We start from the raw sequence: 72,089 nt of genomic DNA, 5'->3' as shown, positions 1-72,089 counted from the left end.
GCGTGGCGTTAAGCAGGAGCTGTTTGCAGGACTCGTCCGCAACCCACCACACAGTGTTGCCGAGTTTCGCACCGAAGCGACGACCATAGAGAAGGCGCTTCAGCAGCGTGCCCATCACTACAATCGTGATGTCACCAGCGCACCGGCCGATATCCTGTCAGCAGGCCCAGGCAGTAACACCGAAGCACTAAGAGAACTGGTGAGATCAATCGTAAAGGAGGAGCTTCGAAAGCTGCAGCTACCGGAAGCCACGCCGACAGTCTCAACTCTCGCCGCCGTCATTCGAGATGAAGTTCGCCACGCCATTCTGCAGCCAGGCCGTGAGGAACCACCTGTTCATCATGACCAACCACCTCCCGTACGTCGCGTGCCAACGTACGCTGATGTGTTATGTCAACCGACCGGGCATTGTCCTCCATTCGCGACTCCCAGCAGCCACCAGCCGACTCTGCGCAGTGGACCGCTTCTAGCAGAGCTGAGGCCACGAAAAAGCGACGTGTGGCGTGCACCCGACCGGACACGACTCTGTTTCCACTGCGGGGAAGCCGGACACCTATACAGAATGTGCCCATATCGCAGAGCAGGTCTTCGCGGCTTTACGATAAATGCGCCTTGCCCCCGTAATGGCGAAAGACCCACCGAAATTCAGGACTACTTGACCCGACAACAAGATCCGGCTGCTAGATACCAACACCAGCCCCGAACATCAACGTCTGCACGCTACCGATCACCAAGTCCACGGCCATCCTCGATTTCACCAAGGCGTCGTTCACTGAGCCCACGTCCGGAAAACTGAAGCGAGCGACCTGTGGAGGCGAGGCCGCTGACGTTGGAAAAAGCCAAGATCCTCCGTCAAGTTTACCGAGCAGCCGCGACAAACAGAAGCGGATGAATAAGATAAGTGAACAGAGAATTTCTTCGGACTTGCGCATTACAATAGACGGTCATGAATTGAGTGCATTAGTTGACACAGGTGCCGATTATTCCGTCGTAAGATATGCACTCACCAAGGAATTGAAAAAAGTTTTGATGCCATGGAGTGGGCCCCAGATACGTACGGCTGGTGGGCACCTCATTACGCCCCTGGGTAGATGTACAGCGAGAATCGGAATTCGGGGTTTTTCTTACGTCGCTGATTTTGTCGTGCTGCCAGAATGTTCGAAGGAGGTAATACTCGGAATGGACTTTCTCCTAACAAATGGTGCCATAATCAACCTGCAGAACTCTAGCGTGTCATTTTCTACGAAGCAGGCTATAGACATGCGAGAGTCGGAGGAGCTAGAACACGTTGCCTTGCGGATTACTGACGATGACATAACCGTGCCACCACGATGCAGCATGCTGGTTCGCGTAAGAAACGAAGCATTCGACGACTCGGAAGGTATAGCGGAGGCCAACGTCGAGCTACTGTTGAAAAAAGGCATTTGCGTAGCACGAGGAATTGTTCAACTACGCGATGGGTGTGCTGATGTATTGTTGACGAACTTCGGAAGTGAATTTCAGCACGTCGCAAAGAACACAACCATCGCCTTCCTGCACAGCGCTACTGCGGTCACAGATGTATGTAGCTTAGCGTCAAGGCCACCTGCTGTCCAAACTATGCATGACGCCATAGCATCAGTTGCGATCAACCAAAGTCTGACGCCAGCCCAGAAAGAAATGATGGAGGACCTTATAAATGAATTCGCAGATTGTTTCTCCACCTCGTCAAAGGTACGGCGCACACCAATTGTTAAACACCGTATAATAACAGACGAAGCGACCAGGCCAGTATACCAACATCCATACCGAGTGTCACCGGTTGAACGAGAGATCATAAAGAGTCAGGTGCAAGAGATGCTTGAGGACGATGTCATTCAGCCATCAAACAGCCCGTGGGCGTCGCCGGTAGTCCTTGTGAGAAAGAAGGACAATACATTGAGATTCTGTGTTGATTACCGGAAATTGAACAGTGTGACCAGGCGGGATGTATACCCCCTTCCCCGCATTGATGACACGTTGGATCGCCTACGACATGCAAAATTTTTCTCTTCATTAGATCTCAAGAGCGGATATTGGCAAATTGAAGTAGACGAAAGAGACCGTGAAAAAACTGCTTTCGTAACCCCAGATGGCCTGTATGAGTTCAAAGCGCTTCCATTCGGCCTCTGCTGTGCGCCGGCGACATTCCAGCGCATGATGGACAGTGTCCTCTCGGGTCTTAAATGGCAGTCATGCTTAGTTTACCTAGACGACGTAGTGGTATTTTCTGCAACATTCGACCAGCATGTCCAGAGGCTGCGTTTAGTGCTTCAAGCCATCCACTCGGCAGGCTTAACCATTAAACCGGAAAAATGCCAGTTTGGATTTCAAGAACTTCGTTTCCTGGGTCACGTAATTAGCGCGCAAGGTACTGCTCCGGATCCCGACAAGACTGCTGCCGTTGCACGATTCCCAAAGCCTACAAACAAGAAGACGGTACGGCAATTTTTGGGACTATGCGCTTATTACAGGCGATTTGTAGAAAACTTCTCGAAAATTGCCGAACCTCTGACGAAACTAACTAAAGAAGACGTACCCTTCATGTGGCATGCTGAACAAGAGGTTGCTTTCAATGAACTAAAGGAACGATTGCAAGCCCCACCGATCCTCGCCCACTTCGACGAGACAGCGGACACAGAAGTCCACACAGATGCAAGCAATCTCGGTCTCGGCGCGGTTTTAGTTCAGTGGCAAAATGGGGAAGAGAAAGTCATAGCGTATGCTAGCCGCACTCTCTCGAAAGCTGAAACAAATTACTCTGCGACGGAAAAGGAGTGTTTGGCTGTCATATGGGCCATCAGCAAGTTCCGACCATACCTGTACGGCAGGCCGTTCCGTGCAGTCAGCGATCACCATTCTCTTTGCTGGCTGGCAAACCTAAAAGACCCATCTGGACGACTTGCGAGGTGGAGCCTCAGGCTCCAAGAATACGACATTACTGTCGTGTACAGGTCTGGAAGAAAACATAACAATGCTGACTGCTTGTCCCGCTCACCAGTGGAGTCGACTCCTTCAGTAGAAGAGGATTTCCCGTTTCTTACAGCGATGACAGCTTCGGAAATCGCCGAGCGTCAACGGGCCGACACAGAATTGCTGCCACTCATCAAACACCTCGAAGGATACGACGTCCAAGTCCCTCGCATGTTTATGAGAGGTTTATCGTCATTTTGTCTCCGAGATAATGCGCTCTACAAGAGAAACTTTGAACGCAACCAGGAAAAATTCTTACTCGTCGTACCGTCAGCCATGCGACCAGAAATTTTGGAAGCTTGCCATGATGAACCATCCTCGGGTCACTTAGGTGTCAGCCGGACGTTCGCCAGAATTCGTCTCAGATACTTCTGGCCTAAATTGTTAGCGTCGGTGCAGCATTACGTGAAGACATGTCGCGAATGTCAAAGGCGCAAAACACCACCCGTGAAACCGGCCGGACTTCTTAAGCCCATAGACCCACCAAAGACTCCATTTCAACAAGTTGGGATGGATCTTCTTGGCCCGTTCCCAACATCATCGTCAGGGAAGAGATGGATCGTAGTAGCGACGGACTATTTAACACGATATGCTGAAACTGGCTGCCTTGAGCGAGGAACGGCAGTTGAAGTTGCAAATTTCTTCGTTTGTAACATAGTACTGCGACATGGTGCACCAATGGTCGTGATTACCGATCGAGGAGCGGCCTTCACTGCTGATTTGATGCAATGTTTGATGAAGATGACTCACACCAGTCACAGAAAAAGCACTGCATACCATCCCCAAACAAACGGCCTGACGGAACGTCTAAACCGAAGCCTGGCCGATATGTTGTCCATGTATGTCGACCTCGAACATAAGACATGGGACGCAATCTTGCCTTACGCCACTTTCGCCTATAATACGGCAGTACAGGAGACAACCCAGGTCACTCCATTTCAACTGGTCTATGGCCGCACAGTAACAACCACACTGGATGCTATGTTGCCGGTAGATGATGAAAACAACAGCCCGTACGACGTCGACGACTTCCTACAACGAGCTGAAGAAGCCCGGCAGTTGGCACGGTTCCGTATCCGCCAGCAACAACGTAGGGACGCAAGCTATTACAACCTGCGCCGCAGAGAAGTTGAGTACCACCCGGGCGACAAAGTGTGGGTATGGACACCAGTGCGTCGTCGCGGACTAAGTGAAAAACTCCTTCGCCGATACTTTGGACCTTACGAAGTTATTCGCCGAGTAGGTGACCTGAATTACGAAGTCATCCCTCATGAGCAAGAGCGATCAAAGCGGCACATCCATGCGGAGGTCGTACACGTAGTCCGCATGAAGCCTTACTACGACAGGCAATGAAAACACTTCTATAGATAAATTTGTTTCATACGCATCGGGACGATGCGATTTCGGAGGGGGACTAATGCCGCAGAGAGCTCTCCACATGCCAGGTACGAGCACTCTCGTGAGGCACCTTCGCAAGCGTCTCATCGCTAAAGCCCATTACTCGTCGCATCGCCATTAGAAGAGCGCCAGCAACGCCTCGCGCGTGGCGATACAGCGCGTGTCTCCCGTGCACGCGCTCACGGCAGCGCCCGAGTCTGCCGTCCAATGAGAAGCCACGGCGTGGCTCTTGGCCTTCGGGGCGCGTGAGAAGTGCGTTCGGCGGAGAGACGCGGTTGACTGTGGAACAGGCTGCTGTTAACGATCCTCTTTTAAAAAGTGTGTGAATGCTTAATATTGAGTTTCCGGGCACAAGTTCGCCCACAATAAACCAGTGTGTTTAGTGTGCTTCATTGAAGAGTGCTACAATATGTGTACCGTGGTCAATCTGTTGCCTTGGGAGAAGCTTTCATTAGTGGGGAGGACTTCTTGAGCGGTGCGCGCTCAGAGCATTAGGGACGATGTGATGCACAGCGACTCGCGCTCGTTGTTGTATTTGTTTTGTCATTGTTTTTGCCCTCATGTATGTGTCATTGTTTTCTCCGACGAAGCCAAGTGGCGTTGAACTAAAGAAGGCTGTGTTGGTCTGGGGGGAAATTGTTCAAAGATGGCAACAGCGTGTTCAGTGAAAAATTCAATTGAGAGATCATTTACAAGCATCAGACATTGGTGTTCTGTACGCCTACGTTCGGTGGCTAACCGGCTATCTAAGCCAATTAACGGTCCTTTTATATGCGGTCAATTTGCTACCTTAATAAAAAAAAAAATAAGGGACCCTACGTACTAATCTAGACGCTGGTTTCAAGCGTTCTTAATGTACGACTTCGAAGAGGTCTTCCGCTTGATAAACGGAAACAGTTATAAGCGGTGTAGTTACACCCAGAGTTTACATTATTAGGAGATAAATGACATGAAGGCTTGAAACCACATGAAGGCTTGACATGAAACCTCCATAGTAGCGTTGGGAATACGGCTGCTACTTTTACCCAGTCCATAGGCAGTATGCAGTCGACGCTTGGTGTGACGGAGGATCGATGCAGAGACACTGTCTCGATCGGCCGCACACTGCAGTTCCTCGCGTACCAGGGTAATCACGAGAGAAAAAAAGAAGTACAGAGACAGAAGGAACGCCGAACCTTAGCACAAACTTTGGTAGACAATAACCTAAGAGGGCAAATCTATATATAAAAAAATTCTCTTCTCCGCCTGGTGACACAGGCACACTGCAGGGCACAGTCCGCTTTATTGACAAGTAGTACCCAGAACAAGCCTGCTATATCACGGTATATGGAGGCTAGTATGAGGGGGACAGGGCGGTTGGGGAAGTGGGAGCTTGCAGTGTCAATCTACTCCTCGACCTCTTTTTTTCACGCTAGATGATCGTGCTGTTGGTAACCCGTATTCTTTTATGACACCCGCTAAACAACACCTACGCCGGCACACCCCGCACCTCCTGCCCCCCCCCCCCCCCCCGCTCAACTTCTCGCTCCTTCTGTACACAGAAAGTGTTTCGTGGACGTTGCTCCGTTTGCATGGCGCTCCGTGAACGTCATCTTCGCTGAAGACAAACTGTCCCCATTGGGCAACGTCTCCCCTGTGTTCTTGCGTCTCTGCATTGCTTTTTCTCTGCTTTTTCCGTGCACGTCCTTGTTTATTTTCTGCTCTTGCGCAACTGCGCTGCACGCTGCAGGCCCCCATGCTAGGACAGCCCTATAGCATAAATAAAGGGACGTACGCACATCTACTTCTATCAGATCAAAGGCAACGCCGGACCGTCGTTGTACGAGCAACTGCGCCACTAGCTCGGTTGGGTGTAGGGTTTGTGCCCGCCCGACTCGGGTCGTCTCGGCCGTAATATACGGTACGGGGTTTAAGTCAGTCTTAGGTCGGAGACGGCATGCGTTTTTGCGCGGAACCTTTGATTCTTTGCGCATATTTCGCCTTTTTTTTTTTAGCGGTGTCCCTGGACTGGTGATTTGGCGGCGCTTGGCCCTAAGTCTGGGGGACAGCGCCCGATGCCTGTCTGTCTGCGGTGCAGCCATCGACCCACGGTGCTTGTAGCTGTCGGAACCGCGATTCCCTTGAACCTTGAGATGAAGAGCCGGTCGCCGAGAAGGCAGGCGTCCGTGCGCAAACAAAGGCATGGCTAGAAGTTGATCGAGCTCCTGTACTGTGTCCATATTGTGCGCATTACTTTGAGCATTGTTTTCGGTCACTTATATATATTATTTTTCATTACGGTGCCAGTACGCGCTGCAGTTACGAATATTGTTTTTGTTCCGTAACAAATCGTTTGTGGACTGAGAATTTACACTGCAGGGGAATGGCGCGCAGTGATCAATACAGAGGGCAGGTTGATTTTAGCCTTTGTTTTATTTATTTCAGGGGCAAAAACGCGATAAAGCGAGTGTGCTAACTTCAGGTTAGCATTGAAAAACTACAGATGGTCATAATTAATCCAGGTTCCTCCGCTAGGGAGTCTAATCATGGCCCCCGTGTTATAATTATATGTTAAACTGAGTCAGTAAATGTGTCGGCAGTTAGAAACCGCATATTCCCGTGCGTACTTTCTGTCGAGCCTGCGTAAGAGCCTCATAAAAGATCACGATGACTGCTCATAAATTTGCTTCGCAGAAACCACGTTGGCATTTCGCGAAGTGCGGAACTCTCACGTCGCAATTTAATTGAGCGAACCTTCTCTTTTGGAGGCTCTACACTACGGACATTGTGCCACAAATTTTGATTTGATGGCTTCAATACGTCCCCAAATACAGCGTGTGCGCTTGCTGCAGTTTCTACACGAAGAAATATCTGAATAACTTCCTTCACAGTAGTCTGCCTAATACTGCGACCTTATTGGACACTGAAAATAAAAATGGTCACCCATGGATGCGATGGAAGCAGTTAATAATATTGATAAGTCGAAAACAATATATTTTGTCTCGCCATAAAGCAATATATTTTGATATATTTTGTCTCACGATAGAGTTTACCCGTAGTGTCCCACCGAACACTAGGGCACCTTCATATCTTAGTTTGTTTTTGAGAAGCTTGTAGTGCCCTTTCTCAGGTGGTAGCTGAAGTGTGCAGATCCGACGGCGATGTTCCTCGTTGACGTCTTAGGTAACCGGGGGTAAATTCTAGCGAGCGAGCGAGCGAGTGAGTGAGTGAGTGAGTGAGTGAGTGAGTGAGTGAGTGAGTGAGTGAGTGAGTGAGTGAGTGAGTGAGTGAGTGAGTGAGTGAGTGAGTGAGTGAGTGAGTGAGTGAGTGAGTGAGTGAGTGAGTGAGTGAGTGAGTGAGTGAGTGAGTGAGTGAGTGAGTGAGTGAGTGAGTGATCGTCGAGAAAAATAAGGAATCGCGTTTCACCGTCGGTATATGGTCACAGCATGAGCTATGCAATGACTTGAGAACCCATGAAGGCAGGGCTACGGCCAGTAGAGCCAGATGCTTGTCGGACGTAAACGGGCTCCAACTGCTGCGCCTCGAGCCTCCTCCTCTTCGTGCGTGCCACCACCTTACCGCCCTCTTTTAGTTTTCTCCGTTTTCCTTGCCCTAGGCTTGCGGGACTCTTCCTATTAAAGACCAGCCACAACAACCGCTGGGAATGTTTTGACAAGTCAGGCTATTCCCACGTCATTTAACGCGAACTACCCCGACAGCCTGAAACCGAATAAAGACATCCCAGAAGGCAACGCTTAAGTGTTGCGTTTATGCTCTGAACGTTTTAATGAAGGAAACAATGTGAAAAAAGCAACAACTTCCTAACGAATCAATCTTGTCCCATGGACTCCGCTCACGCGTGAGGCTTTCCGTGAGATAAGCTCCGAATGCGGGCTCCTCCTCGACCACTTCAATTTTTTTTTACATTTTCTAGCGCTGGACAGCTCAAGCGGGTGAGCTGTTTCTACCAGGATGCGAAGAGCTTTCGAAGCTTCCTTCCTCTACGATGCCAAGGCCTACGGAGTAAGCAAGCTAAATCAAGTGCCATGAACGTGCCAAAAGTGCGCTGTTCCTTAAATCAAAAAGACGAGTCATGCGCAAAAAGAAAGAAAGAAAGAAAGAAAGAAAGAAAAGAAGGAAGGAAGGAAGGAAGGAAAGAAAGAAAGAAAGGAAAAGAAAGAAGGAAAGAAAGAAAGAAAGAGAGAAAGAAAGAAAGAAAGAGAATAATAATATTTACATTAAAGCATGACTAGCTCTTGAAGAAGAAAGGAAAAAAGTGGTCAACATTTTTCTTTGTCAGGTCGCGTGCCTTCGAAGGACTGCTTCGGAAGATTTCGGAACAAGTCGGAACAAAAAAAAAGAGAACAGCCTCGGCAGCCACTGGCCAGGTTGTTATTGTCAGCTACCGGAGGTAATGAGGATAGGTTTCTCAGAAGTAGGTTCTTCGCAAAGCTCACCACTGCTTCACGCAGTGACCGGGCTTAACGTAGGATGCGTCAGGTATAGTACTTCACTTCTTCCTGGTGGCAAGTCGTGTAGAATCCTTAAGTGGACATTGAAAAAAAAAACATAAATCGATGTACACTCACATGTAGGTTATGAAGGCTGATACTTGAGCTTGTTCCTATGAAAAATGTACTCTACAGCGCAAAAAAAAAAAAAAAAAACACACACAAAAAAGTACACAGGTGTAGCAGACAGAGGGTGTAGACCATGTATTTACTATATTTGCATCGATTTTTGCTACATTAGTGGCTTTGTAAAGGCCATGATTCCGTTGATATGTTCTCCCGTGTTCCTCGTAAGTTTTCATATTGTGGTGCACGGTGTATTGTGGTGCTGTCTGTTTTCCCTGCCAAACTTTTTAGCCTTCTGTTCTCTTTGTTCACAGAGTCTGCATTGGGCGTATGTTCTCTTTCGCGTGTTTGGATTGTGAACTTGTGGCTTGTGTGTCACGGTTTACGAGCTCTTCGTGCGAACTCGTTATTCAGGAATTCTTGCATCGCTGTGACGTCGTTGTGCATTTCAGAGTGTTTTTCTTTTTATTCGTGGTCGAGAACGGGGCAAGGGCCAAAGACGAAGGAAGCAAAACGACACTTACAGCGATTGCAAGTCGGTGTGAAGGTGTAACTAGAGTCTCCAGGATGCGCCATCTTGTTACGTACGTTAAAAAAAAAAGGCGAGGCGATATGGAAGCCTTGCTGTTTTCTTCGATAGAAATATAGCAACACTTTTGAAACAGGTAAATTTTTTATAGACTTCATTTTTCAAATAAAAGACAAAGGAAAATTAGATAAACTAAACGATACCTTGCCCATAGATAGATGACTTTGTCATTACGCACGCACCACCACATTTAACCGTGCTTTTCTACATACCTTCATTGGTTTAGCAGCTTGTTAGTATTAATAGTAACCACACTAACCAACTCGAGAACAGTTGTAGCATCCGAACAACTGGGGCATGCATTTGTGAATGCAAAGATGCGGCTCTTACAAGCACAGAAAATCCCGCAGCTTTATTTCAACGACATACGTTTTTCCAGATTCATCACGTCAAGTATCTTTGCTTCAGTCATGTAACAAACGCAATATGTGTTTTGTAAGTTTCGTGCCACACTTTTTCAACAAAAAAACATTTATTTACATTATAAGAAAGAACACCTCTGAGAGCAACCCACCACAAAAGACGAGTGAATGTGAAATAATATAAGGGACGCATGTTAACGTAGTAAAAATGGAGTCTTCGCGAAAGTACAGGGTGCTTCAAAAATTACACATACGTCGTCGTCGTCGTCACTAATACATAAAATCAAAATGACGACTTTCGTCTGCGCACATATCAAAGTCCGCCCATAGGCTGATGCATCCAGTTTTTTTTTTTCACATGTATCCACAGTGCGCCCGATTTCATATAAGATTTATGATCACAAAATGCAGCACGTGGTCCACGCCCAGCATTCGAATCCGTTTATCGATGACGTCAGTTTACACGGTGCCAGGGGTTGTCCTCACCAAAGACGCACAAACCAATGTCATTAGAACGCTTTAGCTGGTCGGTACACTGCTTAAGTATACATAAAACGGGAACACCGGATAGAGGCAGTGCGGGTACCGACATCTTGTGGGCGTTAGCTTAACCACAACTTGCTAGAAGCGTTCTTCAATGCCATGGGTGTACTGGCTGAAAGCAAGGAATTGTTCATTATGTGCTAGCAACTGTCGTTGTCGACGCTTTTATACCATCGGTAGACTGGAAATATGTCCTTGCTCTCGTCTGTTTCATAATTGCTGTAGTTGAACTGAGCGTCACAAGGTGGCTTTACCAGCGCTTGGCGTAACCGGGATTCCGCAAAGTGCAGCAGCTCGCCGGACGAAGTTAATGTCAGCCGCACCAACTGTCCACGTACGTGTTTCTCCGCTACAGTCGGTTTCACCGTGAAGCACCACGATCACAATCACTGCACGCGGGTTCACATAGACACCTCCGTTGACCACTTGGCGCGTCATTCTCATTACGTCGGCTGTCGTCACATTGTCTGAAGCTAGGCAGCTCGGTCGTTTCAGAGGGTGAACAACGTCTGGTAATTGATGTCGCTTGCAGTGGTACCTCCTCTTCTACAATGGGCCCGGCTGACGCAACCAATTGGCCCTTCTAACCTTTTCCTCTACCGCCGAATGAATGTGACCACACTGAGAATGCATGTAGCGCTCTCCTCAGCAGGAGATTCTACATCCTCTGTTTTTAGCTGCCACTGGACCAGAAGGGCAACTTGGGAGAGTTGGTAGGTTAGCGTCGTCGAAATCACACAGCGTGGAAGGAACAAAGGACAATAGACTCAGGCAACTTGGGCGCTGTTCACGAAATATGTGCACATACGGAAAGGCACGCGGTGCATGCAACATGTGCGTAGGGCGCATCAGAAACTCGTGACCGTTACGTCTCAACATGGCCAAGGGCATTAATTAAACGTTTGCCACCAGGAAACCCTACCCATCAATCAGTGCATACCCAGAAGTCAACGCGCGTTGACATCGACTGTTTACGGGCTCACAGAAGGCCGCTATACCAGTCAGTAGCTATATCAGTAGCTGACAGCCTGAACGGTGAAAAGGGCCAACGTCGAATGCTACCGAAGAACGTCGCCAACCTCAGATTCTCAAATTGTGGCGTGCTTCTTAACTTTCTAAATTTGCTAAATATGCCGGGCATATTTAGCACCGTCGGAGGTGGAGTGAGGCGGAACGATGCGATTGTGATTGGCTGGGACGCATTCGTCAGATTCCCTAGTCTAGGCGCTTAAAGAGACGATGATATTAAAAGCACAGACCTTTCATGCAGAGAAAGTGGCTGACGTGTACTGATATGAACTCTGACGTTTAATATGCTCCTGCATAAAGTGGGCCTCCGCATCTGGAGCGAGTGTGACTAATGTCAAATAAGCTATGTTTCCTTCATTCCTACTACCGGATGTACTCGTCGATGGGCTTAGCGGGTTCTTGGCCCAAACGCCACCTCGAGCCGCAACATGACACTCATGAATTGCACTTCTTTGATATGCAAGATGAAAGACGTTCAGCTAACACGCGGAGGAGAATCCTTGTGCATGTGGCATCTTTGACTAGATCCCGGTCAGCGATCGTATTGTCCGATTCTATAGCCCTCGGTTCCTTTGGCGCCGTTTGATTTCGACAATGTTAGCAGGCACATCCCACCTGCACTTTTCTTCACCCCGCACACAACAGGGGTCGCCGTCCTTCACTTGATCCCCATGATGGCATCCACGGAAAATGATAGACGCGCTTTCTTCTCCCGGTTCGCGGGCGTTGAGCTCACTTCCGCTCTCGACGACGACACCGGAAGAGGCGGAGTCCGCGATGACGTCGCTTCCGCCGGCGGCGCGTGACGAAATCGCGGCGCCGAGTCCGGCGGTTGGGGCGAGGAACTCGTCGAGACTGCGAGAAGCCGGGGCGTGACGTCATCCGAACAGGACGCGCCGGCCCTCGCACTGCGCGCACAAACACTCGCGGAGAGTTCCGGTCTCCCGGATGTTGGTAACGGAAGTGGCAGGAAGGGCGGTGAACAGCCGCCGCCACCGCTTACGGAGGCGGAGTAACGGGAGTCGTCGTAGTCGTGAAGCGGGTACGTGTGCTGGGCCGTTGAACTGTTCGTACCGGTTTCAATGGGCCACGGTGGAGGAGGCGCGGTAGGTTTGTTTGTTATTGTTGCAGGAAGAGCCATCCATTATTTGAGGAAGGAGTAAAAGGGGGAATGGAGAGGAAAGAAAAAAACACGAAAGATTAATAACGAAAGCGACATTTCCAAAAGAAGAATATAAACAGCGACAACTGGACACGGATAGCAGAAAGGCACATAGCCACATAATAAGGGAAAGGCGAACATAATAAGCGCTTTATTGTAGTATGCACAAAGGCATCGCAACAGAAGTGGTGGGGAGAAGTGTACTTGGTTTAGCGTTATCATTTATTTATTTATTTACTTATTTATTTATTTGTTGCTGCATAAGAGAGAAAAATGGTGTAGCCGAAGCACCCTCTACCTCAGCATCTCTACAGTAGCTCCTCTATAATGAAACAGCACAGAGAAAGGTACGTCATTATAGCTGTACTTTTCTTTTCGCTGTACGGCGGGCTGTTGTTTATTTTCTTTGTGGTGTGCCGAGGTGCCTAAACCACCGCCCTTTATTTGCTCTTTCCAGAAGAGGTATGCACAACACTACATATTGAATTTGGCTGCAAATATTGTCACATCAACTTCACCTAAATAAAAAAACAAAGCTGTTAGACTTGGAAATGACTCATAATTTGAAAAATTAGCTGTATAAAGCACCGACGAGGCATTTCTGTTTCCTTTTCGTTTATGTTCTGTCGGGTCCCGAACGCACGCTTGAGAGCAGCAGCACGAAACCAATGCGCAAGCGCTCCGTCACGTGGCTTTTTTCATGTTTCGTGGGCTTTATTTGCAACCCAGAAGAAAGGACTACGTGAGGCGTATCGTAAATGAAACAACTCGATCGGTGGTTTCTGAAGGTACTCTACAAATCTGCATGTCATTCTTGTGGTCCTCAGCCAATAATTAAAAAGTTGGGTAATTAAATTTAATTAGTGAGATATGGGGACAACAAAAAATTGTACGAGTTATTATAGGCTATTGCGAATATTATGCGTTTGTTTCAATTCACTTCCGACGCGTCTTTCATTTTTATATTCTTGGCTCAAGTTATGTGGTATAACCTGTACAGTAACTAATAGTACTCACCCACTGCCATAGGGAAGGCTTGAGTCGATCACCGCGACCCCACTCCGGAAGTGTCCTGGAGGGGGCACCGGATGTCGAGCGAAGCTAAGCAACCGAAAGTGGTGACGTAGCAGGGCCTCTTCCGGTGTGTGTGGTAGAGGCGGGGGCGTAATGGGTGGGAGTCCCGGAGGCAATGCATTCGGCAGCGACCCAGGGGCGACGAATGGCGTTGCTTGCTGGTGTTGTTGAGCTAGTGCAGCCAGGGCTTGTATCAGCTCCTGGTCGGCGAAACACCGCCTCCTGCGCATGCGCTCTTGTAGGCGTAGTTGTTCGGTGCTCACGAATGGACAAAAGGGGCCTGCGAACAAAGGGAAGTAGCATTCACATACATGATTGCCATGAAGTTCTATACCTTTTAAACTGAAAGGCAACACGCTGCTCAATCCCAAAAGGATCACGCTGAAGAGCATATGCGCCAAAATTGTCGACAGTCGCTTTTTGGAGGACACTTAATTTGGAGGACGCTTAAGCTTCGCCTTTAATAGTGGAAAGCCATAAAATTCAAAGATCCCTGCTTCTCTGCTTCTCACGCTTCCCTGCAACTACAGCTTATGTAACCGTAACGTTTGCCGGGAAACGCTGGCGGCAAATGCTACGCATCAAAGCCAGCTCTCTGACGAACTTGCGTGGGCCGCGATGAGGCGGAGGCGAGCGCCATCTGGAGGTGTTGCAAGGAACCGCACTCGCCACGCCGTGGCCGGTCTATGAATGGTAGAAACGCTGCAACAACGGTTTCTGTTTGATTTTCCACCTAACAGACTTGTGCTTTTTCGTATACGCCCCTAAATGGGTCTGAAAGGTATTTTAAATAAATAAATCAATAAATATTCGAATTACAATCCGACGCTGTCATGTCTGTAGGTTGTGCGTAAGTCGTACTTTAGGATTTTTCTAACGTATCTTACTTTGAGATATTCAGTTAGTTGGGTATGCGTGGTGCGGAATGATTTTGCCGAAACGAAGATCGATGCTGGACGCTGTACGCCGATGACGGATATTCTGTGACACGTGTCCCTTAACGCTTTCGCGTTAAAATTTTGCAAATTCGTTTAACCTTAAAAGCTTTGACGGACCAAAATATGAGCACAACAGATTTTGCGACGCTGATAACTCTCACTCGTAAATAAATCATGCCACCCGACATTCAACATTTCCGGAATGCCCTCAACTCAGCTAGCAATAAAAAAAAATCCGAGGACACCTAAGCAGTTATGAGTCGCGAATGCGAAAACATTAATGTCCAATTGAGCACCGCTGAGCGGTTCTTCGAGCTAGGAACTACTCGTGGTCGTATTAGTCGTATTACCGGCCTTGTATAAAGATGTCTACGTGATCTCTCTTCACGCTCAACGTGCTACGGGAGCAAATGACTCAGTGAATGGTGCGGTGTAGTGGTGGTGTCCGAATCCTTGCATACCTAAACATTGCGTGTGAAAAAACAAAAGTCAACTTCCAAATGAGCGGCGCCAAGTCAGAGAGATTGGAAAGAGATCAGCGAACGAGAAAAAAGAAATGAAGAAGTAGAGAGTGCTATCACTTTGCGACAGCGATCATTTGTCTGACTGCGGGAGGAAGGATAATAAACAAAGAAATACGATAAAATATGGCGGAAGCATGTGTCCTCGAAGCTGAGCATGACACTGTGGCACCCTTGAGTGAAAAACGACTCGCCGCGAGGTCGTCGCCGATATTAAAGGAACCCAGACCGGGTTCGTTTCTTACGCGTCCTTGGACCCCACGTACTGATTCCGGGGTGTGGTATAAATATATGTGTAAGTGTGGACTATGACTTCTCATTTCTTTTCTTTTTTTTCCTTCTCTCTAGCCTTCCCCGCTTTACGCTCGCTTCCTCATTTCGCGAGAAACCTTCCGACGTTTGGCGCCTCCCCTTCTGCCTCGAGATATTCTCACTTTGTGCTTCTCGCTTTTTTTTTTTCACTCGCGAAGGCCGTGAAATACGTTCTCGGAGGAAAGTATACTCGCCCATCACTGGTTCCTTCTAGGTCTTCGTTTTGCAGCCAAGTCACTTACGCCCGTGACAACATATTATACGAGTGCGTAAAGTTATGTGTAGGGTACGTTCGGAATATTTATGCAAAATTCATTCAAAGTTCATGGTGTCAAAACATGAAAACGAGAAAAATTCACGTCTTATTCCACTTGGCAGTTCATGACATTCTTTGGGGAAAAAGAAACGTGCTTTGTTCTTCCCACGTTAGAATGACACGTAATTGCGTTAGCGCTACCAAAGTTCTCGTTTTCTATGACACGTCAGCCCCCTCTGGTGCCAGGGGAGCGCCTTTATCGGCGGGAAACTTGTGCCATTGGTTTATTTAAGTAAGATGTAGTTTACTTCGACCTCTCGAAATGTTATTAAACGTGATATAAGTTAACGGGTTATCAAATTTCTTCACCTTTCTTTCATGGCTATGGATGCATCTCGCTGGCCCTTTCTTGACGAGTTTTACAGTTTTACTTATCACATAGCTCCAGTCTCCGTCGTTCTTAATATTGGAATTTGACATTGGAAAACACTGGGCCTAAGCGCCGATACGTCTTCATTTTTTTTTCTGGCTTCTCACTTCGTTGCCAGATGAGGCTAAGTTAAAATGGTACTGAGATTTTCTACGCAGCGGGCGTGTAATTACGCTTTCGCGAAGTGTCATTTAGAGAGATCTTTCCGCTTGATTTTCGGACAGAATCTTTATTGAATTATCTCGGAAGGAGATTATCATAGCATTGAATGCAATACATGTAAATGCATATTGCCATCCGCCATCCTTTTTTTTTTATTGTCGCGACAGTTGAGCTGCAAAGAACACCTCATTTTTGTTTTTTGTTTTGTTTCAGTGATAGCAGTTATACTACTCTAGTCCTTTCGTTGTCGCCAGTTTCTATCGCTGGAATCCCGGAACGCATTGTCAGGATTCTATAAGGAAACAAAGAAACGAAGTTACACTGTCATGCCAAGATTTATACTCCGGGCCCGCAGATTCTTCTCAGCCGCTTTCTTTTTTACAGCGAAGCTGTTAAGGTATGGTTCCCCCAGGATCGTGTCCGTGTGCAGGCACAAAATCCCGAAGATAGTGCAATGCCGGGCCGACCCGCGGCGGAGGGGAGTAGGTGTTAAGCACTCCGCGTACGTGGGCCGATCCCGAAGATGGTGTAGTCTCAAAAATGTGGGCCGAACCCGAAATAAAGTTCACGAGGGTTGCAATGTGGGCTTGTTGGTAATGCATCTTCAAGGGGAGGCATCTTCAGGCGTCTTCAATGGTAATGCATCTTCAATCGCGCTACCGTACTCCCCTTGACGAACCCGAAAGTAATGCAGCCTAAAATGTGCGCCGTTCGCGTCGGTGTGTGCCACTGGCTATGTGCAAATGGATTTGTGCCACTCTTCGATGAGCCACTTTGAAGTCAACTTGGGTCAATGTACCGCTCGATATGCGCGGACTTGATAGTGGCGCCGCTAGAAGGCGCAGCGTATCTCTAGAGGGATGCTCGATAGGAGTCCGGCTCCAGCACACGCCTCCCGCATGTCGCGTTTCGGCTCTTCACTTACTCGGATGGCTTAACAAGGCTTGTTGCTTGGCCTGTTGGTTCTTGGTATAAAGTAAGTCTAAGACAGCGTAACAACAGACACGCGCGAGACTGGAGCGCCCGCGGTGTGCAGTCTTGTCCGTGCGTATTTTTTGCGCTCTTTTAAGTTCACTTGGATAGTCGTCGTAGTTCAATTCTGCCCGAATTTCGCATGTTTGGCATGTATTGCTCTGAATGTAAACTCTTTCACGAGTATTTAATAGGTACTACATAACGCTTCTAATGGTGTTAGGACTTTCTCAGCAACTGTGCCTGGCGCTCGTTGAAACGATGGGCTAAGGCCATGATCTGCGGTATATCCGTAATACAGCGCCAAGGTGACATAAATGAAAGGATGACAGTGCCTTGTCGCGAAAGGAAGAACTTTTAAAGGGGAGAAATAAATAGTCTTGTCTTCCCGCTTCTCAACAAGAGACCTACGTGGTGGCCGTTCACTTTCGGTTTCGTTATGGACAGGAAATGCGCAGTAAACGAAAGCGTGACGAAACAATATGTCACAATTCGTTACATCTGCGTTCGTTATATCGAGGTTCCTCTGTTCTGCGCTACTGAAGTAAAGTGGCTCCACGGTCACTGGGAGGCGCCACCTACACAAATGAAGATGACTCGCACCACTGAGTTTAGCTTTCTTCTTCTTCTCGAAAGGAGAATGCTTGCACTCTCCTGCGAATATCTGCTCCAACCAATACTGCACTAAACAGTGAAAGGCTCACTGCTCATAATATCCCGCCAGCAATAGCGTCACGGCTTTGCATTGTTGCGTCTGTCATTGATTGCGAAGCGTTTGTAACCAGCCTGAAACGTCACTTTGAGCTGTAACTTTCATCCTTCCCCTCCCCCCATTATATATATATATATATATATATATATGTGTGTGTGTGTGTGTGTGTGTGTGTGTGTGTGTGTGTGTGTGTGTGTGTGTGTGTGTGTGTGTGTATATATATATATAGCGCTACTCTGTAACAATTGAATGTTTGTTGATGCTTGCCGCTATCTGTCTTTATATCTTAAGTTTTCCTTTTCAACATGCTGTTAACGGCCAACGACTTCATTATACATCGTAGTGCTGCGTTGCTTTGTGCTTACTGTTGTTCCCCGCCACCCCCTATGTAATGCCTAACCGGGTCTTTAGGGTATTTGAATAAATAAATAAATAAATAAATAAATAAATAAATAAATAAATAGAACAAGTTGTTTCGATCTTCCGTTGGAAAAAAAGCGGGAGCGAGAGAACACGTTTGCGTTTCCGCGATTTGCCACCGATAAACACTGTGTCATCAGGGCATCAGAGGCGACTGGAGGCAAGAGATTGCACTATACGTGCGCGAAGTGTTACGGAAGGCTTTCGATTAACTGGCACCGCTTCTCGCGGACTTACCTTGGCAAACGCTGGCGTCCGGCGCCATCGCGGACGCCAGGGCTGACTTGTGGATGGTCTGCAGCCTCCTCTGGTGAGCCTGCTTGCGACGGAGCGCGGCCTCGGCGGTTCTCGCTCTGTCGAGAGTCGCCGAGATGGCCTTCCCGTGGCTGGCGGCTTGCTGCCTGCAATGGAAAGCGAGACGACGTTTCGATTCTCTAAAACGCAAGCAGGCAGACAGTCAGACTTCCACGACTGCCTGCCGTAACCCGACTCTTTTACAGCGACAGCAGATGGCAAATGAGGTCTTCAAGATGCTCGTGCACTTTCCGCCTCCAGTTTTGTGCAAAGCGTGTTCGAATTTCGCGACGTGTTTTGTAAGTTTTCGATACTTCTACTTTGGGCCAAACCTTGGAAGAGCTTCTTCGCCGTTCGCCAAATTGTACAGGCTTTTGAATCTATGCTATTTAATAGAACGTCAGCTGGCAGTCGGATCATCCAACCGCACTTCCTTTTGATCTAGATAACGCGGTTCTAACAGCCTTAGGCACAGAAGAAAGCGGAAGCACCGAACTTCTACAACTTCTGCACCTTTTTTCTGCCTGTTCCTGCAAAATTTTCGTCAGCCATATAGGGCCGGAGCACAATAATGACAAGCAAGTCGTATTTCGTTTGTGCAGTTTTATCTACGCGCATATTTTAAACAAAGGTAACATTAAGCCTTTTGTCGTCACGGGGCTTCGACCCAAACGAGCAGCGGCTTGGAACCTACAGTCGGCCGCAAAAGTTGACGACACAAGGGCTTCACAAGAAAGGCGACTTTCTACTTCGTTAAGGCATGACGCTTCTAATTTAATGGATAAATGTGTAGGTCTCAAAAGCTATTACGGAATGAAACTTTGGGTTGAAGGCTGAGCGTCCAAGTCTCGCAGAAATGTAGTTTTGTTTCACATACTCAGTGTCCCGACAACATTTTCGTCGACTGTACGTAGAGGACCTCATAATCCAATTTCTTTGCTTATTGCTGAAGGCACAGTTGAAAGAGAGGCAACGCGAGCGATGTGTTATTTCTCCAGTTAACAAAGCCGCACTTGACCATGTTAAAGAAATTACCCTCTAAAATACTGCGCAAGAAAACAGTATATGTTTGATATTTTTCACATTTTTATTGGCATAGAAAGGATACGTTGGGTCTCCAATTCGACGCCGCCTAATTATTGTCTCATAAGAGTTAGTGTTTTACATACATGCTGCTGTACAAACTTAAATAGATAACTCTGAAAGTACTGCATGTAACGGTTGCATAAAACATCACATTAGCATACTCACATAACCTGCTCCACAAATAAAATATACATATTGTTATAGGGAGACTATCTGTTGCCACTATATCTACTACATAAGAAAGCAAAATTTGTGTGCTACACTACATTCTAAAAAAACACAACATCATGAAGAAGCCCCTAAAACAATGGTGCAAGCAAAACAGAGCTAAAACGTATAATTGCAAGCATAGAGTGACAGTAGAAATAAAAAAAAAACTGATATGGAGAAGGTTTTTTTTTTTTCAAAAATATTGTGTGGTGTGTCTATGTCAGCCAATAATGCAAAAGTATTCCAGCTTCCAAAAAAATTTAAGACTATTGCATGGTACTTCTGCGTGGGTGTTAGAAGCAGTCGAGAGGATTTTTAAAATTCATGTTCATTGCGCGTACAAACGCTTAGTCTTATTTCAAAGCGATGAGGTCTCCTCTCTCCTCAGCTGCTTGCAGAAACATTAGGAGTAGTCAAAAGAAAAAAAGAACAAATACATTAACTTGCGTTCTTCGGTCTAGCAGATCCAAAGACGACGTGTGCTTAGTGAGGTTATGCGGTGAGCAATTTCTCTTATTTTTTTGCAGCCAGAAAAACTGCTCCTGCTCCTCCCCGTGTTCTACAGGCAACTTCGTATCGTCGGTGAGGTCTTCAGGTATGTGCCAAGCTCTCTCTTAGTTCTCTCGTTAAGGCGTTCTTATTTACCTTGTTTTGTTAAGGGTCAGAATTCAAAAGACAACATTCACTTCTTTAGGAAAAAAAAAAAGCACAAACGGTGCTATTTGGTGTCACCAGTATCTCTTTTAATATATGTGTTGACAGAGCAAATAATAGACGACGAGTAGGTTCAAGGGAGTGCGGTGTTGAGAATCACGAAAGCGAAAAAGCAAATGTAAGCTCGATCGATCAAATGTGCTGGTGAAGCAAGCCTGTACGCTGCCTTCGAATACCAAGATTAATTCCGCAGACCCCGATGGATATATAAGCTCCAGACAGGAGCAGTAGGAGACAAAGAACGAGGCTAATGAACATAGCGGCACAATGACACACACTACAATGAAAACTCGGGAATCTCAGACGGACAGTCGTATCGAAAATTCGTAATGAGGGCCTGCCCACAGGCCGCCGAAAAATAAAAATCCGAGGCCTGCGGTCAAGTTTGCTGAAGAAAGAGGATAAGACACTCAGCCACGGAATGAGGGATATCGTTGTGGGCCATGCTGTACTACGCGTATATAAGAGACAGAAGCTACTGCCCTGGCAAGTATGCCACACAAAACGAAAATGAGACTATATACTGCGGCAAGTCAGACCAATTACACGATTTTGTGTTTCGGAGCATAAACTAAACGAAAAGAAAAAACAAGTATAACCTTGGAAGGAAGAAACCAGCGGACAAGTGTCAGCATTGTCGAGTAGAAAATTGTATGCACAGTGAGGCAGAGAGGTGCTTCGACTTTAGCACGATAAGTAAATAGTCTGGTCCAGTCTCTCTTTGACTTCATACTTTCCTTATCCGTATTGTCTCGTATAAAATGGGACCGTCTATGCAGTGAGAGATATTCATTAGCGAGATTAAGCAGCACCGCGCGTGCCCTGATTGGGCTGAGGACTAGAAAAAGAGAGACAGAAAATGTTCGTAGTCATTTTGCTCTCATATTTTTTTCTCTTTTTTTCATTTATTCTATCTCTTCATGGTGGGTCGGACAGCTAGCTAGTCCACCTCACGCCCGCCCAACCAAATGAAGTCGCCATTATTTGCTTTTCGGCGCTCGCCTTGTGAATAGTGAGATTAGCAAAGTTAGAAACCGACCGGTATCTTTTCTCAAGTACAAAGCGCTCTCTGGGAGTTATAATACAGACTGGTATTTGCTGTACTGTAGTTTTACCTTGATTGCTGATGTTTATTGCATTTGCGAAGGTCAACTCAAACCGTTCCCACAAAGATTGGTTTAGGTGTGAAATTTATACTTATAGGAATACCTGGCTGGCATAACTAGCGAAAGTATCATATGCACAATCTGTTTTGTGGTGCTAACACACAAACACACACAAATATATATATATATATAGATGTGTGTGTGTGTGTGTGCGTGTGCGTGTGCGCGTGCGTGTGTGCGTGTGTGCGTGCGTGTGCGCGTGTGCGTGCGTGCGTGCGTGTGTGTGTGTGTGTGTGTGTGTGTGTGTGTGTGTGTGTGTGTGTGTGTGTGTGTGTGTGTGTGTGTGTGTGTGTGTGTGTGTGTGTGTGTGTGTGTGTGTGTGTGTGTGTGTGTGTGTGTGTGTGTAAAGAAATGCTTCTATTTGTATTAGCGAAGCTTCGATAAGCTTGCATTTCGCCGAGTACGAATGCGTGCAAGCCGCTCTTTGACACGCGAGAGGCTTGTGTCGCGGTTTCTTCCCTCGAGATGCGGTGACGCAACCACGCTTGCGCAACGAATTGTGCAAATGTCGGTGGGTGGCATGAAATTACAGTATCGCCCGGCCTTGCCCACTTCGTTCTTTTGTGTCCGTTATCGATTTGCGCCAATCTGTCATAATTATAATGCAAGACAAACTAGCCAAGCAGTCAGACCTCAAGTATACGGCTCATAGATGTTCGCAAAGCTTTCCAAGATTAGTCGTAATCTCATTTAGATTGCAATGCTCATAGTCCGTTACAGGAGGGGTCGGCGAGCTTTCAGCGAACTTTTTCCGATAGAAAGAAAGCACGTTAGGCTTTCTTTTCTGTCGCTCGGTGGCCCTACATCTTTCAAAGTCTCCTCGCAGCCACGCTAGTACCTTGCTCGCGCATACCTCTCTGGTAAGCGCACCATCGCGAATAAAGCAACGACTCGCGGCAGACGCTCCAAATTAAAGCCGGGAACGAACAGCAGACGATTCCACGTGAAAACAGAATCGTCTTTTTTTTTTTCCCCCTTCTTTCTTTCGCAATTGAAACGAGCAAATGACCGATCTGTTTCACCGATTGGCTAAAACGCCGAGAAAAGGAAAGAAAAAAAAATGATATGGAAGATACGAGCATGCAGAGAGACAGCACAGATATCATCTGTGGTTTGAAAAGGAAATGAAAAGCTGCAAAATTGGGCAGACGACAGGATACTTTCAGGAACGTGCCCGCAGCAGTGCTCGTTGGGCAAACTTATCTGATAAATTCGTCCGCATCTTGTTTATTCTTATCTTTTCTTTAAATTTTTGTGCGCGTAGGTGTTTCATTTGAAAAGATTCGCTCGCTTTGCATTTCAAGCAGGGGCGCCCGGGAGGATGTGCAGGGGGCGCATCGTTAGCGAGATTGACCGAGCAATCATTCCACGTCAGCAGTCGTGCGTTCACACTCGTAATGGAAATAGGACTTGATATTTGTTTACTTGCTTCCCTACTGCGAGTAATACGGATCGTGTCCGTACACGCCAGTGCAGTTACGCGTTATTTTTGTTATTCATTTTTTTTTTCATTTATAGAAACAGACGCAACTACGTTCAAGCCTCGCGCTAACGATCTGAGAGCAAACGTGGAGCTCAAATCGGGGAAGTAGGAGGGAGGGACGGGGGAGGGGTGTCGCTGGTAAATTTGTCTTCATTACCGAAGCAGAACTTTCCATGCTCGGGAGTTTATAGTTCCGGTTTTTATTCGAATGATTTAGCCGTGCATACAAAGCTGCTGGTCCTATCCGGCCTGCATATTCTTTTTGGAGTGGAAATATGGCGGACTTTTTAGAACGCCGGACAGCTCACTGCTGCTCGAAGTTTATTTCTGCAGCCGAGAGGTCCAAACTGCGCGAAAAAGAAAACCAATATGGGAAGTTCGGCGAGCTGTTTTACGTATTTGTGGTTGCAGACACAGCGCAAGAAATAAAACGGCGAGAGAAGGGCAGCCAATGATAATAAAAAATGTCAGCGCGCATTAGCGTTTAGTACTGTCCGCGATAGCTGGAACGCTCAGTTTGGTTTATAGCCTTACATAACTGACTCCTTTGAGGCCTTAACAACGCAGAAAGTACGCGAATGGCAATTTCTTTACTGTTATGTGCGTGCTTTCCTGAAGCGCGGAATGGATGTCTCGTGAAATGAAAGGGCCGGAGATGGTAGGGGCGGAAGCTCTAAAACTCCAAGTGCAGCTCTAAAACGTTAGCACTCAGAACGCTGCCGGTGTGGTTCAGGTTGTGCCGACCCAACACCATCTAGATAGCACAAGGCGTGTTCCCTCCGACGCACGACGTCACGCCACCTGGCCAGAAATTTCCATTGCCAAGGTTGGCGTGACAAAAGCGGTGGCGTCAAAAATCACCACGGCCTACTCGGGAGCACCCGGATTATTTTCTATAGCAGTCGGGCCAGGTAGCATGACCTTGCGTATCGGAGTGAACAGGCCTTGTGCTGTGTAGGCGCTGTTGACTGACCACAGATGCGAAGCCGCGTTGCAAAAAGAAAAAAAATAAGTTGGCGGAAAGCGAGGCAGATGTGCGGGTCCGCGCGCGGTCAGCTTAAACGTCGTTCGCCGCGGGAAAACAACAATACGTGCGCATCTTTTGTGCGGCCAAGCGTAGTCTCGTGACACGCACACGGCGGAGGCTGGGCGCCGCACGACAACCGCCATACCGCCTTGGGACCGCGTTGCGTGTGGTTAAAGTTTGGGAAAGTCGGTGAATGCGAAGGTGGGATGTTGTCATTCGCACATCGTGTAATGAAAGTCACGTGAACACACTTTCGCGCATGTCTACGCGCACGCACAAACATAACTGCGCACTTGGCTGATAACCAAACGACGTGGCTTGTGTTCTAGACGACAAATTATTTTTTTAAGTATATATATATATATATATATTTTTTAAGTTATGTAGGCACGACGCATATGTAGGAATTACGTGAAGGGACGCTTTCGCGAAGCGGCCGAATGTCAAATATAAACGCGATGAGTACGCACACAGCGCGTTTATGTTTACTTCATTGCGTAACTGCATTTGTACAACTGTATTGTCATATTATGGTACATGTAAACTAACGCCATGTTTATGCATCGCGCAGGTCCCAACATTTACATCATGCCAAGTTAGTGCTAGTCGGTGTTGGCACGAGAGCACCACGCGTGTGATTACGGCCAAATGATTCGAGAGCGAGGCTGCTGTGTCGAAACCCCCGAGGTTGGATCCCACCATACGACACGGAATTCGTTGTCTTACGTACACTGTGCTCTGACACGCACCCTTAAGGGTACTTTCCGTTCAATTCCAACCCTTACATCCGTAAAGGGTGCGAGTTCGACATCTTTGCACCCTTAGGAATATTCAGGGTATAAATCTGTTTACAGTGCTTCTGCTATTGGGCAAGAAAAGGGCAGCTATGGTCATTAGAAACCGGGAACTTGAAAAGTACGGCATGTTTGCCGGGGTGGATTGACGGAACTCCGGTATTCGAATCGAGCCTACAAGGTGTGAATACCGTGCGCTTAGGCAGATGGTCGCTCACTGTCGTTGGGTGCCAGCCGCGGCAGTTCATTCGCCAGGCAATGCAGTAATCCGGACAACCGTCCGGCGTTAGCTCAGCGGTTGTGGCGTGGCGTTGCCGAGCTGCCAGGTTCGATCTCGGCCACGGCGGCCATACTCTGATGCTGCTGGAGCTCAAAAACCCTCGTGTATCGTACATTTGGGAGAAGGTTCTAGAACACCAGCTGGTCATAACTTTTCCAAGGTTCCCCCACAACGGCGTGCCTCGATTCTAACGCGGTTTTGGCACGTGAAACCCCAGAATATCATTCGACGCTAATCTGGAAAGTTGTAGGCGTTTCACGTCAAAGCTCCAAGATGGTTCTGCAACGGTGGAGCATTTTTTAAGTTCTTTCGATCAGGATTTCGGTGCTGTAGCATCGGGCAATTTCCGAAACTCCGCGCGGTTTACAAGAGAAAACATTACGCACATTTTTTTACGAGTGACTGGTCAGACCAAGCCGCGGAACTCCTAAGCGTCTCCTCGTCGTCCTGTCGTCTTTTCACCGTGTGTTCGTCCCTTTTAGCGCTACCATCAGTTTTAAAGAACTCCTCATATCGGATTTATAACTGGAATATAAATGGCCAACGGCGCGAGAGGTTCTATTTTTTCACTTCGCGCCCACTAAGGCGCAGCTGTCCAAACGCGCACAAATCGAGTTTGTCGTTTGGGCCGTTGTGCCAACTCGCCCGCCTTCTTGCCGCGCACTCGCGCGAGCGTTGAAAGAAGGAAAGACTCGATGAAAGGAGCGCAAAATGCGGTACTTTATTTACATAATTATACGATATATAAAAATCTCTTCGCTCTTGTTCTATATTGAATTACAATCCACTTGCAGCTCGAAGGAAGCGCCAGAGTCGATGCGACTCAAGCCCATGCAATTCGGTCAAGCAGACGCCGAAGAAGCAACGGAGATCCGTTTCTCTGCTGTACAGGGAACGAACACCATCGCCAGCGCGCGGCCTTATTAGGGAGTTTTAGTTTACGTACGTACGGCACGGTAGTGCGGCTTACGTACGCAACTAGGGACGACGGTACTGCGCGTGCGCAGACGGAGACGTAAGGGTCTGCGCATGCGCAGTACCGTGGCCCCTAGTTCTTACGTACGTAAGCAGCTTGCGTCCCCTAAAGCTCCCTATTGGCTTTGCGGATGGGTGACACCGATGACGCCGCAGGCGACAATGCTTCCTGAGCGGCCGGTCAGGCGGCTATCCGGCGAGTCGCCTCGTCCAAGGTCGTCTTCCAACGCGTGAATCTGCAAAAAAGAAAAACACGTATATACTTAAGTTGAACGCGTCATGCGTCACGGAAGCAATAATAACTGCCGGAGTGCATTGCAAAGATGGAAAAGAAAACGCCGGAATATTGTTTCGAGGCATATCACAGCTGACGCGGGTTTTGTAATGTATTATAACGTTACGTTGCCGAATTTTGTTGGGTTTTTGACTTGGTCGTTTAAGTAAGCTGAAGCCGGTCTGCATTGCAGATGGAAAGAGATCATTCTGCCTTATACTCTGAGAAGAAAGAAAGAAGGAAGTGAAGAAAAGTAAAGAAAGGAAAGGAAAAAGGAAACGCCTGAATATTGTTCTGTATCGACAAATTCTTGCTGACGCTCATTTAAGGACCTCTATCGGAATGTGCTTTTATCGGTTTTTGATTACTCTTGCCATGGACGTGTCGTAATGCAGAGGATCTCGCGCGTAAGTTTAAGGTATACCCTTACTGCATAAAAGTAGTTTTGATGATATAAACAAATTCTAATGTGCCACAGAAAAGAAAATGCCGAATTCGAAGGCAGCATCATACTACAACAAATAATAAAAAAGTATATGCCTACGAAGTAAATATGAAAAAAGAAAAAAAAATCGCAAGTTTGCTCCACAAGAATGAATTTGTTTTGAGGGGCACTCGGTTTCGTAAAATACAAAATTAAGGAGGGCTTTCACAACAAGAAATTGCGGGATTCAAGAGACCTTAGATCCAGCTCAATGGTCAACCACATAAGCAATTGGTTTAGGTTTGGTTGAGACTGCAATGGCAGCGAAAAAAACTGTCAGTGCTATTCGTGGAAACCTTCCAACGCTGCTAAAGCGCCCTTAAACAATATTGCAATGACTCTTCGTGAAGAACGTCAAAGTTTTTCTGCCCGAGTTGTGTTTTTTAGAATAACAGATTTGGCGAACTTTCTGTTTTGGAACACTCTGTAGAGAATTAATGAGCATGGTACGCACCGCGAAGGTCATCTGAGCATATTTTATGGAATTTGCGTACTCAGTTAACTGCAGCCATACTTTTGAGAAGACAGAGAATGCTTTGTATCACTGTCTAAAAGGATATCAGAGGCATACATTGCCCAACAACCCACAACCACTGTAATGCCTTGAAGGAAAGGCCTTAGTTTACCTTTATTTTAACCTCGAACTATAGGCGCTTACGATACGCGGATAACCACCCGCCTACGAACTAAGAAACTTTCGGACATCGTATATCGGTCGTCAGTAGCTACGCCCCAATTTCTAGAAGATTTTTTTGTTTCTTGGACTACTACCTCATTCCGTCAGTCTTTGCACGGAAAAGTACCAGTAAGAGTTCCGCGTTGTAACCATCGACGAACTAGTGAGATACCCCTGCAACAACAAAAATAAGAGCGATCTGCCTGAACTAATGAACATAGTGCAGAGTTTGGCCAGTGAATGCCTGACTTTTTTTTTTTCGTTTCGCGTGCAGCTTGATCCCTTCGTCATACCAAATTAAACTACGGTCGATGGCATGGTTTGGTTTCCACATTTAGAAAAGCACCTCTGATTTCCTCACATAATCTCCCTCTAATTCCTTCTCTCGTATCTGTATTGAATGCATGAATGAATTATTGAATTAATGGACAGCACACAGGATTGACGTGCGTGGGTTCAAGTCGCACGACTTCCCTGTAACTCCTCTGGCATTACAATGAATGAATGAATGAATGAATGAATGAATGAATGAATGGAGACATTCACTCAATGAACCGGCTAATGAAGAGTTGACCAACTATTCAGTCGACAAATCAGCTTTTCCCAGTCCTCGCACGTCAACCTCAGGACATCTCCCCCTCCTCGCTCATGTGCCATCCACTCGCTACCTTTCCTATTAGGACCGTGTTGCAAAAAAGCAGTTAGGGCAGCGCGATCTCATTTTTTCTCATTAGTCCGAAAACCCTGCAATAAAAAAAAGGGCAAGGGAAGAAGAACGACCAACTGCCCGAAGCAATAGGCATTCTGCAATCTTCAGCAGCGATTGCACCCTCTCATTTCTGTATACCTTGGTCTGTTTATCCCCGACCCCTTCACTGCGCTAAATTGATCTCCGCGCGTTGCCCTAGGCCACGCTCAGAGTGGATGGCCAGAAAAGTGCCCCAGCGTCCATATCCCACCTCCTCTCCGTATTGTCCCTTCTCCTCGCGTCGGTGGTCGACCGCTACTCGCTGCTGAAGGGCAACCCAACATGGGCACGCCGGTTTCAATTACCCTGCGAAGCGAATGCTGGATTAAGGGTCTTCAGAGCTCAGCCGTCCCTAAAGCGAGATGAAAACAAGCGTGGTTCGCGGGAGAAGGATGGTTGCCCAACTTGTTAGGGCAAAGGATTAGAGCAGGGTGACCTGGGCGGTCTCTCGAGTGTCATTTGTTTTCTTTCTCGGCTCATGTCCGAGACGCGATGCCATCCCACCGTTGTTTTGCCGAAAGCATCCAGACCCGAAACGGCGGCGATGGTTGTTTGCGCTTCGTTGTCGCCGTCATCAGTCGTAGTTTCGGCAAAGCCTCAGATTTTTCTGGGTTTGACGTCCCGAAAGTAAACAACACTGTAGGGGGGGGGGGGGGAGGTCGAATAATTTCGACCACCTGAGGTTCTTTAAGGTGCACCTAAGTCTAAGTGCACGATAGTTCCTTATATATTTTTTTTTACTTTCTTCTACAACGAAGTGTGGCGGTTGTGAATGAAACCCGCGCCCTCGTGCTTAGCTACAGAAAGCCACATCCAAATAGCCACCACGGCGGCTCGGCATGGTTGACGAATGGCGTAGGTAATAAATACAAAAAAGATCCCTGCACTAGATTACACTTGTGTCCTTAGTGGCACAGAAATATAAACAGTGCATGTCAATATGTTGTGCAGACCATGAAAGTAAACAATGCCACGCATCACTTCACAAGAGCTTTTGGCTTCATATTGATTCCAACAATGTGCTTTGGCCCTGCTTTTTTTTTTTTTTTTTGCTCCGACTGGTAGGTTGCGTCATGAAACACAGCCCGACGATGTAACAAAGGAGCAATTTTGAGCAGTTCACTGAAGGTTGGTCCTAACCAAGTTTTCGACGAAAGCCAGAAATTCCTGAGCCGCGCCTGTGTTGTATAAAGCTCTTATTGAACAGGTAGCTCTAATGAAACTAGGCTGAACTCACCCAAAATGTTGCGCGGCTGGTTGTTGGTAGAAAAATTAAACTGATTTTAAAGGCATAAACGTCTTGCGTTATTTCCTATTCGTCCCGGTGCCCACTTACTGTCACGTAACATTCATTACAACAGAACGGATAGACGACGCGAAACAATCCACACTGACATTCCGGAAACTAACACATGAAAGTTTCCGATGAAGTATTTTCGAACTTAATAAACAATAGTTTTCACGGGAGCGAGGAGGTTGAGTAAGAGAGCGCACTTAACGCGACTGTGGGTGAGCCGGAGCGTCGCGCCATGTTGTCAGACCATCGCGTGTGGTGGACGAAAAACCTTCGAGCGCGACAACGCCAAATGCGAGTCCGCCAAACCGAATTCGAGCGCCTGTTCTGGAAAGGTTCTAGCGGCCACTCACGGATTATTGTTAATCCGCGAGGAACAAAGGTTTTCCCGTCCTCGGCCTCGAGGGTTTGCACACGGCGTGCTGACCTCTTCCTCAATAGTCGCATTCACTACGCGCTTGCTGAATTTAGCGCCACTGCAAGCGTGTGCCAAGGCGGAGTAATAACAAACGCAGCTATCGAGGATGCAGCAGTGCAGGGGACGCGGATTACGCTTGGTCGCGCCTGAAGTTCTTGAAAACACACCTGAACCTGACTGAGTTCGCAAGCGTTTTTCTAATTCCTCCTCCATCGTAATGCTCTATCGTAACTCTCTGTAATGACTAACCAAGCTGCGCGACGCAAGCGTTATAATAGTATTCGTATTCAATACTTGAAAGTGACCAGCGAGATAGCGGAATGTTGACGTCTAACGTCCACATATGGCGAGGTGTACCGGAGATTTAACGCTGAGAACAACAATTGCAGAATTTACTTCCAAAGGAGGATTAGCGCACTCTTGAAACAACCGGATTAAGTGCCCACTGGAGATGAGGACTAAGAGCACTGGTTCAACGCTTTAAATAACCTAAGAATACCTTTCCTCGCAGGACTGTCAAACGAAGCAAGCGTTTGTACCGTAAACAGTGGAAGTGCAGCACTTACAAACGAAACATGCCAGATTGATTCGAGGAAACATGGTTTTCTCCATTGTCCATTGTTACAATACAGCAGTCCTGACAGAAAAACGTAGTGCGCTAATTGTACATGAAAAAAAAAAATCACCGGCGATTACGATACTCCCTAATTCGAAATTTGAGCGCAACTGTATACGTGTTTTCGCGATATACTGGGTGCCGCGGGCAATTTGGCAGGTTGCAAACGGGTCGAAGTGCGACGCGACTGCCTCGCTGATCGTGACCCACGGGCGCGATTCACAGCAGCAGCCGCCGCAGACAGACCTTTGCTCATGCTGCGCTTTGTTTCCATGCAGACGATGCGCGCTACTGTGGTGCCATCTCGTAGCTATCGTCGCCGCAAAGCCCATCGTGCGTGGCACCACGTTTTTCTCCTCACGCTTTCCCCACACCCTCCTTCGCTTTCCGCCCGATGGTTCCGCTGCACCCCCATCCTGCGCCTTCCTCCTCGCGCTTTCTTCGCTATCCCCGTCTTTCATGTCCCGTTACGCTCCGCGTTCCCTCTCATTATTTTTGTGCTCGTTCGCTCGTATACGACGTAGGACGCTGACCCACGTGGCACGAACGGGCGCCGAAGTACCGCGCTCTAAAAACAAAAACTATGCGTGTGCCGAGGTCAAGTACAGGGACACAGACGGTCAGACTTACCCTGAAATACTTAATCCCTGGCTAGACTCTTATGAAAGTGCCGCGCCGCTGAATTTTTTCAGGACCGTCGCCTGTAATGGGCTTTACACCGACGAAAAGGATTGCGTCACCACGCTATCCGGCGATGCGGATTAATTTTGCGCACGTTTTTTTGAACAGTATTCGCGTCCCCCAAAATGTACTCAAAACGCATTTCAGCATTTCAGTGCAGTCTCAGTGATTATCGGTAAAAACGCACGAATTCAAAGATAAAAGAGATACTTAAATGACTTATTGATAAAGTGAGTCACGGAGGCGGCTTGCAGGCTCCTACTAAGCGTTACGTCGCACGACGTCAAAGAACTCCACTGCATATAGATCAGCGTGGCATTTCTCAGACTGGCCCCCGTGCCATGTAAATTTCAATAATAACTTCCCGAAAATAGAACGAGCTTCGCCTTCCCTGCGTGTTCTGTACTGGCAGATTGGATGGTAAGAAATGTACTTGGCTCGTTATAAGTTTCACTAATCGAGAATTCAAGATTGGGGCGCTCGAACATCTTGAAAAGCTTTCCAAAATACAGTGTGCTTTAAGTATCTTGCAATGATTTGTTGCTCATTGTACACGATTGATTGATTCATTGATTGATTCTTTTCAACGTTCCCGATGTGCCGTAGTTAAAGGCTACAGATTAATTTTCATCACGTGGGACTGTTTAACGTGCAGCCCATATTTGGAACACGAGCGCTCAGCATCTTGCCACGACGTCATGAAACTTAGCAGCTGATAATTCAATATACCATTGATTTATTGGGAAAGTAACGAAATAAACTTTATTGCATTGCAAAGGAACAGACCGGTGACCAGGCTATGCAAATTTGGGAACTCTTCTAGTGCTAAAATGATCCAAATAAAAAGAAAATACGTTGCAATTCATGTCATCACACCAGCTTGAAGATGACGATGTTTTGGAATGGTCTTTTTTTTTTAATCATGGATTTGGCTTTCATTTCATTGAAACTCTCTTCAAATTAGTCTAACGGTTCTGTTATGTTCGCCCCGAGCTTAGGCTTCCCCATAATCAGCAAAATTTTGAACTTAACGATCAACGCTTTAAACATCCTTGTACTTTGCGACCGCACTGGTTAGACGGCATCACGTGAATTTAGGAAGGATGCCTGCTGATTTCAATGTTAACCAGATAACTACAGGAGACAGGTGTGTTTATTGGACTCTCGAAATGAAAGATGATATATTTTGATATTTATGCTAAAGTATCAGTTCAAATATTATTTGAAGCAATTTTGTATTACTGTTCTTTTTTTCAAGTTTACCCGTCGTCCGCGATTGTGCTCACAAGGTGGCATAGAGCATCGGCTTGTCAGCAGCTAGTTAAAAGCGTGCGAGTATCAAAACGTTTTCCATTATGAGCATGTTCGTCACTATAAATATTTATGGGCGCCCGTCCGCGAATTTCGAACCAATCGTCGAGAGAACTGAAGAGGACGGCGCACTCAGTAAAAGGTGGGAGAGGAGGCGGGGAAGTTACAAAAACGGTTTTTAAAGCAGGAATTCAATACATCAACTTAAAAACGTAATAGAATATTCGAGGGGTAATTATAACAGGCAGATCACGGATACACGGAAAACCAAGAAATACACCGTCATTATTACATTAGACAGAAAAAGTGCCAGTGCAACTGACGCTTCAAAGTTAGCTAACTACTCTCTGAAACATATTGATAATTTTCGCTTTACCTACAACCCTTGTGTTGTGTGAATTGCTGCTCCATTACTTTTAGGCAGTCCAGCGCGCCGCAAATTTTGTAACCTTTTGCACGCGCCAACCATTACTAATTACGTAAAGCAGGCTTCCTGCAAAGTGCAGGAGTCTGAGGTGGTGCACCCTTTACGGTAACGTTTGGTATGAAAACTAGGGATGGGGGAACATTCGATGTTTCGAATACGAATATTACACGAACTCTTCGTATTCGAAAGTAAACTATTTGATATTTTCGAATATCAAAACTAACGAATTGGTAAAGCCTGGTTACCATTCTCAATATGCAAGACAAGGTATCTCAAATTATCGCAAGTGAAACAACGCCAAAAGTTTTCAAAGGAATGCGGAAAAGAAACGGGCATAATGCATGCTTTGTTTCCGATTTTGGGTCTGAAGCCTATATTATAACACATGCTTTTTGCTTCTTTCATTTAGCTTCACGGAAGTTTAGTCCTGTAGCAGTCCTATCGTTTCGCCTACAACCAGGGATATTTTCCTTGCGACTGGCACAATTACATGCTTCTTGGCACGCAGGTCCTTCAGTAGGTTTTTTTTTTTCCTTTTGCACAAATGCTCGAATTTGTGTGAGCGTGCATTTAATAACGTTTTTGGAAAACTAGTCGTACATCGGCCATTCATTCTTGGAAAGCTGGTTTTCAATCAGGCTCTAAAAATGTTGAGAGTCTATTCGTTCAATTTTTTTAAATCACAGGTACTAAACTTGTGTTCATAACTGATTCTAATTCTCCTTCATAGTTAGCTCTCTTTGTTCCCTAGGAAGCACAACCAGTACCATCTACGTTGCCCCCTCCGAGGGAATGACATTTCTACACTGGCTATAGATCGTGTAAGTGGTAATTATTTTCTCCTCTCCAATGCAAGAACTAAAATGTCCCCTTTCAGCGCCCATTTTCGCAGATGCTCACTTTTAAAGGTTTAAGAAGAGCTAATATCTTGGTTGATAGTATTCAGTAAGGTCTCTGTATTTGTATCAATATCACTCATTGAGACGGTCTATAGATCCTTGTTGTGATGCTTGGCAACATTTGCGCACACTAATGTAGCTAGGAATTGTGAGCACTGCAATTCAAATGTCTTAAACTTCCAGCACCTCAACATAAAAAAAGGCGGAAACCATTCTTGATGGTTATCTACTTTACGCGAAGCATTTCTGAAAAGTATAGACGACGCAAATGCGCGCAAAGAGCAGGCATGATGGTGGGGCGTCGACTACACGTCGACCACGGTATGACAACGATGGTGTGACGATGGCGGCGTGATGGCCACGACATAAGGATGCTAGAGTGACGACGTGATGTCGAATTAATGGCTGTGTTATGACGAGGAATGCGTTTTGGCGATGACATGACGAGAGAGAAAGGACGAACGTGGAATCACGACGACAACATGACAAACGGTTGACGACAGCGCAATCGCAGCGACATAATGATGACGATGGAGCGACCGCGACTCGATATCAACGGCGGAATTATGACAACACGAAGACGGCGTGATGACGATACGGCAGAGTGGCAGCGCAACATAGTAAATACAATGGAAAGATGACATGACAGCGAAACGATGATACCAATGTCGTGAAGGCAGTGGAACGACGAGGGCGGATTGATTACAGCATAACAGCGAAGGCATGCTGGTGTTGGAGCTCACGTCAGTGCTCACGTCAGTGCTCACGTCAGTGCTCACGTCAGTGCTCACGTCAGTGCTCACGTCAGTGCTCACGTCAGTGCTCACGTCAGTGCTCACGTGTAGCACCTGCCGGCGCGGGCCCTCGTAATTCGCAATATATCTGGTGTTCGTTAGCACTGTTCTATAATTGTCAGTCTGGCCACCTTAACTCACCGTATCCAGTGTTTGCATATTGTCCGTCGGCTTTTAGATTTGCCCTTCCTTCGGGATCGGCCAACAGTTTCTGGAGACAAAGACGATGCGCGTCGTTACGTGACCTCTACTCCGGTTTGGCAAAGAAATGATTCGCATTTAAAAAGAAAAGCAGCATGCCTAAGGTGAACTACTGAAATCAATCGTTCCCGATTTTCCTCGAAGCATTGCATCCTGTCTTGCTGTGCTTGCGAATCCTCTATTACATCGCTTTAACGTTTATATCTTTCCCTTGTTGCACTGCTGCATTGATACATAATCGATGCTTACACATCAAACTCGCACTTACGATTGCGGACCGGCCTACGATGGAGTTTGGTCCGTTGAGTGACAGGAGCCGGTCCTTGATGGTGAAAAAAACTTCGCCTCGGAAATCGGCCTCGACGTTTCCGAGGTCTCCAACGTGTCGGACGACGTCAACACGTGCTCCGTGCCAGCTGCCCCGTCCCACGTCAAAATGGGGGCCAGTGCTCAGGCAACCTGCAACATAAATGTGCATAAAAAAATACAGAAAAATCTCGAGCAGACGCATGCATTCACCTGGTAGCCATGCATTAAGATCACCATCAACTGAGTGCAGTGCCCTAAAGGCCTGCGAAGATTCCCAGAAGCAACAGACCTTACCCCAAGCTCTCAAGCGCGCTTTTAGTTACTAGTTCAAGTAATCGCGGTACCAGTCATTGTTAAAATGAAGACAAACTGAAGTGCTAGATACACATGCTGATACGGGAAAGCTAGCTTTAAAATTATGAGAATGATTTTTGACAGGTTCGTTCTTATAATATTCAATAGGAACTTCTGGACTTTGTCTGAGGCTTTGTAAAGGTCAACAGCAACGAACAATAATTATGCGGATCTTACGCACTGTGGAAATCGACCTAACGAAGTTTTCTGCGTAGTTTGCTTTGAGTGAGGATAAGTAGAGGTGATGTTGACGGCGAACATTTAATTTCTTCAACATTTAGTTGAATATCCCAGTGATGAATTGATGTTAAACATCAGCTGGCGTGCACCATTGTCGTTTATCTGCGTAGTGCGCAGAACACACAGTGATATGTGTTTGTCTGAGGCATTGTTATGCGCCATGATTCATAACCTCTGAGAGGGTTGTGCGCTGTCATCGCTTCACATGTCCCATCAAATTGTGGCAGAAGCGTTCAATTATTATGGGGCTGTACGTGCCAAAACGACAATCGCATTATGAGGCACGCCGTAGTGGCGGACCCCGGGTTTATACCGACATGCTGGCATTGTCTATAGTGCACCTTAATCTAAGTGCACGAGCGTTCTTGCATATTGCTCCCGTCGAAGTGCGGCTGCCACGATCGGGATTGAACCCGTGACCTCGAGAAATATCGTAGCAGGAGCTACCGCGGGGGGCACAGAAGTATTGATTAGACGTGCGACCATTTCTGTGTGTCGCCTAGACCGAACGGTGCTTTAATGCGGCTTTGCGTCTGCACGCCCTGCGTCAGTGACAAACTTGCATAGCGTTTATATTTCGGAAACATCAGAAACGTACCGTGCCGCACCGTAGCCTCAGCTTGCCCGCGACCACTGTCGTATGTTTAGCAGTAGAGTTTCCTCGCCTTTTTCCCTGTCCCGCAGCCCAACCCCCTGTGGGAACTGCAGGCGAAGAATGACAAGGCTGTTCGCTTGCCTTACGACTGTGTCGGTACTAGCCCCCTCCCCCCATTCTCTGTCTCCTCCCTACTTCCTCTCTACCATATTTACCTGCCCTCAATACTTGCACGGGTGTAGTAGGGCAACCGCTGGAGTTTCTGCAATGTTTTTGCCGAGGAGTCAGATAATTAGAGCTGTTAAAAAAGATAACGTGGTGGCGCCGAGGAAGCTACGGTGGGCATTGTGTGCATGCGACGCAATGGAAACATCCTAACGAGTTTCTCGCGACGCGTTACCTACCTGCTACGCTCTTTCCACGTATATACACGCTCTGACGCTCTGACAAATGAGAGCTTCCACTCGCGGTTACGTTGCGTGCCAAAGCGAGAGACGACTCATTTCACACCTTTTTGTTATCCTTCGACTGGCACCCACAAATCATGATGCAGGAGCGTTTGTGGGTGCGCGTGTGCGCGTGCGTGCACAGCGCCTGCCGGAAGGCTACCACAACGGCCGGGGACCAAACCCACGACTTCCGGTGGCAGTCGTCCGCCTGGTCCGTGCCGTACTTTCATCTCCGTATATGTATATACAAGCGTTAAACCCAATCATTCGTCAACCCCTACGCATTGTAATACTTGTGTTCGTTCCTATAGTCAACGCGCGCCTTCTCCAGAGTTTCCTTTCACACTCTTGTATTTGATGCGCTTTTTTGTTGTTGTTGCAAAGTATGTTACACTGCTGCAGCAGAAATTCGTATCCAATACCCGATTCAGTACCCAATACCCAATACATACAGCCCGGCAGTACTCTATAAATAAACATAGATGAATATAAAGAAACAGCATGAATTCTTAGAGAAGGACTGTAAAGCAAACCCCTGGCAAGCATTGTACGAGTTCAAATCAGCACTTCGGCACTCGCTCTCGCCGGAGTTCCAGTACAGAGCAGGCTGAACATCAAAAACACTTCGGGGCATTCGCAGTCGGAAGGATCCAATCGTCCTCTAGCACAAAGGGACAATACGTGTGTGTGAGCACCTAAGGCACCCCCGCCCCCCACCCCCTCTAAGGGCAGCAGAGCAAGATTCCCTTTGTAGGCGGAGTACACTGCGAAGGACTCGCACGGCAGAGAGGATCGCCGCTCCGAACTTCGCAGGCCGTGCGCAGGCTTTCGCATCTCGCGATCGAAGACGCGGCTTCGGCGCCTCACTATCCGCCGCAACACGCCACATCGAGCGGAATGATTGATCGTGGTCCGGTATTCAGCGGCTCGCCTGAGCATGAGGCACGCGACGAGAGGACAAACGAGAGGCTCCACTCGTGTTTACGTTGCGTGCCGGAGCGAGATAGACGGGAAACCGTGGCAAACCGGGACTTCGCTCTCTACGCGGTAAGGTACACGCATGCCGCAGACGCTACTGCGCATGCGCGCACTGATCGGAGACCGTCTTGTAGGTGCGCAGTGTGACATGCCCTTACCAACAACAACAAAAATAAAGAATACGTGTTTACCTTGCGAAGAACTTCTGATAAGTTGTTAGGTATGAGTAAACACTTTTTAGGAAAGGTGCTGAAGTTTAGTCTGAATTTTGTAAAGACAGTGGTGACCAGCGCACTCCTATGCAAACGCACACACAAACAAAACGCTCATAGTTCTTTTTCTCAAGTAAACTTGGAGAGGTTTGCGAATAGACTAGAAAGATTCTTCCAGTGCTATGATCCTGAACTAGTTTACTGCGACAGCAGGCTGTCACAGTGGTACCGCATTCGTCTCGGTAACTTGTTTTGCGATCTGCACTACTTCGTCTTCGTCCACTACAGCAGTGCCTGACGTGACTGCCAAAAAAGCACGCATAGGCGCGCCTCCGCTCTCATGGTCTCCAGAGTGCACAAAACCCCGCCGAAAAGCCCATGAGCCTCAAAGTTCGTCCTGCGTCACTAACATTATTGCCATGCAAAGAAAAAGAAAGCTCTGCGACGGCGGAGTGGTCGGCGCGCCTGGCTCCAAACAACGCATTGCCACATCGCCACGAGTTGAATTTTTTGTGGCGTTGGATAATTAAACTTATTTTTGTAAAGTATATTGTGAGGTTGAAGCCTTAAGGATGAAGAGATGGCCTGAGAAAGAAGACATTACGGTGACGACGACGCAATGGAAAAGGAGGGACAAAACAAACCTAGTTGCGATTTTCAAAGCGAAGTTCTGTTGTTTGCCTCTTTTCTGGGGTTTGGAGTTCGTCGTCGTTTCCCCGCAGAATATATTTGCTGATGTGCACACATCAGTTGAGCCACTGAGTATGTACTAGTTACTGTCTTGCTGAGAAGGCAAGCTTGAGTTCACTGAGCATGTGCCTTAATAGACAACTTGGTGCTCGCTGCTGGCCTAGTATGCAACTTAGGTGACTTGTTGCGGCTCGAGGGGGCGTTTGGGCCTGGAATCCACCGAACCCATCGACGAGTACGTCCGGTAGTAGGAAAAAAGGAAAAGGGATGTATTTTACATTGTTTACACCGGATCCATATGCGGAAGCGCACTCCTTGCAGGAACCCATTGAACGTCTGAGTTGCCGAGTTGCACACCTCGAAGGTGTGCAACTCGACAAGCAGACGACACCTGTTCGTCAGGTGTTGGCGCTCGGGCCTTGAGTCACGCCACCAAAACGCACAAATCAGAGCTCGCTTTTGTCCTCGGTGAGCCGCGGGAGCTCAGCGAGCTGAAGCCCCTTAAACTTCGTAAAGTAGTGCTACGCTTTGAAGAATGCCGCCTCCTCCTCGCGCGCTCTGGCCCAGGCCGCCGCCGCGTCGCTATTGGCCTAATAGCATGACGTGGGCCCTCGCGCCGTGCATGAGCGCGATTTTTGCTCAAGAAGCGTCTACGGAGTGGCGAGGATAGAATGTTGGCGCCGTTGCTACGCTCGAGCAGTGTAGGCGGCGCCACGGTCGAGGAGGGAGCGTGAAAGAGGAGGAGTGAAAGCGGTGGTGGAGAGTGTCGCTACTTCACGAAGTTTAAGGGGTTTTACAGCGAGCGCGCTCGTCGCGGCATCCCATGGTGGCCGCGCTATCTACGCTTCGCTGCAGACGCAACTGCATGGAACTGTAGTTGCAATGTGCTCGACAGGCCGAGAGTGCGTGCTCACGCTCATGTACTCCAGTCTGGCTGGACTATGTGGTGCGGACCAGCTTTTCGTGCACCGGCTTGATCAACGCATAGTAGCCCCGTCTAAATTGCGCATTTCGCCAAAGAGCAGAGATCTGGCCGAGTTGGCAGCCGTATATCTTTTTAAGAGGGCGAGACAGAAAGAGTAATAGAAGAGAGGAAAGGCAGGTAGGTTAACCAGACGCTCCTCCGCTTTGTTACCCTGTACTGTTGGAATGGTACATAGGGATTAAAAAGGCGCATCACACTAACGACCGGGCTATCGCAGGATAAATATTGATAGGATAAAAGGTTGCGTTCGTCGAAATGGAAAGAAAGTAGATGTCGGCTAAAGTGATGCGATGATCTTGTAGAGGTTAGATGAGAATGACAGAATCGGCCGGCATGGGGCTATGGTAAAAGATATCGTCCACGTTCTGCAGAGGGTCTCCAATATAATTCTGACGGTGATTACTATTAGCGCTTGCCAGAGGTGTTTCATAGTTCTCGGTGCGTCACTGATGACTCAGGAAGAGGTGGTTTCAACCGTGAAACCTGCGCCTAGCAAAAATTTGTAGTGGCTTCGCCTGTGGTTCTGGATAGCGTGAAATTACCTAATACAACGTCTATCTCTCATACGTGAGGCAATATCGCAGTCTCGCGTTCTTACTAACATATAGTGAAACGAGTATAGCGAGATTTTAGAATTATCTTGCGCTTGCATAGTTAATATTACCAGTCACGGAGTTACGCCAATTTCTGCGAAGCAAACTACACAGAAAAATAGGGAAACGTCATACTCTGCTTTTTGTTAACCATTCATTGCATAACGTGAATTTGAATTTGCACTAGCTGTAGAGAAATTTCGCGCCACTTTATTCATTCATCGCGACTCGCTCATTACCGGTTGATCGTAGCATGTAGGCCGAAATCTGTTGTCCTCTAGAACGATTATTTTTCTTGCGCTATTCGGTCTTACAACTTCGTCTTCCTTCCCCAGTGTGTGCTGGCCTTCATAGCGCAAAATTCCCTCATCTATTGTCCTCGTACTTATTGTCCTCGGGCTGTCATAGAAATAGTTCTGAAGGCCACCTCCGCCTTGCCAGCTACACCCTTCCAGCTATGTTTCCTCGGGAAGTGTTTCGAGCGCGTTCCCCCTCCCCTCCCCCCCCCCGGACGTCCCTGTAATTATCCGCCATGATTGCGATGACAGAGCGTCGACGACGCTGTCCCTTGAACACACGAACGCTGTTTGTCCCGCGCCCAACTTTCGTTCTCTTCAGAGCCGGCCGAGACCTTCCCTTCGTACTCCCACGATTTCCTCATCAATCATCATGCCTCTGCGAACTGCGGCAAAAAAAAAAAAGAAATGTAAGAAAATAAATGTCCAGAGCATGCGGGGAAAGCGGCAACTGTCGTCATGGTCGCCGTGCATGCTCGACGGTCACGCTGTAATCCAGCCGTGCTTGATGAGCGAACGTCTCCTCTCAAAGACCACGGGACCCACCATCCAATCGAAAGATGGCCGTCGGTCCGTTGTTGGAGTTTTTCTTTTTTTTTTTTGCACGAGCCTTCCAGTATGGACGTCATGGTTCGCTCCAAGCATGCTCTCCTAATCTCGTTCTACATAAATCCCACAAGTGAACGATTTTAGAAGAGTGCGCCACATAGTAGTTGGTGATACCTGTGTGGGCATAAAGATCGGCTAATGATAATGATCGTGACGTGAACTTACCTGAACTTCGTACTTTTTTCTTGGCTTGCAACGCCTTTGTGACTTTTGCAGATTGATCATTTTCAATGAAATATTGCGCTACAGGTGGTTTCAAAAACCCGCAGCGACCGCTTACTCGGAGCAACAGAAACAGATCTCGAAAGCCGTGTTGTTGCTGGCCGTGCGCGCCGGAAGCGATTGCATGAGTTGAAAACCGTATTGGCCGCCAGGTTTCGGAACACTGATTATAAATGCAGTTACTCGCTATGATTACACATGGGGGCAGACACTGTAGTGGCCTTACCGTGTTTTGAAAATTGTGAGTGCTTGACTTCTTAGAAAAAGAAAGCGCAATAGATGACGTCATAAAGACGTTTGAAGCCACATGCACGAAGATTGGACAAATTCATGTGCTACGCAGTGTTGCCGATGGTTATAACGAACACGTGACGCCACTTTTGTCAGCCCTGTCATTCGTGTCGGCACGGTGACTGAGCTTGAGAGAATGGCCCCCGCGTTATCGCAGCAGAGCTAAGAGAAGCTGTTCCGTATTCAAGCTCTCGTAAGCACGTTATACACGAAGCGCGATCACTTTTGCGACACGAACGCGAAGTCATAATAGGCTGTCGGCCCCAGTTAACGTAGACCAAGTTGTTCAACGAAAAAAAAATGTTATAGAAGAAACGTGACGCAAGATCTTAAGACCTACGTTGTTTGGTCGCCCGAAGTTTGACGACCAAACACCTTAAGTTTTAAGATCTTACCTTCCACTATGTTCTTAATTTTTTCCCCAAGCAGCTTGTTTAGCGTCAAATGGGACGCTCTACGGGAGAACCGGAAGATGTTCGCTATGCATTGCCACTGGCACTCAGAAAGGCAGCGATACTTATGCAGAGTGAGCGATGTTACGTTGAATGCCCCGTTACTATGCCCGAAGGGTCCTCTATTTCCTCAACACCGTATTTTCCAGAGTATGCGCACCCAACCTCTCTTTTCGAGCCATTAAGTTCTGCCAAGCCAAAAAGGCCCAACGTTACAAGCGCCCCAAGGTGACAAGCTTACCACTAGGACAAAACTCTCGTTGCGACATTACGCGAATCGTCGCTCCTCGCTAGTAGCGTAAATTTGTCCTAAACCCATGTCCTTCGCAGGACAGGGGTTTAGCCAAAGCGACCGGTAGTTGCCCGTGTCTTGTCCGTCCCGAAAACAAAAAGGAAGATGGTTACGTTGGGCGAAATACGGTAACCGTTTCGTCATTGTCCATACGCGCAGGGGACAAAGGTGTTCCATTCGTCTGACAGAATTCTTACCATGAGTCAGATCGCCTCGCAGGTGTATATGGAACCCGTGAAGGCCCGGGGATAGTCCAGTGACGTCGCCTGTTATGGTCACGAATTCGTCGGATTCCTGCAAAGAAATGACGTCAGTCTCGTGGAGCCACCTAACTGACATTACTTTTTTTTGCGAGTAGATGGCTGAATGACTTTCACAAAATGAGCCAAGATACACCGTAGACGTTCAGGGGACACTGTAGACTTATGCCAAGAAAAGTAAACACGTTACTTTAAAAAAAAAAGTTAATTTGAGAACCTTACAGCTGCGTAATTCTGAGCGGCAGCACCTTTCTTGCAAAACAGTGAAACGCTGGATGAAGTTCCATGTTATAGTGTAGAACGGTTTTAATTGTACCTACAACCGAATAAGTTATCGATGAAAGCTGAGGTAGGAAAGTGAATTACGAGGAAACCGTTCCTGAGAATTAAGACATCCGCATTCATGTAAATTTCAAGGCAGTCTGATGGTGACTAGTTTAACTTAGTCCATAAATCCCCATGCCTTGCACTAAACATTTCGAGGGGACAAATCATACAGGCTATGTGTCGGAGCGTAAGTTCCATTTGTCAGGGCTAACTGGTTCGCGTGGGATCAACCGACACGGAGGCTGCGACTTCCTTTTGCCCTTGCACAAGCTATGCAAAGCGAGTATTATCGGAGACGAAATAACGCCTGCAGATAAGACAAATTAAAATTGTTGCACTCCAGAGCTCGAAGGTTCGATCCAGGGCGAGATGCAAATACGCTCTTGTGCACCAATTTAGGTGCACGTTAAAAAAACAAAAAGTAATCGAAATAATATTATCATACGCACAATATATATATTAGTCCCGAGGCCACCCCCTAGTTATCACTGTTCAACAACACAAAGTTAACGTAAACTGCTGAACGAAAGCCAGACGACTAAAATCAAGGAGCCAATCTATCTACCTCTCTCTCAACATTACTCACGCAGAATCCATCCGTCACTGTCCGAGTTACTGCAATTGAACGTTGCGTCACCACCAAATACGAAACTTGCGCGTTAGCGTCGAGGTCAGTTACGTGCCTTGTAAGCGCGTCGCACTGGCTTTTATCAGATTTCTCCCGCTTGTTTGGCTGCCATAGCTAAAAGAAAAAAAAAAGTTTGGTTGCCATAGCTACGCCGGGCTATGCATTTGTGGTTCGTCTCACTTGTTCTGTGCAGTGCAGCGCGAAATTCACCCGACATCGACTGGGACGAGCTGCAAGTTGCTGGAATGCACTTCACGCTGTGTAATTAAACAAATTAAATGTGTATAAAGCTAAAGCAACGGCGTTATATATGCTTAAAAATGCTAATTAGCGTAATTCTGAAGCACGGTACGGATAAAATTTCACTGCTGCAAGAAATGGTGCGGAATACCACTGTTCATTCCTGCAAGATGCATAAACAGACTAAACAAGGAACTTTCGTGTAAAGTGCTTAGGAGCTTGGGTTGCCTACAGTGCGACCAATGGCGGCAGGTAGCAATGCAAAAATAAAATACAACTGAAATCGTTATCCTACTGTGCAAAATACAAATACGTGCTAGTGTTGTTAAGCACAGTAAAGCACTGTTACGCACAGTAAGTTTTCGCTTCTTACAAAAAATACCGACGGAAGTTAGTACGACGGTTTACACGTATATACACGTAAGGAAAGCTTCCAGCATTGATGCGCAGTATTTCAGCCGTTGAAATGCGCCATCCTTCTGGTGATCATGGTATGAGCTCGCATATTGCTGCATACAACTACTGAAAAAGCAGGATCGGTTCTGCCGCGTTACGAGAGGACTTCGGCGGTTTGGAAGGCATCAGTCGAATTAACGAGGCGTGACCCGAGATTTCGGAGACCGCAAGAGTGAAGAACAAAAAAAAAACTAACGACGTGGGTCAACTTTTTAAAAAGTAGGAACGTTGCGAGCACCAAGCATATATATATATATAAACGTCTTGTTTCGCGGAACGTCGCTTCGCCTAAACTACTGCGACAAAAACTCTGAACTTTACGATGTCGTTGACCTCGTTCACAAAACTTTTTTTTTCGTGTGTAGCTCGCGGCCAAAGCACAAAAGAGCCATTTTAAATCTGTGGTCAGAAAGGGGGTTGCCATGACTGCCTTCCGGCACCGTCTATTTATAAGCTTTAGAGAGGGTACACGAAGTGAAAGCTTGAGGCTGTGTCAGATGTCATAGGACGCCAAACTAGATTCTATAGCCTTGGAACGCTTTCCCCTGACCTCTGTTTATTTTCTTTTTTTTTTATTGCTGGTTAGTTGGGTGCATCGCGAGAAGAGTCCTATGTTTTTTGTAAACGCGCAAAGCGATGGCGCGAAGAATTATCTTCGAACGAGAAGCCAAGGCCGTGTTCAAGGCGCCGAAGCGAATGTTACTCCACTTATGTTTAAATACTGTGAGTAGCAGCAATTTGCTGAAACAGTGTTACACGTACGCTATTTAACGGTCCAAAGCTTTACGACAGTGAATGGGGTTGTGCGTGTCTCCCAGTACACGCAGGGCCATCTGGTGAGAAGCGTGCGCACTACTCGTAGTGGCTGCGCCTCTGTCATCGTCCGTGCAGCGTGACACACGAAAATGACGGAGCATGCGGTCTCACGCGCATTGCTTGCGGTCTGGCAGTAGGCTGTAGCAGACGAGACACGATCAGGGAGCGCATCCACTAAACCATTCAGTGCGATATGTGAGCACGTGCCAAACTGCACCCCTTCGGCCCGATGACGAAGCAAGCGCCTCGCGGCGAGACACTGAATAGCGCATGCGCGTCCTTTCTCGTGCCTGCCAGTACGCTGCACCAGGCGCTTGTTTCGTCAAAGGGCCCTGTTCCATTAGTCTGGCACGAGCTGACAGATGCTGCGAAATTTCGTTCCGCCGCCTGTACAGCCTCTGTCGAAAGAAACGCGGTCACTACTGCGCGGATGACCGCAGCTGTCTCCTGGTGTATCTGCGCTGCTCAAGAAAGGCTTGGAGAGGGATGCGAACACATCTTCACCCCATTGAGCTATCTGGTCCCAGCAGTTTCGGTCTCGAAAATCACTCTTCCCACGCGACGCGGCAATGCGGAGCTGAATAGTCAGCGGCACTCGTGATTATAGTGGCTTCGTTTGTTGCGCACAAAACTGCAGGTTGCGACTTGAAATCTATGTTGGTTTGTTGCTATAGTATTGTATTTCAAGGTACGCGGTCGGCTAGACTCGCGGAACCATAACGACAGGCAGTTGGCTAATTTTACCTCTGTACTTACGAGTTCCTGCACAGTGAAGTGCTGGCGGACCAACTCAGGGCTGTCCAGCGGGCCCGTGTGACGGCAGAGGGGCTCGGCCTCTCTGTATGTACCGACGTGGGAGCGGCCCGCATTAGTCCCACAGGAATTCCTCAGGACCCAAATAAAGTTCTTCATACCATACCATAGTTACGAGTTCCTTCCGGGCGGACAGTGTGTTGATCGAAAAAAAGTTTCTGGGGTATTATGTGACAAAACCACGATATTGCTATGAGGCACGCCGCAGTGGGTGTCTCTGGATTAATTTTCAACACCTGCGGTTCTTTAACGTGCACCCAATGCACGGTACACTGACATTTCTCCACTTCGACCGCATTAAAATGCGGCCGTTATGGCTGGAATTTGTTCCAGCGACCTAGTGCTTAGCAACGCAACAATGTGTTGACGAAACATTATCGATGCATACGAGAAATACTTAGATACGTATAATGAAACAGTAGAACGACACAGCGCACTTTTATCTGTATGGAATTTCGGTCTTGGTGGGAGTAACTATTATTTATTTTCGGTGGCATTTCTGCGACACCTTTGGCGCCTTGTCAGAGCAGTGTTTAACGTTCGTGCCTACGGGTGGTCAAGTAAGAACTACGACATTGGACAGCTATGATAAATCGGGATGCAGTGTAACGCTACCTGCTGAAAGACACAAGGAACGACGCACAGGAAAAGAACGCGTGTGTGTGTGTGTGTGTGTGTGCGTCCTTCCTTGCGTACGCGTTGTGCTACACCTCGTCCCAAACCAGTATGCTGTATCCAAACAACGTGCCCTCGTAGTCACCCTCGTCGTGACGTGAAACTCACCTTCTGCTGAAAGTTGAGCACGCCGGTGACGTTGCTTCCTTGGAACGGGGTGAGCACGCAGATGGCGTCGGTCACCACGGGTTCTTCCATGCGACGGGCGAAGAGCACGTAGTCCGGACCCAGGACCACGGCTCCGCAGCGCATCGTCGCCCACAAAAGCGCGAGGAGTAAGACCGCGAAAGCGCACAGCGCAGGAGCGGTCGGCGTTCTCTCGCACACGATCATGTCGTCGGACTTGCGACTCGCTCGGATCTTCTGTGCGAACACGCCGAGTTTGAACTTCGCGACCGGCTGGTGAAATGCTGCTGAGAAGGACGCTGCAATAGACGCGCGCTTAGCTTCTTGCAGTTGTAACGATTGCAGCGCCAGAGCAAAAAAAGAAAAATCTCCCACTCCCACTTGACTCGCAAGATATCGACAGATACGAAACGGCGCGAGAGATTGAAATGCAGGTTCCAAATTTTCTATTGAGCTTGCGCAACTAAAGGCGAACTCTCGATGCGTAGGGCTGGGACTGACAGATAAGTTCTACGTTATAGTTTAAGTTCTATGACGCGAAATGATAAGTGTGATCGCATAGTTGTTAACTGTCCAGCGGACGCGTGCATCCTGAGAAGGAACAGTATCGAGCAAACTTCTTTGTGACGCGCTGTTCAGCAGTTATCTATAACAAGAACAAACAGAAAGAGATGAATTGGCGAAGCGAGACTGTCGGGAAACAAGGTGCACCCGTGAGCAAAAGTATACGGACCGCAGGGTCTCCGAAAAAACTAAACTTCTTTGCAATCGGCAGGCATAAACTGAAATTGACGAGTAGACCGGGAAGTTCACAATGCCAAGTTTGAACTGCAGTCCTCAATTTCAAGTTGCATTCACACGCATAGGAAAAAAATCGGCTAGATCGCGCAATCTTTGGCCCGTATACTTTTGCTCACGGGTGCACAGGCGCAGCGGGCGTTGGCGTTGCCGATAACGTCAAGAAGCAGACAACTTGACATTAATGGTGAACCGGTTAGCACGAGGAGCATAGAACTTTGATTGCGAAGCATTATTTGGCTCATTTTTGCCACTTTACAGCACACAGACAGGTATAGAGGGAGGTGGCGCTGCTGGACGAATGTAAACATCCGGCCGAGTGAATGCAAATTGCGTCCACCATGTCTTAACCGGCTTTGTTCTCTGTGGAACTGCTGCCAGACACATTCGCGCAATACCTGGTCCTGCACGACAAATGTAACCCAAGGTCCAGGAAGACGGTTGTAAGAAAGAGGTATGGAAGAAGACAAAAAAAAAAAAAGAAACTAAAGCGTGCGTAGAAACTGAAAGTGCCGTGACGTGGTGGCACGTCCGTGAAATTGCGACATGCTCCGCCTCTCCGGCGGCGTGGGCAGCCATACAACCCGACCGGTCTGAACAGCCGCCCGCGCTTGCCGCTTCGCTGCTTTGAAAATCCGCTTGGCCGCTCCGCTTTCGGTGTGAACGTGCCTTAAAAGGCGATTTTTTAAAGAAATGCATAACAAATTGAGGGGTGTGGCTGGCATCCCATACGTGACATAATTTACTTAGCCGTTTTACAAGATGTATGGGAAGCGTTATATATGTGTTTACAGGTAACTCGCAGACTCACCAATTCGTTCATTGATGAGTCTTTGAGCTGGTGGAGTCTATTTGGTCATGTTGCTCATTTTGCGCGGACATTATGCGGTGCGTGAAGACTCATATTATGCGGTGCGTGAAGACTGACCTCCGAATCTCAATTCTTGGGGTGAGCCAAAATTCCGCTCTTTCATAATAATAAATCGTATATTCTCCTATTCGAATCGATCTTCAAGTTCAATTGTCGCTGTTCATGGATACGAACAATTTTCCAATAGTTTTCCGATCTCTCAAATTGCAAACTGTGGGCGATCGAGCATAAAATGGATAAAAAAGGGTAATAAACTTCTTCCCGGCGTTGATAGACGATGCACACAGTTATACACGAGGTGTTATGCCGAGAGCGCGCTACGTCACTCGGGGAGTCAGACTTTACCGGCTAAATCCCAGTCATTCCCATTCACCACTGAGCACTTAGGTCGCGAATGGATTGTTTATTTACTCTTAATACTCAATTTGTCCTTTTGATAAAGAACGCTTCATAGCTTGCAATTTATTAACCGCCACCTGCTAGCGTTGTCACTGTACTAGGGTGTGAAGATCGCGTAATACTAAGGACGAGAACGATTGTTAATTATGCAAAAACACTATTCGAAAGGTATTTGATTCGATTCTTTTCGTACCATGTTTTATTCCCATTTGGTTCGGTCTCGAAAATCACTCTTCCCACGCACTGAGTTCGAACGATTTGAAACTTAGAGCTTGCCTGCGAAGAGCCACCTGCGCCGCCATGACCCTCTGGCGTTCGACCACGAGGAGGCAGTTGGGGCAGCGGCAGTCTTTCCAGCGACAGCTCCTCTTGTGGCCCTTGAGGCAGGAGACGACGCCGTGGTTGCGACATCGGGCGCACTTCGGAGTCCTCAGCGCACGACCGGGGGGTCTCGGAAGAGGCGGAGCCGGAAGCGTCACTAAAGGCGACGGCACGCCGGAAGACGCCGGCGCACACAACGCGGAGGGCGACGTCGTCGACACGGACGGCGAGGAGGACGGACAGGAGGACGCGGACAGCGGTGACGGAGCGCCGAGGAGGACGTCGGCGGCGGGAGACGCGGTCGTCGATGACGTCGTCCTGGACAGGTCGCGAGGACGCGCCCCAGAAGAGTCTGGCTCCCGGTAGGGAGACGTGGAACATGGCGTCGACAGCGACGTTGAATAGATCCTCGCTTCGTCGGCCAGTGGCACTGCGAAAAAAAGAAACAGAGAAGACGGAATCGGCACTTAGTCGTGGTCAATAATTTGTGGCGCGTTCTCGGAATATCCTGGAACGTTAGTAGCTTTGACTGCTGTGTTGTATCTGAAATTACTTAAGCCATATCAACCTACACTTTACAAAGCGCACAAATACGATATCTCAGACGACAGGTATCGTTGGTTTTGTAAATATTCTGGCCACGAATGGTTAGTACATTTTCCCGGATCCTGATGGGAGCTTCCTGCTTCCAGTCGAGTAAACGATGCGATGGGCGTAGACGAAAACAAAGTCGCAGACGTATTTATGCAGAGGCCGCTACGCGAATGAATTTAGGCAAATCAACTTACCAAAATGTTCTCTAGGAAGCAGCAGAGATTTTGCTAACAAAATTCGCATGCCTATAACATGCAGAAGAGCTCTAACTTATGTGGAAGGTATAGTTTGTTAAATATTTCATTAGTCATAAATAATTATTTATTTACTTGCCATCAAAGACTAAGTGGGTAGCATTGTATATGAAGAGGGAATGACAACAGTATTCAGAACTATATCTCTAATATGTAGCATGGAACAGTGACGCAATAATACAACACAGAAAATATCATATCAATGGACATAAGAGCATAGTTAATGAAAGTAGTTATATTGCAGGAATGCAACTGCTGACGGAAACGAAGACGGCTGTATCACAATGCCGTTATTGGCAAACCTGCACTGAGGAAAGGGATATTCTAGCAACTTGTGAGAGAACAATTCTATCGGGCTTCCATTTTTTTTTTGTGAGGTAATGTGCCTGAGTAGAGAAATTAAAAATTAGAAAGGGAATCATCAAGTCAACTACTTCGTAACTTCGTAACCTCGAAACACAACTTGATTTCTTATTTCGGTAACATCTGCTCACTCGAGCTTATATATAAGGCACATCAAGCATGTTAGCTTTGATTTTCCTTGAAATTGCTGTTTTCTTTATTTGTATTTAACGAATGTTAAATTCGCAAAATATCGCTGACTGGCACATGGCGTACTAGTTTTTCTCGCGTTGGAATTCTTTGCTTACATGCTTACAACTTACAGAAACAAGCTTAAGCAGACAGAACTGGACCTTTGTTGTAGGGCGGAGCAATCGACATTATGGGCTTGGCGCTTCAACTTCTCGAAATGTTGTAATTTTCGCCAGCTTCATTAAAAAAACGAAAAAGATGATGGATATTGTAAATTCAAAATTACCCCGTAAGATTTGCTAACGTTCGTTTTCTTTAAACGCGACAAATATCGTTCAGTTCAGTTAGGCAGTTCATCATTCGCAGTTACGTTTTTTTTTTCGTTTCACAGGATATTAAACAAGAAATATGACCCGAAGCTTAAAGCTTCCTCCTAAGTATAGCAACTTCCTTCTGTGGGCTGATAAAAGAAATTGCTCGATCATACGTATGCTCTACAATACAATACAAGATTTAAGCATTGAATACCCCGCCGTCTGCAGTCAAAACAAGCAGCCGTGAAGGCTTAAAAAAAGAAAAGAAAAGAAAAAAAGAAATAACCTTCTAAAACTTACAAACAGTATATTGTTCCACTATATTTACCAAGTGCGATAGCGAAAACATTTCTAGTTTCTCAAAATATATACCTGTATATCTTTTTTTTGTGCCTACTTGCCTTGGGCATTCGCAGGGTTGGCATCACATCTGCTAGCCAGCGCCGACATAAGAAAGCTTTCAGCCACTCCATCGCCTGAGGGTCCTCGCTCCCAAGCAAAAGAATGGCAAGTGGCCGTTAAACTCCCTTTAAAAGGCATGCTGCGCATTCCGAGTGCTTTCTGTACTCAAGAGGAGCACTACGCCCAAAACATTTGCGAACGAATAGGGACATCGTTTCCGCCGGGTAGGCAGCGAGAAGACTTGACATAGCCGTGCGAAGCATACAGCGGGTGTTCCTTCCAACGCCACGCTTTAAAGAACACCCCGTGGCAAAGTTTGGTTACTTTAGCAGGCGGACATCACTCGCTGGATAAGTCGCGCAAGACGCAACACTCCCAAATCTAGATCATAGCGATTTGGGCCTGTTAGTATGCCATAGTAAAAGCTATTTCTAATCTTTCTTTATCTGAGGATCTTTCTTTGTTGGGATCTTTCTAATCAATAAAGTTATGACATCTGTCGTAATGGCAGAAGTGTAGCCCATCAACCTGCCCGTCATATTCATTTGGAACCCATTCTGTAAATAGTCAATCTCTTCTCCTTCGATAACTAGTACTATAGTTTCGATATACACGAAGTCAAAGTGTGCTGCAAGATGCACTGGCGCTCGGGTTACTTTCCTCCTGCTTCGCAAGTATTAGCACTGCAGCGAAAAGGCAACCGGGCCGCTTCTATTTGTCCTGCCAACGATAGCGAAGCCAGAGAAAGAAGTTACTCGAAGCTACACTTTGCCGTGCTGCACTGTGAATAACTATTTCTGTAGCATACTATCATTAGGGGTGTCGTGGACACGAGGCTGTAGCCACAGTAATGGCTGCGATTATAGACTGAAATCGAATACAGTGCCACGAATAGCCCTGTGGTGCTGTATTTAATTTTATGAACTGAAATATAACAATTACCGTGCGATTTATTATAGTATTTTCTACTTTTATTCTTCTGTGTTCACAGCACGTTTCACTGAAAGTTATCCTTTAAATTCTGTATAACCGTGGTCTTTAACCTCTCCTCTACTGATACCTCTTTCGCGACCTTGTTTCACTTAGCCTGACTGCACTGTCGCGTACCGTTCTTGTTCTTATAGTCTTTCCTTTATTGCCCGTTTTGTTTCTATCAGAATAATTATTTCTCTTGAGCTACTTGCTGCCGTCCGATTCTTGGTCTATCCTCTTACGATAGATCATCATCATAATAATAATAATCATCATCACCGTCGTCGTCCTCCTCCTCCTCATTATCATCATCAAGTTTTTCTCCTTCTTGTGGAGACTGCGGGGTCCGCAGTGACAATTCGCTGCCGTCGCACTAAATGGATTCCGAGCTGGTGAAACAGATCAGAAAACCTGTCAGTTATGTAAATTCCTTTATCGCAACTATCCCGAACCGCTGTGAGGCCTCAGTGGCCACGCTGTTCCGCTGCTCAGCACGAGGCCGGTGGGACCCTCTTTGCACGTGGCAGCGGAACCCAAAAGCTCCCCTCTTCTAGGTTTAAGTGCGCGCTAAAGAGCACTATAGGGTTTCGACATTTGTCCGGATGACGTGTCCGCTACGACGTTTATCGCATCCCGTGTGTTTAGGTTTGGATCTGCGCTTCTTCCAGCCGCCTGGATATCCGCTTAACCCCCATATTTTGGTAGCTGTCCTTTCTGTATTTCAGGATGATCGTCGTCATCATCATCATCGTTATAATCATCGTCAACAAGAACAACAAGAACAGCCGCGGCAACAATACCAAGGCGACGACAATAACTCTGGAAACTCTGGTCTGGAATCTTTATTCCCATTCACTACAAATGCTAAGACGGCCAACAGCTTTTGTTTAAGTTCTGTGACCATTTCTTATAGTTAAGAAGAAAAAAAAACGTTTAGTATCTTTCGAAAAAAATTTTTAAATTCCGGATATTCTTTCTCCGGAAAGCTCCTCCCTCAATTGGACACTGTCATATGGATGATTTCTCCATGTGACAATGGAATTTCTACTTGTTTCAATGCGATCTTCTTATAAATTCTTATTATAATAGGTAATAAGCATTACTTTGTGTCTTCTTCAAGCTATTTTTTTATTATCGACTAAATACCCTTGATAATGCCGCTCGACTCTTGGCTGATTCCCCTCAGTGGGTGTGAGCCAGCAGTAAAGAAATACCGGCCATCCAAATTGTTGGCCTTCATTCTTTCATATCGAGCTTCGACTGTTGGGTGCAGTCATGTGAACGTTAGCGCCGTCCAGGACTTTATCATACATTTCAATTGATTCCGCAGTTAAATATCTTTCCTTGATCATAACTACTTTTAGTTTGTTTCAATTGACACTTCGCCACGCATTCGCTTGCATCAGTCACGTTTAATTTTTATAAATTTTTGAAAGACTTCCTAATGAAATTTAGTTTTGACACTGATTAGCTTTATCCAGCCGAGTCTTTGCTAGTCCCAAAGAGTGGGCATGAACCACGAGTTCAGAATAAAAAATAAAACTGCTGGCTGGCGACTTCTTCTATAAAAGAAGCTTATTCCCTCGCTTTTTAGAAATGTTCTTATTGACAGATACTCATCTAATTTCTCGTTTCCGTGGCCAATCGTCCTCGTGGGTACGCGCCATGCTGAGCCGGACTCGAAAGCATCAACATCGACTTTCGCTCGAGCCTCGGCTTTTCGAAAAACCCGCATCCGGGCGCGATAACCCACAAGAATGCCCCGGGGCAAACCTCGGGGGCAGCTCGCGCGCTCCGTCTCCACGGTTCTCGTGTTACCCCAGAGAGTGTAGAATGCCGCCCCGTGGCTCCTCACCACCACCATCACCACCACCAACAGGGTTTGCAGGTTGCACTGGGCTATTTAGAGGGGGGGGGGGGGGGGGATGACGACGTGCCATCGTGGGGGCAACCCTGCACTTTCATAATACCACGCCGAGCTTACAGTTGACGACACATGGAATGGCGATAACCTTTGGCGATAGCATAGCTGACCCCCTCTTACTCCCCTCGTACACGTTCTCTGCACCAGCCGACGCTGAGCAGGAACAGGCACGTTCCTCGCATTCCGGCCGAACGGTTTCCCGCACGTGATCGGGCTCTGAGGGGAATCGAGAGGAGCATTCCTATTACGGAGCTCGGAGAAGAGGGTGGTGTGGCCGAGGGGTTGTGCTTCGGGCGATAAGGTGTCGACGTTGTTGCCGCGACAGCCTATAAAGAGCGGCGTCCGCGCTCTCCGCTTGGCTCGTGTAGTGCGAGTGGGGTGTCGTTTCCGGCAGGTTGCTCTCGTGGTCGCTCAGTTTTCGATAGCTCATATACGTGCGTCCGAGCGCTGCGAATTCGTACAGTGGCTCAGCTGAGTGCGTGGTGCGGGCTCTACAAGAAAGAAAGAAATGCTCGATAAAAATGAAAAGTAGAGTAGTGCTGTTTACTTAGACAGGACGATTGTGAAGCGACTAAAGATAGGGAGGTTAACCAGCAGAGCTTCCGGCTCGATACCGTGCATAAGAGAAAGAAGAGACGCGAAGAAAAGAAAGAGAAGGCTCTCTAAACGTATGGGTGAACAAGGAAAGCGTCATGTGGTCAAAGGCGTTCGCACAGGCGTTGGTACGTACATGCATCACCACCCGATTCGTGGCCTATCCCCTACAGTCGGTTTGCGCCATTAATTGAGGCTTAATAATAATAATAATAATAATAATAATAATAATAATAATAATAATAATAATAATAATAATAATAATAATAATAATAATAATAATCACCACCACCATGGTGCTTGCTTCCTTTCATTTTGACTACAAAAACTGCCTCTTGCCCACTAGGGGACAAGTGCCAAGAAGCAGACAGTTTCGCACGTGTTTGTCTTTCTGAAGGGTGCTATAGCCGAATTATAATCTAGAATATTATGGTAAGGGCCAGAGGTTAAATATTTGCCCAGATGAGAAGGAAACAAAAATAAATTTCGTGTAGAAAATAATTCAAAATGAATAAGGAAATGCAATAGACAATGTGGAAATTTAACAAGGTATTCGTTTGCGCCGATGGTAAATTTGCCAATTGCAGTACAGACGTTCCAGGGGTTGAAGCCCAGCGAAGCCAGTGAAAGCCCATGGTAGCAAAGTGGAATTTCTCAAAAACTCTTTTGTCTTTAAAGTCCGTGGCATGATAGAAAAAGTGGTCTCGATCAATTCAGGTACAATACAAAAATAATGCAAAAGTGACAAAGTTAGACAAGACCTGCTTAAAAAAGAAACTTGACGGCCATACGGGCAGCGTATTTTTCTAAAGAAAACGTCAAACTGTCTCGAGAAACACCAATGGACAAGACCTGCTTCAAAAAGAGTTTTGACGGTCATACAGGCAGCGTACTTTTCTGAAGGAAGCGTCAAACTGTCTCGAGGGACACCAATTACACTGTCTCACTTCGTCTTCGTCAGATTCCTTCCTGCGGTGTTACCCTGTAGCGATCAACAACCAAAAAGCCCAACTTCGAAATGATGGTCAACATAGGTCCGCTAATTGAAACGTCGGTCAACGTGTCTCGAGCGCTTCATCCGCTTATTCGTCCAATCTTGCCAAAATGACGCGAATGCAGAGGACTTCCTACTTTCGTTTTCGGTCGGACGTGCACACCGGAAATTAAGGTTCCTCAAGAATTCAAGTCACCTGACGAAACAATATTGAACAAACAGATTCTTACCAAAGGACCCTGACATTGCTTCTCACTGGCCGTCATCGCCTTCTGTCGTGCGTAGCTATAATCCTCTTCGCATAAAATGGAGAGTGCAGGCTTAACACAACAGTCGATTGGAGTGGAAATAAACTCGGTGTTTTGTTAGGTTGGGCTTAGTGGCGTACTAAATTGCGTAGAAGATTAGTGTTAAGGGGAAGCAGCCCCGTAAAATGGTATACCCTTGAGTGCACCGTTACCCAAGGGCTCCTCGAAAACGCTCGTTCCCATAAAGTGGCTACTTAAAAACCGTTTTTATGTGAACAAGGGGAACACCATGTTTGTTTTCTTACGCTGAACGCACGCACACACACACACACGCACGCACGCGCGCACATACACACATACACACACACACACACACACACACACACACACACACACACACACACACACACACACACACACACACACACACACACACACACACACACACGCACACGCACGCACGCACGCACGCACACACACACACACACGTATGCATGTACAAGATCGCACACACATGCACTTTGTGTTTAATGCGAACACCTGGGGGGTATTCTGTAAGACTTCACCTAGTGGACTGTCCATTTCGGCCGCTGCTGATTGGACGCAGCAGTACGAGAGAGGAGGAGACGAACGGCCCTAGCCAATCAGCAGCGGCCGAAATGGGCAGTCCACTAGGTGGACGCTTACAGAATAACCTCCCTGGTTAAACTTGAGAGCACGGCGAAGACTTTCAACCTTAAAAGACAATTATAATTTCTATCCCGCTTATCTTACTGCGCTACGCAATCTGACTACCTATGAATGGCTAGGGCAATATATATATATATATATATATATATATATATATATATATATATATATATATATATATATATATATATATATATATATATATATATATATAATCGTTTTTTTATCAGCACCATAAAAGACTTAACTATCGGCGGAGAGCGTCTGATCCATAAAAGCTCGTAGAACGGCACTGAAATCACGACTTAAAAAAAATCTATGACGGTGACAACATTCCTGCATTGTGTTGATACAGATGAATTTCAACTTCAACAACAAACGCTTCTCTTTCTTGACTTCTGCTGAGTTCTCGCGAAATAGTGAAAAAACTAATCAGTTTGTTCTGTATAAATCCACTAGGTTCTACTCATCTGGATTTCTTGACTGGGAATGCTGCTTTGCAGTAATGGGCTTCAGACTGCGTGTCGACACATGGTTTTATACCATTCATCAAACCATTCACGAATGGTCCGGTCTAAATTAGGTATTAGCTTCGGCTAGCTGGGTTGGTACCACAAATAATACAGCACGAATGACACAGACGAGGTAGTACTATACCTGAATTGGAGGCGCGTTTATTTATTTATTTATTTATTTATTTATTTATTTATTTATTTATTTATTTATTTATTTATTTATTTATTTTACTATTTGCAAGCAATGTCTGCCAGAGCATAATGTTCAGCTCGACTTGAATGCAATATGCTGTGCGTATCAATTTCGAAATGAACGTTTAACGAACAGAACAAGCACTGGAAGCTGCCAACACGCACCAAAAGTTAAATGCAAAATGTATTTTATGACTTCATTCGAACGTACCATCACTGTGCCTAACCCAACATGTTGATTTCTCTTCATCAAAATCTTCTATCACTGGCATATTTTGTTCAGAATGATTGAGCGGCTGCCTAGTGGACTTATCTCAACGTTTTACGAGTATGTGAATATGGGCGCAAAAGTTGTTCAAGCGTATTTGTTTGTCGCAGTTTCCTTTCCCCTCTTCACGTCTGCCATCGCGAGCTTGCGGGGCAGGAATCGTCCCCAGCTGACACCTTAACCCAACAAAGCCTCATGCATCGTATTCGATACGCTGAGTTTCCCAATTAGAAATGCTGATTAAAGTGCGGGAAGGTTAACGCAAAAGACGAAGCAGAGTTTATCACATTGACACGCTGAGCGAAGTTTCAGATGGGGAGCTGAGAAAAACGTTTACCATTATTTAAATACTATGTGATTCATATCGCATAACTGAAATATCTAGTTTTCTTTTTCTTTTCTTTTATTTTTTTGTGCGAACGCACTTTCCGCGGCCAGAGATCAAGGTGATCAAGTTCTACTTTTCCTTGATGTACAATCACGTTTGGGCTTTCTGGTTGACGGTGACACAAATGCTTCGAAGACGGGTCGTCTTTGTGGCATTTGTTTCACCGCAGCGCTGATTATTATATGGCTATTCGAAGCCTGAAATCTAGTCACGTGTACACCTCTTTTTGCTTTCATTTAGAACATTAGCTTAAGTAATGTTCACCGCCAACAAAAGTCACTGTCACAGCCGCTTCCTTTATCCGTTTGTAAAGAAATTTGATATACTGTTTAAGTAAAAGTTTCAAAGTTGTCAAAGAACCAGTGGTGGTTGCTTTGTGTCACTTGGCTAGCTAGAGAGATTTTACGGCTGTAACAAACGTTTGGCAGTTCTGACCGTTTGTTTGCGGACATACTTTGCGTTGTCTAATTCCCGACTCTCTCTACGCGTAACATGTTCAGTAAGCCTTCCCTTTTTACACTGAATTCCCTCGGTGGATGTGATCGCGGAAAGAAAAAATTAGTTCCTTGCCATATGACCTACAACGAATCACGTAGCTAGCGTTCACACAAGAGCGAAGAAAAGCGGAACGGCGACGCGTCTCCGTCCTAACCTTAAACACTAGACGACGGCGCAAGTGCGTCGCAACCGTGGGACGACTCGGTGGGAATTAACACTGCGCGCGTTCGTTTGAGCCACGCGTTTACTGTGTCTGGCCGTGGGTGTTTTAATCCAGGGAGCCGCTTGGACCAGGAAGCCGCTGGTGTCTACTAGGGAGCCTGGATGCAAGAGCAGTGCTTGCACGTAGGCTTCGTGTAGTGTCTACGAGAGCTGAAAGTATGTCGGCTCAGCCATCAATCAAACGATGGGGATATGTTAGAAAAGGGGCGAATATCAAAATTTTCGAACAAGAATAGTAGGTATAGAACATCGAATCAAGAATCGAATTGTCGAACGAAGACGCATATATTTATAGCCGGCACATTTTTTTTCTCTGTATAACTAGGTTTCATGCATGTTCTGACTCCTGAAAAGGAAATATGGCATTAGACTACCACGACTAATTATGATAAGTTTTAAACACTTCGTCTCTAATTGTCAATAAAATAAATGCACCAATAGTCTCTCATTATCTAGAGAGCCTGGTTCCAAGCAAGCTTTTCAAAAATATATAGCTCTTGTACGGCCAGCTTACCGAGAAGGCTAAATAAATGGTTCTTGAAAAAGATCACAAGCGGAAGAAGAAGAAAAAAACTCACCGACAATTACGAGACTTCCTAATCCGCAATTCGAGCACAGCTCTATACGCGTTTTCATTTCGAGATACATTGGCTGACGCGGACAATCTGTCTCGTGCGGCACATTGCAAACTCAGTGAAGTGTGGCGCACCTGCCTCGCTAATCGGGAGATCGCGAGGCAGTGCGTGGTTGACACGTGGGCGCTATTCGCAGCAGCCGCCGCAGACAGACCTCCGCTCATGCAGCGCTTTGCTTCCCTATGTGGTATCGGCGGACGCGCTCGCCGCATGTCATCGGTGAACAGACGATGGTGCGCAAATCTGGCGCTATCTCGTAGCGGTCGTCAATAAGCGCAAATGTGCTTATTGAGTTCGATTACAATAAAAGCTGGTCGTTACCTGCACACCAAATCAAAATGTATAATTGTATAGTTAACAGATTTCACTGATAAACTTTCTAACTAATTACATTAGTGGACGTATTGTATGTAATATGTGTTTTGAAGCCAGTGATTTCACAAAGCACGTTCACTCGGAACAAATATTGAAGCTGGGACCAGTTTTGAGATAAGTGCAGACAAACTTGCGATAAAAGTTAACTGTTCTTCCACTTACTCGTTTTCTTTTTGCTAAATTAAATTTTTTTTTATACCTTCATGTCCAGAAAGCCATAGGAACACCAGTGAATTTCGTCGCAAATTTTGGCATTGCATATCTAGAATTGGAATGCATCACGTAACCGCGCAAACAACAAAGGACAAAGAAGGAAACACACAAGACAGGCGCGGAACTTCAACTAGCCACCAACTAGACCGCCTATCCCTGTTAAATATGTTATATATCTAGAAACTGGCGTCATTTTTAAGATTCGTTCCATGTGAATATGACTTTCGAAGTCACCATCTACAATTCATACATGCAATATCTGCCGTAAATTGATTAGTTTAGAAGGTACTTAGCGAACAATTGATAAATAGTGAAACGTTTAATTTGATTTCTTGTCCAAATAATCTGCGTCTCAGATGGTATTCTAGCACAAGAAGTACAATCGTGCCACATGCCACGGACGACTTCTAAATTATTGTGTCGTCTGAATCCACGTCCTAGCGACAGCTCTTTCTCTCTGAGTAACGGAAGCCAATCTCGAAGGCTGTGTTTTTGCTGACTGCGCCGGAAAAAATTGCAAGAGCCAGAAATACAGCATAGACGCTGTGCTTCAGACGTTGCTTGAGTATTCTGCAGGGTGTTTCACGTAACTTCAGCGAAACGTTCAACAAATATGCAAATGCCACGTAGCTGGACCGAACCAAGGTAATGATCTTTGCCGTCGCTTGGAGATCGTACATTATTATTGCATTCCGCCTAATTAGATGATTAGCCTTAAGTAATTAAGCAACTTCTCAATTATTATAATTAAATTAGAAGTGTCGACGAGAAAATTGTAGAGCAACATGAAAAACTCCTGATGCAGCTTTGTGTTGCCCAATACGTGCTACATAAAAGCGTTTATTTTTTTCTGAGCGTGAAACAAGCCCGCGAATAAATACAAAATTACCTCGCGACTAGCCGCTCGAGTATGGTGCGCAGCCTTTTGAGTCGCACGCTTATATAATTATACTCGTTGAAAAATTTTCCCCAGGTGCTGCTTGGTCACTTCAACTACTATGGACGTTATGCCTTTCCAAATGGTTGTATTTTGTAAGGATTACTTTGGTGTTATTCAGCTATATGGTCTGTCCCGCGAAACAGATACGTAGGAGAAAAAAAAATTAAATCGTGGGGTTTTTACCTGCCAAGACCACGATCTGATTATGATGCACGCCGTGGTGGGGAACTTCGGACCATGTGGGGTTCTCTGACGTGCACCTAAATACACAGGTATTCTCGCATTTCACCTCCATCGGCATGCGGCCGCCGTGGCCGGTATTCAAACCCGCGTGCTCGAGCTTAGCAGCCCAACACCATAGCCACTAAGCAATCACGGCGGGTTACATAGGAGTACCACGGATGCTTAACGGTTAACTACGAAGGGCAGAGACAATTCAAAATGAAAAGAATCATTCAAAGGTAATGTCATAGTATTCTATCGTTCCCATGGTCCCAATCAACTTCTTGTGTTTGTCTTGTGTGTGTGTGTGTGTGTGTGTGTGTGTGTGTGTGTGTGTGTGTGTGTGTGTGTGTGTGTGTGTGTGTGTGTGTGTGTGTGTGTGTGTGTGTGTGTGTGTGTGTGTGTGTGTGTGTGTGTGTGTGTGTTTGTGTGTGTGAATGTGTGTGTTCGTGTGTACGTGCCTGCGTCTGTGCGTGTGAGTGCTTGTGTGCGTGTTTTTGTGTGTACGCGCGCGCAGGATTCCCATTAGCGTGTATATCCACGAAAACATTTGTAGCATGTTTTCCACATGCTGCTGACCATGTTCACCGTGGTGACATCGCTGAAGTAGCGTAACACCTAATGAGTTTAGGAGTGAACTACGGTTCGCTCGGCGTAGATAATCGACTAACATACTTTACGCCAATTCAGCTCATGTGAGACTCGAGCGGAAACATATTAAATGGCCGCTTATGCACTCCAACACAAGACACGCATTCGTTTTTTGCGTCCAAGCTGGAACCTAATCCGTCCAACCTCTCATACGCGAACAAGTGAAACGCTTATACAAAGAACACGCACTGAACATCCACTGAATTGAATCGGTCCGAGACGCTTTCTAAGTAACTTAGAGATGCGCAACCTGAGCATTGCCGACGCAATTAATGTACACGGCATGGGGTAGACAGCCTTTACAGCGACTCAAGGGAACTTAGTTTGCGGCTTGAATTGTTTGCTTTGTGCGGACTGCCATCTGTGAGTTTCGAATTTTTTCCCTCTCCGTGTGCGTGCATGTGTGCACATGTATGCGTGTCTGCGTGCGTATACGTGTGCTCGCATCATCACGAATTAGAGAGGTCTGCGTAGTAGACAGAGGCAGCCTTTCCGGTTTAAGTTTACAAGTTTCCAACTCTGCCTGCTGCTCCGAAGGATCCAGTTCCCAACTCATTGCAATCCGCCGACATGTGTGCGGGCGTATCCAATTGCCTCGTGGGCGGGCCACCATCTGTAATTACAACCGACATCAACTTGACCAGGAAAAAAGCGAACACCAGAAATGACTCACGAATGTAACGTATGCCAAAAGTGTGGTGTTTGCACAATGCGGCCAGTCTCGTTAAATTACTTCCTGGAAAACAAACCTCGCGCTACGCCATGCCTGGTGTACGTCCGATGGAGAATGGGCGGTTCGGGCCACGTCGTTGAAACAGCTTTTATGTTTCCGAGGCTCACTTCATCAGTTATGGATTCAGGAATGTTCACTTTTGGTCTTCATAAACAATAAGTTATGTATACTATTGCGCAGGCAAAAGTAGGAGTGCGCTATCTGTGTTTTAATACCTCGGACTGGCTTCCGACAGAATAGAGCCAGCATTCACAAAAACACCTTACTCTAGAATTGTTCGTTGAAGAAAAATATAGTCAACTCTGATGCTGCACATAGGATTAGCGAAGGCGGATGACAAACCGCAAGGAGCACTTACGAGCGACAAACTTTGTGAATACTGGGGGCCCAGGTCTTTCTGGTGTCAGGCTATTCTAGTTTGGCATTAGCTTCCAATAACCCCGGCTATGTCGTAAACTCGTTCCCAAAGCTCTTTCATCTCGAGAGAGTGGTTATTCTAGTGAGTTGGGGCCCTATAACGTAAAACTATTCCAATATGTTTCTGTTCCAATCTCCTGACGTCAAATTTGCGTAACCACCAACGCAAGCACCGGGCGGTCACCCGCAGGGTTGTCTGAACAGACCAATCAAACGCTCTCCTCGTTCATAGGAGGTCACTTTTGTTTGCTTGAAAAACGAATAACATTGCCTACACTGAGCGGCTTGTCGTATCTAATTGGCTGACAAGAGGCGAGGAGAACGCTCAAGTGGAGAGGGATTCGATGGGGCCGAGCCACTGCACTGAAAGTCGATAACAGGATAAATAGGGTGGTGCCGGCGTCTACGATTGGTCGGCTTTCCCTTACTTAGCTTGCGGTGGCTGGTCGAAAATAGCGGTCGCATGCAACGGGACGCTAAAACGGACCCTCAGCAGAGAAGAGTTGGCAGAATGAGGGGGTAAACCTGCCGAAAGTGCTCGAAAACGTTACATGGCCACGCAAGAAGCTTTATTATACGCAAATACACCCACGCTCTCCGGCAGGTGCGAGTAGCCAGCGTTTGAGCGATCGGCGGCCGCCATCTTCTATTCCTTTCGGAACGGGGCAGCCTGCGGCTATTCCGAAAAAAATTCTGTTTTGTTAGGCATATTAATGCATCTTTATCGCGTGCATATCACTTTGACGCGGTGAGTTCTTGCTGTTTTGTGACGTCGCGTGACCGGCAGGTGAAGTGGGTGCAGCCCGAAAACGTTTTACCAATAGCCGAGGGCTAATGGCGAGAAGGGGTCGAATCAGAAATAACAGTTTTTCTTTTTTCCGTCAAATCATGCATAATCAGTGTGTACACATCATATCAGATGGGGAAGTATCGCGGTTTTCGTGACGTCGCGTGACAGACAGGTGAAGTGGGGGTGGTCGAAAAAAGTTTTTGACCAATCGTGGAGGGCTGACAGCAGAATTGGAATAGAAAAGTTTGGAATAGCTTTACTTTATAGCGCCCTTGGTGACACACGCTATCAGAAAACTTTGACGTGAAGTAAAGCACGTCGTGGGGCTAGTTGGTGCATAGCTTTCAATAGGTAGCGCCTTGTCCTGTCTGTATTTCTTCTTATGTGCCGTCACTATTGGCGCTTCACCTATTGAAAATTTGACGTGAAGTTGACGCCCGGACAGAGATGTAATATAACGCTCAGAAGCGCCATCTTTGTGTGCAAAATGTTTTTTTTTTCCTCTGCGTCTGTTGTTCACTCTCCAATGCTTTCGTTAGCCTAATCTTTTGGAAAAAAAATGAAAGCTCCATATTTGTCTTAGCAGGTGTATGTCAAGTAGCATATAGGGTAACCAAACACCGTGTCTATGTGTTTATTGACGTATAAATAAACTTCAAACATATCAATGCTGTTTGTTTTCACCAGCTCCATAGCGTAACCTTCAACACTTTGCCCCAAATTTCAATGTATGTTTGCAACGTGTTTCCATGTTTTCCTCATTGGACGTGAGATTTGTAAACACGTTCTGCTTTCAGACATGTCAACCGCACTCTTCTCTTGTCCATCCCTACGCCTGTCGTCTTTGGTCCCCTTCTCCTCCGTTCGATGTATTGCATTCTGAGCGATGTTCAGTGGTCTGCCACGTGCTATACATCTATGGTGCTTTCATAAGCTTTCAACCTTCGTTTCAAGCAATCCATTTCTTTGTCGTGCGTAATACGAAAGCGTAGTGAACGCCATTCAGCTATTCATTGTAAGGTTCGTTACAGAGCAACACAAGACACGGACAAAAGGAAGATATAAAACGACGACACGCCGCCGTATATTGTACAATTTCCCAACGTGCGCCCATGTGAGCCCCCCCCCCCCCCCCCCTCGACCCAAAACGTATTCGAACTAATTTCTTGCTACTCGTTTGGTATGCAGCGAATTCTCTTTAGGGATAACCATGCAGCAATTGAAACCAGCGAAATAGGGAAATCAGGTACTCACTGACTGTTTGCTTGGGGGCGCCGTATGAGTTGATCAGCGCTTCCCTCCCGATTGCGTTGTGTAGATGTGACGTCTTCGCTTCGGCAATTTCACCAGGGCTGTGTAGAACCAGCTTCCGATTGTCACTGCTATGCTTCCTGATGTTTGGGCACATACGGCGTCGAGCACTCGGGAGGCACTTTTCTTTTTTCTTCCTCCGTACTCTTGGATTGTAGTCAGTCACCGTTGGAGATCGATCGCCTTGGTTCTGAGGACTTCCTCTGAATTCACGTTTCTTTTCATAAAATACACTTGAGTCTTTCGCGCAGGTCGTAGTCCATCTCGTCCTCTCAGACCAGCAGTCACCGCCCCAGCTGAACTGCACGTAGATGGATGCACTGACAGAACGAAATTATTTCTCCTGCACCGTATAAGTGGTTGAACTGCCGACCTTTACAATGTGTTTTTCTTAAGTTCTTGTTTTCAGAACCCTTTCTAAGCACATAGAATTTACAGCGATGGCTTCTAAGGTGATGCTTCTAGAGTGATCCTCCGCCGATCAACGTCCGCTGTTCTCAACGTGAATTCAAAGGGGACAATAAGGTCACGGGAGACTATGGCTCCGTTGTCTTCGCCTCTTCCTTCGTCACGAGTAAATATTCAACAAAATTGGGGCGGATTGTTGCGAGAATCTTCTTCTCTCTGCACCGTCAGGCGTCATTGATCAGAGTGTTGTTAAAGAAGGTCATTTGGTCGCTTCCTCAAAGCTTTCTGCAGCGGAAGCACACTTTGTCATCATAGACACGTCACGACGGCAGAAGAACTCGTTAGCGAGTCGCGTGAGGGCGGCGACGCCATGCTCGTCGAAGAACAGTCCCCTAACGTCCTGGTTTGCGCTGTCCTTCCTGGAGCTCGCTTAGCAGGGCAGCTTGCCGCTGGCGCTACCTATTAGTACCGCTTCTATATCACTGTGCTATCGAAACCGACACGCCGCACTGCTTATCTCAGCACTTTCTCGCCGCGGCAGCAGAAGTCTCGTTAAGCCTGACCCGGTATCATTTGAGCCCATCGCCTGCTCACCCGGCAGTTCCACGGTTTCGCCAAGTCGTCCGCGGAGAGTCCGGGTCGTCTCCGGAGTCGCACGGAGAACCTCTACGTGGCTCGCTCTCACACTATCAGCCGCAATCTTGAAGGAAGAAGTCGTCTGCTGCTTCGCGCACCGGCAGGCAGACGACGAGACCACGACACCGGCAGCGACACCGGCTAATGACTCGTGCCCTCTCCTGGGTAGCGCCCAGACGGCGTTCCGTTTGAAGCACGCCCCCTTTCACTGGCACCGATGTGGACTGTTCTTTAATCCTGCCACTCCGGAGCGCCGCGCGAAGCCTCACGTTTACTGTAACGGACACACGGTTGGACCCTCGAGGCGCTAGTGCTTCTCTTCTGTTCCCCATCGTGCCCGTCTCCCTCTCTCAATCTAGCATTCGCCTCTTTCCTTCCTTCACCCCATTAACTTCCCTTCCTCAACTCTCTTGGCTGTGCATCCTCTGAAACTTAGACCCGCTGCTGACGAAAGCGCGTTATTTTGCGACAATCGCTGCCCTGTCGCGGCAGGTCGGCAACTTTCGGGGCTGACTTGAACGAAAAGGCCTTCCCCTCCCTCCCTCATCACCCCCGGTGTACCCTTCCCGCAGAAACGGCCCCGACGTCTGCCTCCGCAAACACTGCAGCCTGTGTACTGTGCAGCGCATCTTTTGGTCTTGCCGCCGCTTTCTCAGGGGCGAGGTGATACACATGGTTTAAGGAGCACCACGAAGTCTCCCCCCGCTGCCTCCTGCCAGAGTCTCTCGTAGAGTTGGAGAAACACAACAAACCGCAGCCCTAGAGTCGCAAATGAAAGCCTAGAAACGATCTGTCATTACGTCCCCCTTCCCCCTCAGCCTCCCTTTCCCCAAACCCCCAAGCTCCAAACTCCACGCGCTCTTTTCTGTCTTCGACTACTTTCCTACGCGTTGCAGAAGTTTTTCTTGGCCGTGCGCTGGCGAGTCGCTTTTACAACGGGCCACGCTGTGACTCCGTTCTCGAAGACAGCCCTACAGGAATAGAACACGTGGAAGTGGGGGGGGATGCTTGATGACTACTGTTACTGGCTGCTACCGAGACGAAGACGCGACGACTCGTGCTTTTCGAGCGCTCCACAGAGGAGCGGGCCGCTGTGACGGCACGCTTCGTGAATGGGACAGCTTTGTCGCGTCTTTCGGTAGGAGGAGTGTTTGCACAGGGGCGTCCGCGCCTCATTCGAGGCGTGGCCTAGGAACTCAGAAGCCGGAAAAGGGGAGGGTGTGATGGTTTCATTGGTCGCCGCGTTTGTGCAGAGTGCGGCACGGGGCTAGGGGTGCCGAGGTGTAGTTCTATAGTACAGGGGTGGTTGGGATCCTCGGGGGGCGAGCTAAGGCTACTTGTTGACATTGTGACGTCTTTTGTGTAACGAGGACCCGTATAGGTTCCGTGCAATGGGTGACCATTATACGCTTTTTGGAAGCCTAGTATCCCTGATTTCTTGTTCACGGACCATATATTGACAATAATTTCGTTGGGTGAACAATTGGCCATAGCCGCGTCAATCGCCTCATTACGCGCAAGTCGTGGTCATGCTTTGACTTCTTCGAAACGCCGACTTCTTGGAAACTCTCTTACTTCAAGCTTCGTGAATATGGGGACCAAAATGTGTCCCTCTATACAGTGAATCAAAAAGACGAAACTTCAAGAATCAAAATAACGCTGAATGGCTTTTTATTTAGAGTTATGTGTAAATTTAATTTCACGACATTATATGTGTCGTTAGTGGTTGAAGGAGCACGTGAGCGTCGTTCTTGAATAACGCTATTACGTATGCTTGAGAACTTCTGTAATTCTTCGCAGTTCAGCCAAGATGTTTTCTGCATTGACGTTATGCACAGAAAAAGGCAAATCACGCAGATTATGGCAGGCCTGCCGGTCGACCACTTGAATGTTGTTTGATAATTGTCATTGGCAGGCCAAATGTTATAGGCATAAGCCTCGGCGATATAGCCTCAAGGGACAGCCAGATAGCTTCCGATTGTGCCGAAAATCTCGTTTCCAGGTTGTTTTCGAAGTCAATAGTAGCTAGGAATTTTTAAATCAACCTGTGAATCGTCTAACACCTTCGGTGTTTTTAGAACACTTTCAACGTTCTAGCGGTTTTAGCTCTGTAGGGGCCCCTGTTATAGGCGTTTTGTATTGCACTTTTTTTCGCAATACATAAAGAGGAACGTACTCCTTCTAGCGGTACCGCAAGTTCAATCGTTAGCAACTCAGCTCTAATTTCTTAAAAACTAATTTTAAAGACAAAAACCTTTCTATAGATTTCTGCCGATTTTAGTGTAGTGGGAGAACTATCATCACTGTTAAGCCGGAACTGCAGGTTTAGTTGCATGACGCATTTGACTCGACAGAGCGTAGCGTTCGACAATCTAGCCATCACACTATTTCAACTATGGCAGACATATTCATGCCTGTAAAAGCTGTGTTTTGAGGCTCTTACGGACCAATGCTCTGGAGCCGGCTATGGGTTTTCCATGAGTAGAGCTGAAGCGAGATGAAACACCAGGAGGGCAGGAAATACACGCGCTCGAACATGCAACTAAATGTCATTGAGTGAAAGAGCATGGTTTAATGCGCAGGGATTGCCAAAAAGATATGTAAGAAAAAGCAAGTTAACCATCGCGGGGAGAGCTGTGCTCTGGCTGGATTGTTGGAAGCTCTATTCAGATTTTGCAATGTTTTCAGAATGCGCGCGTTATTCGGATCGTGACAGACTGAACATTAGGTTTCAGCTTATATGAGAATGCAGTCGAACTCGGTTATAATGAACAGATTTATTTATTTATTTATTTATTTATTTATTTATTTATTTATTTATTTATTTATTTATATTTAGTACCTCACATGCCCATTGCGTGAGGAGGGGAGGAAGGGTTACACTCATGAAAAGAATAGTACTCGATGAGCTCGACGACGACCAATAAAGTAGCTATGATGAGAACATATATGAATGTGTATCATTATATGTTAAATATTAAAGCGGGCGGTTATCTCTCTCTCTCTCTCTCTCTCACACACACACACACACACACACACACACACACACACACACACACACACACACACACACACGAAATGACAGGTTCGCAAGAGATGATGCAATTTTGGAAATGAATTTCTCTGATGCATTCGCTGTGGATATGTTTTATATTATTTATGTATTTATAGTGCCTGTCAACAGCCTTGCGGCCTTGGCGACCGCTCAATGCGTCATATACATCACATTACATATGTATTTTATTTCACAATGGGGGGAGGAAAATGCAGAAAGTTAACGAAGAAAAAAAGCATTTCTCAAATGAGTAATAGTACAACGGACAAGCAAAAAAAAGGAAAAAGAAAACGACGACGAAGCTGACAACAAATTGTACGACACAAGAAGACATGCAAACCTTCCTGTGAAGCCGGAGAATACGATCACCATTAAGACACGTGGAATCGTCTTTTGCCTGTAGTCGTGACCTCAGGCACGGTGTAAGGATGGTCAGCATAAAATGTACGCAGACACGTAGTCGTTTTACAAGGCAGTAAGCGAAGGCGCAAGGACTTGAGCAGTGAGTTGATGTCACCTCGCACAACTTGGCGTGGAAATATCATGTCACGATCAAGCCATATTTCACGCCGAGTCACAAGGCCCAAGTCTGCCAATATCAGGCCGTGTGATGCGTGTGGAGAGGAGAACCGGTGTACTCTTGGAGTAACAGAATCAGTGCCAGGGTACCCGCGCCTCCCGGCTGACGCAACGCGGGGTTAATGGCAGATCGCTAAGAGAGGTTTCCGTCCTGCGATCGGCATGAATTAAGTTCATGATTATGACTCCAGTCGCTGTGGAGAAGCTCGGTTAACTCTTACTTATTATGCTTTAGCACATGCGCGTGATGTTCTTTGCTAGAAAATTATGATGAACGGTCCTGATATTTTCTTCTATAGACAGAGAGAAAGTTGAGGATTACGAAAAACTAAAACACGATACCTTGATTGTGACTTAAGTCCGATGCAGGGAACACTGTCGTAACACAGGGGTAATTAATAGCAGACCGCGGAGAGAGGTTTTCGACCTGCGGTCGTCATGAATTTAAGTAACGCTTTCGTAACACCGTCTAAAAGTAAAGTTGTTTACTACTACTACACTGTCGTTATCAGCAGCCGCGTGCTCGCATAAATATTGCTACGGAACTATTCCTGCTGATTAAGAACAGGCCTACCACATCATGACTGTACAGACGACGACCCCGATGCAACCGTGCTCGGGCTATTCGTTATGTACAATGCTACGGTGCGCCTGCAAATACAACTGTATATAGCCTTCTCCCTTGCCTTCTCTACATAACATTTTACTAGAAAGAAAAATAGTCACTTAGTAAGTAAGAACCCTTATATACGCGAACATTCGCTTATGCAGTTCGAAATTTGATGTGAAACAAAAGTAGTTTTATCGCACGTGCAACCATTAAATAATGTTTCCAGCACGCAGTACTGTGAAAGTAAGCCCCGTTATAATGAGCCAGTGAATTCTTTCTCAGAACACAAGTTTCAGTCGCGAGCTTCTGTGTTTCTCAGCCAGAAAAATAAAGACGAGGCCTCCCTCCGAAGCGCATGCAACTAACCAACTTAACTCAGGAAGCAGTGGGCTGTGAATCTGTTGTACATACAGGCAAAGTTTCTCACTTTTTCGCTCCGAAGCTCTCAAGGGATGTAAACAATGCGCAGATTATCGACCCTCAGCGGCACAAAGAGGAGGGAGCAAATATATATGTACATAGTCCGAAGCAGTGAGATGAATAGCTAGCGAAGTACAGCAAGCAGTAACACTCCCGATGTTTTTGTTCCGTTTCAGTTGTAGTAAACATCAGCCGTGTGCATAATATCTGCATGAATCCGCTTGCCCTTGTCGTACTCGTTATCTGCATAATAGACGCCATTGTCATACGTATGCTTTATACTAGGGTCAATTCTGTAAACAAGGGTCAGTCCAAGTTCCAGGTTTGTTCAGAAGTTATGAACTGTCTGAGGGACCACCATTCAGCAAAAACATAAGAATAATTACATCATCAAGTGGTTACGGTGATGCAGCAAATAAGCACAATTGTATTAAACAACGAGTTGCAAGACTTCTTAATAACACATAGGAAAGAAAGATGTTCTGCTTGCTAAAAAATACAATACCTAAATAACGATACAATAAATGCAAACAGAATAGAACAAGTAACATTACTACGAAGTTTTCTAGCTACATGTCTTTTTTGTTTGTTCTTTTAAGTTTTAATATTAACTTGCAGCCGTCAGATTCGACTATAATGCGACGGCTTGGTGGCTACATAGGTACCATGGCCGATGAAAACCTAAAAACTGCACTGGCAATACAATTGCTGTCCAACTCAAGGAGAATTTGTATAGGTACACCAGGCTAATTAGGTTTGTTCGTTCACGTGGCGTCATGGCGGAGGTCCACTCCTTTCAATATCGGCGTTCTCCCGAAGGCAATGTCTTGAGCGTGGAGACACATAAATCACCTCTACACTATTAAAAGCAGTTGCACCCTTCGGGCTATATATTTGCCACACAACAATAATCGT

At 46.7% G+C, this 72,089-nt stretch overlaps 1 protein-coding gene across 1 annotated transcript; it reads right to left on the bottom strand.

Annotated features, from left to right (window-relative positions):
• Nucleotides 1-26,186: 26,186 nt before the first annotated feature.
• LOC142559517 (superoxide dismutase [Cu-Zn]-like) lies at nucleotides 26,187-47,518 on the bottom strand. Its single transcript, XM_075671101.1, has 4 exons — nucleotides 47,170-47,518; nucleotides 43,044-43,140; nucleotides 35,548-35,738; nucleotides 26,187-26,692 (listed from the first exon to the last, which is right to left on the bottom strand). The coding sequence occupies exons 1-4, from the start codon at nucleotides 47,392-47,394 to the stop codon at nucleotides 26,573-26,575; spliced, it is 633 nt and encodes a 210-aa protein (XP_075527216.1). The 5' UTR covers nucleotides 47,395-47,518; the 3' UTR covers nucleotides 26,187-26,572.
• Between the last annotated feature and the right edge of the window lie 24,571 nt (nucleotides 47,519-72,089).

Source organism: Dermacentor variabilis, chromosome 10 (genome assembly GCF_050947875.1).
Source record: "Dermacentor variabilis isolate Ectoservices chromosome 10, ASM5094787v1, whole genome shotgun sequence".
Taxonomy (NCBI): Eukaryota; Metazoa; Arthropoda; class Arachnida; order Ixodida; family Ixodidae; genus Dermacentor; species Dermacentor variabilis.
Note: the sequence above shows the minus strand (reverse complement) of the source record. Positions and strands in the feature narration are given on the sequence as shown.

Coding starts and splice junctions, on each gene's coding strand:
- LOC142559517 (XM_075671101.1), bottom strand. CDS start 47,394: ATGATCGTGTGCGAGAGAACGCCGACCGCTCCTGCGCTGTGCGCTTTC. Junction 35,739..43,043: donor GCGAGGCGATCTGACTCATG/GTAAGAATTCTG, acceptor TTTATGTTGCAG/GTTGCCTGAGCACTGGCCCC. Junction 26,693..35,547: donor TCGTAGGCCGGTCCGCAATC/GTAAGTGCGAGT, acceptor TCTTTTTTGCAG/ATTCACGCGTTGGAAGACGA.